Source organism: Leuciscus leuciscus (assembly GCF_965113295.1).
Source record: "Leuciscus leuciscus genome assembly, chromosome: 18".
Classification (NCBI taxonomy): domain Eukaryota; kingdom Metazoa; phylum Chordata; class Actinopteri; order Cypriniformes; family Leuciscidae; genus Leuciscus; species Leuciscus leuciscus.
The window spans coordinates 10,032,661-10,104,749 of NC_138742.1; the positions used below are offsets into that span (position 1 = coordinate 10,032,661).

Genomic DNA, 72,089 nt, shown 5'->3' on the forward strand with positions numbered 1-72,089 from the left:
ATGTACTTATGGGTTTTACTAAAGGCTTCACTGCCTTGTAATTTTTGTGGAAACCGGCCCTGTTTACTTGTTACTGTGATTTCTTTTGATGTGACAGTTTTATGGGGTATGTTTGAGGTGATTTGCTTGGAGGAAGCAATTAGCCATCTTTTCCTTCTTTAGAAGTGGGAAGACGCCACTTGTCAACATTTGAATTAATGACTTTGATGGGCATTTATGGGTTTTGAAATGCTATAGAATGTACAGTATGCCTGCAATATGTTTCCTTTTGAATTGTCGCTGAGCACAGAGCGTTAGGTTGTCAAACAAACTGATTGATACAGAATCAGTGCGCTTTTCCAGGCATAACATTCCTTCATTTTAGCTCCTTTTCTTTTGCTTTGAAGTTTGAGATGAAGTGGAGAACAGCTGGGACGTCTGAAGCCAAAGGAAGAGTGTGGGAGGTGGTGTAATGTGAAAGTTAAGCATTGTGGGTAAGTGTTTGTGTGTGTGTGTGTGTGACAGGTGTCCACTGTGTCTCGCTGGAAAGGGACAGTGGCTATATTTAGCACCTCTGACAAGTTTCCACCACTCCTGTCAGGCAACAGCATACCCATAATTACAGCGTATCTGTGTGTGTGCGTTTGTTTCTGTTTTACTGCGTTTTATTCCGGTATTTAATGTCAGAGGTCCATAAGAGGCATTGTGGGAGTTCTTGTTATGTGTGTAATTCATCCACCGACACATTATTTTGCTCTATTTTTGATCAACATGCAAACCCTGCAATCCAACTGTTCTTTTAATTACTAAAACACAGTTTCTCCTCAATAACCTTTATGTGGCTTATTTCTATTTAGCCACAGAGGCACATGTTCTGCTGTACTTTACTTCCACCTAGTGGACCACTGTAACATCACACAGGAAGCAGAAACATATTTAGGTCATTCTCAGATAGAGAATGTTATGGAATAGCATACTACCATACTATACCTACCATTCCTGTATGCCTACCATGCTCTCAGTATGCACATTTTCTGTATGCATAGAATACATGCACTACTACATAAAGCTATTAAAAATAGTTTTCATTAAATAAAGCTGAAATAAAATAAAATATAAAATATTAGATGAAAAACGTACACTTAAAAAAACGTAAATGAAAACGTGAAATGTTGCATTGGCAACTAACTAAAAACAAGTTACTAAAATTACTAAAACTGGAATAAAGATAAATAGAATTTTTTTTTTATAAATGACAAAAACACAACAAAAGTACAAGAACTTAACTAAAAAATAAATATTTATTAAGCTAATTAAAATATTTATATTAATATATAAACATACACTGGCTCTATACTTTAGTCTTTACTGTACTGTAGTCTGTAGTCATTTCATTTCCAATGTGATGAAAGAACCTAAAGTAATTGTACTTTTTTTCCCTCTCATTATTTGATGTGACAGCCAAAAATAAAGATATTTTTTATAAATATGAACTGGCAAAATACCCATTTAATTTCCCAGAAGTTAATGTCACACACATGGAACATGATTAATTCATGTGACATAATTTAACGTGCTATTCTTTGAAACATTAACTATACTGTACTTACTGTTTTTGAAGCGTATACTGTGCAGTATTCAGTGAGCTAGTATTCCATTCCGAACACATCCTATGATCCTTAATCAATGTTGTATTTGATTCTGGAACCGTCTGGCATCTTCATCTTGTTCCTGTAACAATAAATGACAACATTTGCTGACAACAATTTAAATAAGAATGTCATTGCATAATACTGTTATGAAATATATATAAACAAATACTGAAAATATGCTTATGTAACAGCCCTTTGAGATGATGTGAAACCAACAGAATTACTGCAGGGTAAATTCATTGTAAAGTGACCCAGTCAGTCAAAATCATGCTGTGCTCTAACACTATTTGCATAATTACGGCACCAAATTAGGTCTAAAAGCCTTTTTCAAAACCTGTGCCTGCAAACACTGTCATTTCAAATTTGGTGGCAGTGAAGTGATAGTGATATGTGTATGGAAACCGTTTAACTGGATGTTCTTTGAAGGGAGAGGAGCATGGTTTTCCCTGTCAACACCATCTTCTCAGGGGCAGATTTGGTCAGACAGGAGGGGGGTGTTCTAAACTGCCAGCCGGATGAAATTTAAGACACTCTCCGAGCCACCCCCCATCTGTGACTCCTCCAATCCGACTGCATGTTGTTATTCTCTGTGCCCTTTAAGATTTATGCTGGTCACTTACGACTTTCCTTCGCTTTGCGACATTGTGATAGGTAAGACTATCAGTGTGTTAGATTTGCATGGACAAATCTGTGCTGTATTTACACCGTAGCAGCAGAATTTGGGATTGGGTTTGTGTTATCAGCTTCCCATATCATTATATGGACCATTCATACATCCAGTTATAAGTTGTCTGCCTGGTGTGCAACTTTTCATGACCTTTGGAAGTTAGATGCATGCGTGGACACTTGCAATGTGGGCAAATACAAGGTAGAGAAGTCAAATTATTACATACTCAACTCTAGAAGTAGACAGTACTTTTAATCTCTCATCCCTTAAAAATGAAGTTGCAGTGCAAATTTAATATAAGAATTATCGATCAAAGTTTACACACTAAATAAAATAACTGTATACATAAAATGTTACATGCGAAAGGTATAACAACATCAGCTAGTTTCATTCGATTTGGGTTTTGACTAGAGTGTTGACAACTGGTGTTGTTTCGTTTTTGAATGAATCATTTAAGTGAACAAAGCATTCCGGTTCGAACGAATCATTCATGTTTTCCGTTCACTGAAGCAAGTGACCGATTTCCTCCAAGTGAGAACGAAGCTCGTTCGTGAATAACTGATCTATATAAACGTCATTTATATAGATCAGTGTTAATATACCCTAAAAAATGTGTAGCCTAGTATGTTATAATATTCTATTCAAGTCTGCAAGTCAGCGTCGTTCAAAACAAGGAGAGAAATAAGAGTGCGGAAGAATTATGAATGTAAACATGTACATAAAAAATAGGTAGAATATATTGAAAAACAAAATTAAACTACTAAATGTATTTATACTGTTAGCTGTATATAAATTGGGGGAAAATCTTTATGCGTCATTAAGGATTTGAACGACACGTGTTAAGCGAATCGGTTAAATGAACGATTCGATTCACTCACCCTTTATTTTCGCTTGTCACCACCTACTGGCATAAATTAGCAATGTAATCTACAGAAAATATCACTGAACGAATTAATGAATACATCTGAATAAATATTTTAGTGAATGGGGTTAAAAGATTCGAGTCACTAAATAAAAAAATCCAAACCACTAGCTACTGACGACAGAAGCACACATGCGTAGATAAAAAAAAAAAACCCGCTTTAATTAAAATAGTGAAGTAAGTTAACGTTAGAAGTTTCACCGACTTGAAAGATAGCACCTCAGGCTCAAACTATGTCTGAACATATTAAAACATTAACATTAGTTGATACCTGCCATGGATTGAATACATCCTGGTTCTTTCTCGGTCGAATCGCCAAATACTGTACGACATAACGAATTAATATTAATTTCATCATGCAGACGTTACTTTGAAACCTTCTAGGCGCGTCCCCTCACGTGACTAATAAATATTCATGAGCCAAGCTTTCTCTGTAGTACTATTGGTGTACTCGTTTCCTATCGAGGAAGTTATCATTTCGAGTAGTGATTCAACGCGCTTAAGCATTTACAGTGAATAATATCATTATCGATAGCGAAGCTTCATATAATGTGATGAACATAAACACAAACGAAGGGCTAATTTGAGACGGTAGGCTGTTCTTTACGTGGATTTCTATTGCTGATGTGGAGCACAACCTATCAACCGTGTGTAACCTATCATTGCTTTCATCTGTCATTGTCAATATCATGAGTCGATAGCATTTAGCTTCGATCCATATACGTGTGAGATACATTTGTTTGTTAGAGGAACGGTTGTTGTGAGATTTGAACAATCAGTCAGATTGAGAAGCTTCAGTGATACATCTGTGGGAATGTGCGACTTGATATTGCTATGGCAACGTGTCATCAGTGCTTATGGACCAAAACATGAGCATCATCATCGGTGTGATTAAATATCGAAGTGATACAAACCTTTCAGATCAGACTGTTGATACATTGATTGTGGATCATTATAGTGGTAGCTGCTAACAAGTTCTGTTTAAAAGTAGCCCGAAAAAGCTATCTTCCAAAATACTGATTAACATTATTAACGCTAATGCAGCAATATTTATGCAGCTTTACCGTTTATTATGCTTTATATTCAAACTCACTTACAGATAAATCACTAAAATACACGTTAAGCTACTCAGATTGTACAGTGGGGTTCAAGAATATGCAGCCACATTGAAAATCTGGGATGAGCAATGTAAATGAAATATGTAATTAACGTTAAAGAGAAAATTTTGAACACAAGAAAAAAAAAAAAAGAAAAAAAAATTACACACACACAAATCAAACCTGGTTGGGCAAGTTCTGGTTTTTACTAAGATATAAACATCTATTTAATATTAGTACATATTTATACTATTATATTTTAGCAACATATTTCATGTCACATTCAATTTTATTTAATGATTTTCTTTACATAAATAATGCTACAAATGTATTATTAGAATTACATTATAGAATCAGAATTAACAACAACAATGTTCATCATCAAATATTTAAAAGGATAGTTCACCCAAAAATGAAAATGTTGTTATTTACTTACCCTCAAGTTGTTCCAAACCTGTATGAGTTTCTATGTTCTGCTGAACATAAAGGAAGATATTTTGAAGAATGTTGGTAACTAGACAGTTGACGGTAGCCATTGACTTTTATAGTAGGAAAAAAATACTATGGAAGTCAAAGGGGGCCTGAAACTGTCTGGTTACCGACATTCTTCAAAATATCTTCCTTTGTGTTCAACAGAACAAAGAAACTCATACAGGTTTGGAACAACTTGAGGATGAGAAAATGATTACAGATATTTTCATTTTTGGGTGAAATATCCCCTTAAATTTGTTCAGCTTTTCACTCAAAATTATTTTTCTGATTTTATTATCACGTAATGAATACATTTGTGTTAAATTTGGAAATTTTGACTTATGAATCCCAACTGTCTGTTTTGGCCTAAATTAAATGTTTCATTGTATTTGACTTTGACTGTGTGATGGACTTCCTGTTTCTCAGAGGGAGCGGACCGGAGACTCCACCATGCCAGGAGACGAAGTTCGACAGAGGAAAGGAGGTGGCCGCAAGAAGTCCAAAAAGGGGAAAGGGAAGGGGCAGGGTGCTTTGGATCGGGCTGGCAGTCTAGATGAGCAAAATGACCTGCTGTTGCCGCCTCCCATCATACCACCTAAAAAGCCTATGGAGGAGAGGATCAAAACCGCCCAGGCTAAGATAGAGGATGAGTCGTCCATTTCTATCTGCCTGCAGGTGCTGATCCCATACCTGCTGGCTGGGATGGGGATGGTGATGGCAGGTATGGTGCTGGACAGTGTGCAGGTAAGAGACTTTTGAAGAACTTTCTGCCACTTTACATAACGTTTTATCGCCTGACATGTCTTTGCAACAGTTTGAGGTTGATGCTATAGCAATTAATGTGCCCACTTTAATTATCCAGCATGTCAAGTGCTGATATTTATGGTCCTCACTTACAGGAAGCAGAGTGTGAGGCAAATTAATGTGGTCATTAAAATTCATTCGGAAGGAGAGAGACCGGACAAAACACTCCTATCATGAAGCATTAAAGCAATAGTTCACCCAAAAATGTTGTCAATTTGAAGTCACTTCAAATGGGAAAATTGTCAAGCTCTAAAAAGAACAAAAAGACGTAATGAAAGTCTCTAAAAAATGGAATGAACCAAAACATTTATTGAACGAAATGTGCATTTCATGATACAGATGGATCCTTTCATTAGGCATCCCTCAAAAGAGAAATAAACTCAGATCTCAGAGGAAAAAAGTCCAAATTGTGTGATGTGAACTCAAACTTCCAAGAAAAAAAAGTCAGAATTGCAAGATGTAACCCCAGAATTCAGAGACAAAAAGATGATTATTGCGAGACGTAGGCTAATTCAGAGTTCTGAGAAAAAAGTCAGAATTGTGAGATATGAATTCAGAATTGCGATTTATTAATCTTGATTTCTCACAACTTGCACGACGCGTAGCTTTGCACTGAAGACCAACGGCTAAGGTCAGGATTTTCCTTAAATAAAACACAACATTTTTCTATCGTATACTCCCAGAACACTTGGAATATGACGTGTGTCACATGGGTTCATTCTGTGATATTTTTTGTCTCTTTTAAAAAGCTTGAAGCTGGTCGCTATTCACTGCTATTACATGGAGGAGACATTTTAAAAAAATATTTATGACTTAATTTTCATTTTAGAGTGAACTATCCCTTTAAATCAAAATTGAGAGATTGCGAAAAATAAAGTCAGAATTATTAGATAAAAAGTCCACATGAGAGCGAGTAAATATTGACAAAAAAGATTCTTTTAAAGAACGCCTGCCTAATAATCGTTGTTTCAAGAGATGCTGTGTCCTGATGGTGTTTAATGAATGCGTTCAGAGGTGTGTGTTGGTGATGTGGGTCTGGATTTGCTGCGTCACTGTGCTTGCTCACGACCGAGCTGGGGTTGTTTTTAGCTGAATCATGCCCCTCGTCCCAACGTGTCCTCTACGCGCTAGCAAGCGGTAGAGTGGTGAGTAATCGAACAACGCTGCTTTTACAACCCCATGGGTTCTCAATCTGTCTCTTTGTCTCTCATACACACACTTGTTCTATCTCGCTCTCCTCCTTCGTCTTTCCCCTCTCTCGTCCGGCTGCCAAGCACTCAGCCCTTTCATAGCTGATAAGACAGGTTCAGTTATACGTCAGAGGAGACATTAGCAGAGAGCAGGACAGGGGGACAGATGCAAGACCGAGCATCTGAGTCTGATGAAATGGTTGATAGGAAGTAATAAGGCTCGTGACTAGTGACTGTTTAAAGGCCTTATGCACCGGTGAGGAGGGGGTGAAGAGGAACGAGTGGGAAAAAGCCTCAACATGTGTTTCTGTCACATTCTGGACCTGTTAGACCAGGCCTGGTGACGGAGACGTCGAGCCAGACAGGACTGTTTGTCTTGTGAGTCACGACTCCTGTGGCAGAGAGAAGATGCGCTCTGGAGATCGTAGCGCTCGTGTACATGGACGTTCCAGCGACCTGCGAGTGCAAAAAGTGGCGGCTTGGGAATTATTGTAAGAGTCCTCTAGAGACGACTCTCATCAGGCATATGACGAGTCTTGAAGTTTGGATTTTGATGCTCAGAGAACCAACTCAGGAGAAGGAGACTTTTGAATGTGAAGATTCCTGTTGGATTTGATAGAACTGAAATATACATCAGCCAACTTGTTGGGCCTTTGCTATCGTGGGACAATCTGAAGATACTAAATTGCCTCATTGTTTAATCTCTCTGAGTCAGCATATTATTTTTCTTCTTCCTAACCTAGATCATATTCTTGCCTGTTTGTCTTGAGCTTCTTATTTTTGGTTTTCGAGACATTGTGAAAGGAACGTTCAGCTATCTTGGAGAGTGTTAAAAGCTTCCAGGAACCCTCGTTGAACCTTCCGGTTACGTTGGGGAATGGGGTAACAGAGATGGTGGTCACTCAGTTAGAGCTGGAGCTCTGTTATCAGGGGACGAAGCTCAGAGGTTTCACCTGCAAGCTCACCCGTTCGGCTCATGGCTTTCTGCCGGAGAGCTCGTACATCATCGCTGCGCAGGTCTTCCTGCCGTATCTGCTGGGCGGCCTGGGGATGGTGGCGGCCGGTATCGTCATGGACATTATCCAAGTATGAGCAATTTAATCTAGATTTGCCATATTTCTTGGTTGATATGTTATTGAAATTGCATTTTTACAAACTGTAAGTAATGCTGTTTTCCAAAAGTATTGATAAATGTTGGCGATACCATGGTTCAGTGGTGGGATTAGATGTACAGTAATACCATTATACTTTGATATATCTCACCAGTATAAAAAAGTACCTTTTTTTTGGACATGTACCATGGTAGTGCTATGACTTTGTGCCTTGGAGTACCATGTAAATACCATGGGAGTCCTACAGTAGTTTTATAAAGGCATGATACTACCATATTCATATACCATCTTCATGTTACTTCAAGAATACCATGATATACTAGCCTGGTAATACCAGACTCTGCTACTTCACTTTGCTTCGTATACAGAGTCTGGAATAGCATAATAGAGAAGTGTTTTCTCTCTCGCGGGGGGGGCGCTTGTCTGAAGTTTAAAATCATTGGTTACCCGTAAGCCAATCACATAACGTTTGGTTATGGCGTGTGTTATGCGCATGCTCAGCCGCATCTAACTTCCACTGTAAACGCATGTATGATGCAAAAACTAAACCATAGAGCGAAATACCGGAGTGAACATGGCTGTGAATGACTTTTGGAGATTATGTGAAGTAAATCTACGCATCCACGGTACAATCAGCGTCTACGTCACGGCTCTCAGCCCGCCCTCTGTTCGTTGATTGGCCGGCTGTTTTCAGGCCGGTGGAAAACTGAAAGATAGGCTGCTATCTCAGACTGACTACAGGAGCGAAATGAAATTAGCGGAAGTAGGAAGTCTGACGTAGTCAGGCTAATGATATACATGCCTAAAAATCATATTTCCATTGTAGCATGTCCCTAAAATCATAATACCATGGTACTTTTCTACTTTTTTGGTGTTTTCTTAGTTAGTGGGTAAATGTTGAAGCATATAGATATTGAAGTTTAAAGAAATAAGCCAGATTAATAAATATATTAAGAATAATAAGAGAGGTAAAATCACTGTGATTCATGGCTTTAACTGGTTTTAATGATTTAATAACATGACAGCATAAATAAAACAAAATTGTATCATACTTTATTAATAACTTATCTCAAATACATTGATTAATTTATCAATTTATTAAAAAAACTGGTTCACTTAATATTTGCAAATTTTCTGCTTAATTCATCGCTAAAACCTTATTTCCTTCCTTTCTGAAAGCATTTCAAATACAAATGAGATTTTTTTTTATTGTTAATCAAAACTAAAATATTTTTTTCCCTAAAAATAGTTGAAATAAAATAAAAGATAAATATTAGATGAAATATTTAAACCAAAAAAAAACAAATAAAAATAAAATAAATTACATTTAAGTAGTAATATTACTACAACTAAAACTGAAATAGATTTAAATTAAAACTGAATAGAAATGAATGAAAAAAAATGCACATAACAAAATGACAAAAACATTTTTTTTAATTAAAACTGAAAGTCTAAAAATAAAAGCTAATTCAAAATGTGAATAAATTCTATAATAGTATATAAATAATAAAAAAATAACACTGCTTTTGTATGTTCCATTACTGCACCTTTACATTAGACATGTAGAAAAATGTATGTAGATCTAAAGCTACTGCATTCTAACGCAAACTATCCCCTAGTTAATGTACTTAATGTTATAAATATATATACAGTATGCCGTTATCTCATGGAATATCAGCACACTTCGCAAGCACATGCTAGCTTGCAGTAACAGCTCCTCGTGTCCCTCATGTCCTCCAGCAGTTGGCATGGACTGTGTTGTGTGTCTATTAATTGAATTCTCATGGGGGCAGGTGAGATAGACAGGGTGAGAGAATGAGAGCTTGTTTGTAGAGGACTGAGAGAGAAATAGAAGGAGAAGTGGGCTAGATCCCAAGACGGGCCTGTGACGTGACACCGGTCTCTCGAAACAGCCTGCACTGTGCGTGTGGTAAAAATACCATCCCCTGGCTGACTGGCTGGCTGGCTGGCACCGGCCTCTTATCTGTTCATTTAAACATTACGGCTATTTTTAACTGCATGATGAGTGGGCTTGTGAAGAGAGGAGCGCTCAACTCGTATGCTGACACGTACTAAATATAAACGCACAGCACAAGAAGCCATTCATGTTCAATGAGTCACTTCGACTCTTTTGTCAGCATGCTCATTATGAGATGATATTTATGATTTTGCTGATGACTAGTTTGTGTTTTGACTGTAAGAATCAGAATAAAGAGCTGAAACTGACACCTACTCGGATTAATCTGATAATATCTTTCATTAAGACGTCACTCAGTTTAAAAATATTGACTGATGGTCACATTAGCCGTGATGTGGGAAAGCCAATGCACCATTCTGTGAAAAGTATCTGTTTAGCTTGAAAAGGTCAGTATCTATGGACCTCAGGGCAGGGCTTTAGTGTGACAGTGTGACTTAAATGGATAATTATTATTATTTTACTGTGTACCTTTTTATGTCTGCACCAGTGTTGTTGTGTTTGTTGTCCCTTTGAATTATGTAGCGATTATTGAAAGCGATTTAAATTTTAAATGCAGTTTCAACTGTGTGAATTTTCTAGTGTCAGAAGGTTTTATTTAATTATTTTTGCATATTGAAACATATTTTTGCATTGTGGTGTTATTTCTTTTATTTTTTTATTTTTTGTATTAAGCACATTCAATCCCTCACCCTATTCTCTTGTTAATCCTGTCTGGACACAAGTGATTTATTTATTTTTTTATTCATTTTAAAATCTGCATTAACTACATTAATCTTAATAAATACCACCTTGATGTATTTTATAAATATATTTGACAAATAATTTTGATGAAGAACTTTAAAATTCTAAATTATCAGTATTATTTAGATATGACGCAGACATTGCTTGACAATTTTAATGAGATTACACTTTGTTGTTTTTGTTGTTGTTGTAAAACCTGAATGTGTTTGTGCCGAACACTGCTTTCTAAAATACCAGGAAAATCGCTCTTTTTTTGGTCTACTTTTTTGCCTGCTTACACATTTATCTTTTCATTTCATAAATACTGTTTTAATGGTTCCAGATCAACCTCGATATCATGGAGAACAGTATATTTTCAGTTTCAGACTGTTTGTGTAAATCTGCTCTGTGTGTGTGTGTGTGTTTCAGCATTGGGATGTGTTTAAGGTGATCACAGAGGTGTTCATCCTGGTTCCTGCTCTGGTCGGGCTCAAGGGAAACCTGGAGATGACTCTAGCATCTCGTCTCTCCACTGCTGTATGTCAAAATATTAATAATCTATCTCAAGCTGTAACCTTAGTGTTTAATGACCCTCAATTATTACATCAAAACACTTCAAGCGGTTATTTCCTTCACTGTGGTTTTGTTTCCCATCATCCTCAGGCAAACACTGGACAGATGGACGACCCCAAACAGCAGTGGCTGATGGTGACCTGTAATCTTGCTCTTATTCAGGTGGGTGAATCAGAATACACTGGAATACACTGGAAACTGGCTTTAGTACCAGTCAGAGATAAATTAGACATTACAAACATGAATTAACAGAACAAACTTTCATTAAAGATTAAACAAATAAGAATATGAACAATTACTCCGAGACTTCATTCTGCAGGAGTCCTCGTTCTTGAATACCAATGAGAACTCGTTCATTATAAAATGAATTTTTAATCTCTGTTTAATTATGAATGAAGGCATATGATCTGTGATTGTGTGGATGTCTTCCTCAGGTTCAGGCCACTGTGGTGGGCTTCCTGGCAGCTCTGGCGGCCATAGGGCTTGGGGCTCTGTCCAGAGGGGGTGTAGAGCTGGACCAGGCGGCTGTGCTGTGTGCTAGCAGTGTTACCACCGCATTCATGGCCGCGCTGTCCTTAGGTACACCACTCTTCATTCCTTCAAGATGACATGAAATCAATTTACCTTTCTTTATAAATATCAATGGTCATTTTGTTTATGAAGTATATTTTATGGAAAAAAAACAGATTTTCATAATCTAGAAGTTAAAATGTAAAGAAATTTCTGTGCCTCTAAAACCACTTTAAAAGACTGCATAGGTAGGAAAAAACTTGCATATAATAAATAAAATTACTTCACAATCCACAATACAATGGATAAAATAAAATTGCAATATTTCTATAAACCAAAATGTGTTCAAAAGTTTAAAAAAGTAAGAAGGACGCATTAAATTGATACAAATTTCAGTAAAGACTCTAACATTGTTACGAAAAATTCTATTTCAAATAAATTCTGTTCTTTTGAACTTTTGATCAATATCGACATTTATCGAAGAATCCTGATATATATTTTTTTTTTATCACTATTTCCACAAAAATATGAAGCAGTACCACTGTTTTCAACATTGAGAATAATATGAAATATTTCCTTAGTGGCAAATAAGCATATTCGAATGATTTCTGAAGGATCATGTGACACTAAAGAGTGGAGTAATGATGCTGAAAATTCTGCTTTGACAACACAGGAATAAATTATATTTTACAATACATTTAAATAGAAAACGGTTCATTTAAATTGGAATAATATTTCATGATAGGACTGTTTACTGTATTTTTGATCAAATGCAGCCTTGGTGAGTGTGTGTGTGTGTGTGTGTGTTTGCATTTGGTTCTAGTAAACCTCACTTTATGGTGACGAAATGTCCCCTCAAAAATGTCAATATCTGAAATTCTTGTCATTGTGGCGACATTCTTGGTCCCCATGAGGAAAACAGCTTATAAATCATACCAAGTGATGTTTTTGAACATCTTTCTGCGAGGGTTGTTTTCAGGGGGAAGGTTAAGGTTAGGGGATAGAATATATGGTAAAACTCTACAGTAAGTTTAATTAGTTAACATTAGTTAACTACCTTAGTTGACATAAACCAAGAATGAACAATACTTCTTCATCATTTATTAATCTCAGTTAATATTAATTTCAACATTTACTAATACGTCATTAAAATCAAAAGTTTTATTAGTTAATGCACTGTGAACTAACATGAACAGCTGTATTTTTGTGAACTAACATTAACAAAGATTAATAAATACTGTAACAAATGTTTTGCTCATTGTTAGTTCATTTTAGTTATTACATTAACTAATGTTATCTAATGAACCTTATTGTAAAGTGTTACGGAATATATAGTATAAAAATAATTATGTCTTTGGAAAGTCCCCATAAAACATGGAAACCCAACGTGTGTGTGTACAGTTGGATAATTTTGATGTCTTGAGAATACGGTTTCATGTTGTTATCACCTTTCTGGATGATGCAACATAATCTTTTTGTCTTTTTTCTTTGAATCTTTCATTGAACATTACCACTGAAATACAGTATTTGACTCGGCTGCTTTCTTAAATGTCCAGGTCTGGTGATGATTGGTGTGGTCATTGGCTCCAGGAAGGTGGGCATCAACCCTGATAATGTGGCCACCCCGATAGCAGCCAGTCTGGGAGATCTCATCACTCTTTCTCTATTGGCTGGAGTCAGCACCACATTGTTTCAGTACAGAGGTATGGGCCCATCTAGTAATTCAGTCATCGATACTGTTACGTAACCTAATAACTGCTAGTTTTAGAGCCTAGAATATTTATTTTATTCATTACAGCACATATCGTTACAAAACTGCCTAATATTTAATTCGACTATTGTTCATTATTAACAATCGTTAGATAAAAGCAGTGTGGAAAACTTTTAGGAATTTCATTTTAAATTACATTTGGTTTTATAAATAAATTAACTAAATGAAACAAAAATAAATTAATTTTAAATATCCACAAACTGATCAATATATATCGATTAAATCAAATACAAATATCACATATTTTTATATTTGAGCCTCTACTAAATGAGTGAGCTGTTTAAAGTGTACCAGAAGAGGGCAGTAGAAATGCACAAAAAAATATTACTTGAACATTTTTTTTTTTTTAGCATTGCTAAACCATTTGGTTCCCATGATTAAAGATTAAGAGTGGAAATCTCCTCCCCTTGGGAAAATCATCTCTCTGTTTTGTTTCGAGACATTAGAGATCTACAGAATGTGGTTCTGATGTCGTTTTATTCTTTAGAGCCATTAAAATCGGCATTTACTTAAATCATATAGCGCATTATCTGAAAATATGCAATTATAAGACTAGCATGTATCATCAGGGTAATCTAAAAACGTTTGTGTGTGTCCAGATGTGTGGTATTTGTCCCCCTTGGTGTGTGTCTTCTTCCTGCTGCTCATTCCTCTCTGGGTGCTCATCGCTAGACGGAGTCCTCAGATTAAAGAGGTTCTGAAGTCCGGCTGGCAGCCTGTTATAGTAGCCATGTCCATCAGCAGGTACAGCTGTGCATGCAGAGACACACTCTTCAATCAATGCGTCAGAATAGAGTGGTGCAGGTATGACATCAGAAGCTGGAATACTAATTCACAACTGGTTCCTTCGAGATTTTCCTATGGGGTTTTATGATTAACGTGTAAAATAAAGCCTGTGGTAAATATAACTTGACTATACTTTGACGTTTTTTGTCTTACAAAGTAAATTACACACACTCATAGCGAAAACGTGAATTTTGAAGCAGTTGAAGCAGAAACGTACTTTTTTAATAAGTAACTAGATACGACAGCTTGGGGTGTGAGTGTTTGCAGTGTACATTGTAGAACAAAACATCAAAGTATCGTCAAGTTATGTTTACCACAGGCTTTATTTTACTCATATATTGAAAACCCCCATAGGAAAATCTCGAAGGAACAAGAGCGAATTAGGCTTCCGGGTTCTGATGTCATACCTGAGAGATAACAAATTAAATGTAGGCCTATTCTTATATATTTAATAATGTATTCAATGTAGCAAAAAAATTGTGCCTGTAATAAAAAAATATGCACTATACACTATATACACTATGCACTTATACATTTTGCCTATACACTATGCACTCATCTGTGTAGTGAATTAATTTTATACGGTTATTTTCTCATTCAACATCGGAGTCTGATGCCAATCCCCCTCTGCTACGTAATTAAAGCTGCGACAGTTGAGTGCATGAATTGTCTAACATTCCACACTTCATTTTTTCCATTAATTTAGTGCATCATCCGTGTTTTTAAAGTGCACCTTTTCTTTTTGGAACAATTTTATTTTGCACTATTTATACTTAAAAACATAATAGAATAGTGCATAAGTATGCAAATTGGGACACACCTATGGTTCACCCAGTTATGGAAAAATCTATAAATATCAGCGATTTTTTAAAATTGAAACAGTAATGCAAATAAAAAAATCAATGTACATTTTTCTTATTATGCTCTGCTCTAGACTGTTAGTTAGAAATTGCTCTGTATAGAGTGCAAAATTAATCATAAATGTTTAATAAACTACTTAGTTTGCGAGAACGGATGGGAACCATGTTGATTAGATCTGACATAATTGTGACTTCAAATTTTTGGTATTTCTTAGAATTCGCTGAAAAAACAGATTTGTCTGATTCCCTCAGTCATTTTATTTGACAATAAAATTGTATTACTCTTCTAAAATATTGATTAATATAATTCTACTAGAATACATTGAATAGAACTAATTCAATATGTTCACTTGATTATGATTAAAATGATAATTTTTGACATTACTGAAACTAGCATATTAGTAAGCTAATATGTTCTATTCTTAGCTAATAGATTGTTAGCCGGGAAGCTATCTAGTATAATATTATTCAGTAATATGACACAGTAATATTATATTAAGTTGAATACATTTGAAATTAATAAAATAACTTTAAGGCTATTTAATTGGGCCACTTTAGAATAACTTAATTCCGTAAAGTTATGTGAGCAAATTATCTTTCTTGACCAAAAATTATATATATAAAAATAAAAGAAGTTGAAATGATTCTTGTTTTTTTTCCAATGATTAAACCATGTAAATTCAACATACTTTTCTTAGGATGTGTAACTAATTAAGTAATTATTATTTGTGGGTCAACTAATACATTTAAAATTTATGAAACTCTTCCCAACTTTAGTTTCGGAGGTCTTATTCTTGATAAGACTGTGAGCGATCCCAACTTTGAGGGCATGGCGGTCTTCACACCAGTCATAAACGGTGAGTAAATATCAAACACAAACCACACTTTGAGCAAAGACGCCTTTCACATTCTCAGATCCATTCTCAATGTACAGCAGTAGTAGTATAAAGTAACAATAAACCTGAAAAACAAGCTTAGAAACTTAATTTAAGGCCCATTTCCCTCCTCTACTCCTCATTACAGTGAAATTGATCACATCTCTCTCAGTGTTTGGAACTCAACTCGTGGATTCAGGGAGGCGATCGGCCTCTGCTGCCAAAATAAAACCTTCTCATTCCAAATCGTCGCAATAAATCAGAGCACTGGCTCTTCGCTTGCGACGTTTTATCGTACATGAAAGAAGTCAAGCATTTTGACGGGAGTGTAACTAATAGACTTAAAAACCCCAGCCGAGGCAGAGTTTGTTTGGTTTTACGTAAAATATCACTTGTGGTGATTTGTCAACTTCAGCAATCTGGTTTAGATTTCCCCTAGCTGGTTCTGTTCCTACTCAGCTGCACATGTGCTCCACCAATGTCCCGTCCCTCTCGAATCATGACTCAATACTATGTTGGCGGAAACTACACGCATCCCAATGGGAATAGAGCATGTTATGGTTGTAAAAGCGGTCTAATCCAGTAGAAGCTGTGATTCTAAAGCCGAAATTTTTTTCCAGCTCAGTCCTGAGACAAACTACTCTTAATGAGGAACACAAGGTGGCTGGGATTCAGGAAGACTAATTTGATACCTCATTACCTAGTTTGATATTGACGTCAAGGAATACCCTTGAGCTAAAATGTGGAAAAGCTGTTAATTGTCCACACAATACTCTGAAATATGCTGAAAATGTATCATTTGACAGATATCAGTGTGCATACTTCCATAGACGCATGCTGCGTTTTAACATTTGCATCTGAAATGAGGGGAATATGAGAATTGTAATGGTGTAATGGTTGGAAAGCTCTCACATTCTTTCCTTTTTGAACTTTTCAGGGGTAGGGGGGAATCTGGTGGCCATCCAGGCCAGTCGTATCTCCACCTACCTTCATTTCATGAGCGTACCTGGAGTCCTGCCCTATAAGATGAGACAGCACTGGCCCAACCCCTGTGTCACATTCTTTTCCTCAGGTGAGGTCACTTTGAAACTATTTGTGCTCCTGGGATGAATTCACTCCTTTAGATCTTTGAGATAAAGTCAGTATTTAGTAGAGTTTGCTAAGTCAAGCTTCGTACTTCAGGTTCGGCATTTGAACAAACTTGAACCCTGATATTTACACCTTACACGCATAAATCATCTGCACCATTTGTGTTACAGTTATGAATGATATCTCAAACCCTGCTGTTTGTTGAGGAGGGGTGTTCTATTCATTTTCTGAAGTGGTTGGTTACACTGTGATTTTACAACAAAAATCCCAAACACATTGAGGGAGAGGCCCGAGCCATATTTTGAGACCAGACCAGGGGCCGGTTTCACAAAAAGTTTCTTAAAGCTGGGTGCACACTGTATGATTTATAATAGTCCTTTATGACTGTTGCTTGTCAGACTGTGTGAACATGATTCCAGCTGTAAGCCATGTCACACTGTAGGATCTCAGTTGTCATTAATGTCAGACTGTACGACAGTACGCATGTTAGAAGGCATCATCAATCTGTGACACGTTCAGGGACCACGAGCAGCATTTAGATGCGGGATTAAAATGACGACAGATTTTGGCCTAGGATCAGAGGAATCTTTTAGAATTCACAAAATTTGTCACAGACGGCCAAATTGTGGCAACAATCGTACAGTGTGCAAGTTTAAAGACATTTCTTCAAATACATTTTAAGAAGTGATAACTATGACTGGTGAAAACTATCCCATAATACTACTTTTTGGGAATGCAAAAAATTCTTAACTTTATCCTTAAAGGTGCAGTAAGTGATTTATAAAAATGCTATTGTTATTTTAATTCACCAAAACAAACACGCCCCTACCCAATAGAATCACAACAGGCACCTCCCCCTAATGAGCACCTCCCCTTACTGCTGATTGGCTACAAGTGTGTTGTGGTGCTCGGTCCAATCCACTTTCAACAGTATTTCTCAGAAATCGCTCACTGCACCTTTAAGTTAGAAATAAAGAAGAAAATAGCAGTTACAAAGAGTTTTATTCTTAAGAATGTTTCGTAAATCCGTCCCCAGAATATCACTTGGAGATGAGCTTTTGAGTTGGGACCACCCATAACCCCTTTGAAAAATGTAAAAGTCTAGTTTTGATTAATGTCGATCTCGATCATTTTGAAATAATTGAAATCGCTAATGCCATTTCTCCTCAGGAGTGAACTCAAAGTCAGCGCGGGTGCTGTTCCTCCTGGTGGTTCCAGGTCATCTCTTGTTTCTTTTCGCCATTAATATGCTTCAAGGAGGTCACACTGCCATCACACCAGCATTCACCTGCTGCTACCTGAGTGCTGCTCTGCTTCAGGTGAGCCGTAGTGCTACATAAGTGTTTCATTTCTGCTCTGCCAGTGCTGGCAAAAATAATTACAAATAAAAATGTCTCAAATCACTTTTAAACCACTGAAAAGTTTAGATAAACATTGACTCTAATTGCCATTAGTTTTTTACATAAATATGAAACAAGCACTGAAAATACACCATTCTCACTGATGGGATCACTTTATTTTATATATATATATATATATATATATATATATATATATATTATTTTATTTTATTTTTATTTATTTTTTTCATCTGCAAATAAAATAGTAGTTTCAGGGAAAATGTGGAAATTGGCGTGACTGTATTCATCCTCCTCCTAATCTCCTACTTAATTATATGGATACAAATGCAATCTATTGGCATTATCAAATGGGGTCTGTTTATGAACAGACTGATTCTGGGTTTTACTTGAAAATGTAACAAATTTTTATTTTGACTCCAATTATTAATTTCAGATTGGAAATCTTTTTGAGGTATTATTAAAGGTGCTCTAAGCGATGTTGAGTGATGTCACTTCTTGTTGACGTTTAAAGTATTGTCAAACAAAACGGAGGCTAGCTCGACCTTCCCTCCTCCTCATCCGCGCACTAACCCCCCAAACCCCACCCCCAAATCCTTCTTGTCAGTTATTGGCTGGAACAGTTTGTTATGTTTCGTGGTCCAGGTTGGCCCAGTTTGTTTTTCTTGCCGTTTGTGGAGCCTGGGCTGTCTACAGAGACCGCGTTTTTTTACAGTGTGTTCAGGGGACAGGCAGCTAGCGGATGGTGAGGAGATGTTTCCTGTATGTGACAAAAAATGTTTTGGCCTAAAAAAACGTGTGACATCGCTTTAAAACCTTTAAAGGTGCTCTAAGCGATGTTGGGTGACGTCACTTCTTGTTGACGTTCGAAGAATTGTCAAACAAAACGGAGGCTAGCTCGATATTAATACAGTAATATTGTAAAATATTATTCAATTGAAGTAAATTGCTTTTTCAAATAAATTTATTCCTGTGAATTTTCAGCATCGTTAGCATAAAAAAAAAACAGTCTGTAATCTGTCTCCAGAGTCACATGATCCTTTAGAAATCATTCTAATATGCTGATTTTCTGCTCAAGAAACGATAACATGCTATAAAGTCAGAATTTTGAGATATAAACTAGCAATTCTGAGAAAAAGTCATATATATTTTTTCTGCAGAATTGGACTTTATAACTCGCAATTGCAAGTTCATATCTCACAATTTTGAGAAAAGAAGTCAGAATTGCAAGATATAAACTAGCAGTTGTATGAAAAAAAAGTCAGAATTATGAGATATAAACTTGCAAGTGTGAGAAAAGAAGTCAGAATTGCCAGTTTACATCTCAGAATTCAGATTTAAAAAAAAAAAAATTTTAGTCTCTTTCAATTCTCTTTAAAAAAATATATTTTGTGGCGGAAACAAGCGTCCATAGAAAACAGTTGTGCTGCTTAATATTTTGGTGGAACCGTGGTAAATAATTTCAGGATTCTTTGATGGATAGAAAGTTTAAAAGAACAATATTTATTTGAAAACAAAATCGATTTGTATATGTTGCACAAAAGTATTAATTATTAATAAAAGATTAAAATGTATGTTTGTCAAAAAAAATCTGTCTGTAATAAGTTAGCAGGAATTGCATGTGAAATAACTGAACGTTTAATAATGTTTTTCCTCACAGGTTGGGATCCTCATTTATACGGCGGACCTGATTGTGCGTTTGATGTGGAGGAAAGGTCTGGACCCTGATAACTTCTCCATCCCATACCTGACTGCACTGGGAGACCTGTTGGGCACGGGTTTCCTGGCCCTGTGTTTCCGTCTGGTCATGTTAGTGGAGGAGCACGGCTTATAAAATGTTAGACCCCCTCCTTCTCCAGTTACAGCTCTCTGTTCACGGGACCTTTGCCACCCAGGCTGGCTGCAGTGGCTTTGGAGATTCAAACTTTTCTGTGCGAAGCTAAAGACAGAATTTGAGCCACGTTGTTTCTGTGCTTACAGGATAGGTTGACTGGAAATATGAAGTACACTTTTGATCATTGGCAGGTATGGACTACTACCTAATGGTCTGTAACATGGTTATATTCTAGGTGTGTTGTCCTGTTGCTTCAATGATGCTACTCTCATACACACTAGTCACCTGATTACTGTATATTAAGGTCTAACTTTAGGTGCGTGTCACAAACCTTTATGTGCCACGTATACATTGAATTTGAAGTTTACAAAATATCAGACCCTGAATGACTTCAGGAGGTTTCTTTTGTCTGACGAATATTGGTTCAGGATTGATTTTAAAGAAAATAGTAAAGTATTACAACTTTTGAAAGTCATTCCTTTGCTGTTTTAGTAACTATATACAAATCATAATTGCTGCTAGATATTTATACTGGATACAACAACTCATATAGCCTACAGAGGGCCCAATGTACCTCTCAGTTTGTAATTTTTTTGCAACTAAAATATTTTTTCTCTCAAAATACCACACTTTGGGAAAAAGGCAAAATAACTATCTTATTTAATGAATGTAATTGGTTGTTCACTTATAAATTGATGACAATGAAGACAACAATGATATTGTTGATGTGGCAGTTTTATTCAGAACACGTTTGTAAAATCTTCACTCTGAATTATAATAACCTTATTAATCACATGATTCTTCCACAGTTTGAGTGTTGTGAGGCCTCATTTATAAAATGTTGCATAGAAACAGTCCTACATTTGATCTTACGATCATTTCTCAAATGTGCCTACATGTGATTCAGAGAATGAGCATACACACAAAAAACGTGTGTACGCCTCTCTTCCAGAAGATAAATGTATAAATCGCAAATGATCGTGAAATTGTGCAGAGCTGAAAGGTGTCAGATCTCTGCCTTGTTAGCGGCGCATAATGAATCGCGAGCGAATACCTGCAGTTCTCCGACTCACTGCCAAGGAAAAGTGTGTACGTCTGCTCAAAGCACTTTTCCACGTCAAAGACAGTTTTTATAAATATGAACGTTGGCGTGGATTTTAGCATATGCAAAATTTAAGATCAAATCTGTGCATACGCACGTTTTATAAAGAGGCTCCTGGTCCTTAAAACAGTAAAAAAAAAAAATCCATATTTGTCCAGAAAAACTTCCACTGTCGTACCAGAGGCAATATAATTAAAATGGTAAGAAGAAATGATGAAATGATCACCGTTGGTTGACGTATTCCCTGTTGTCGACTGAAAAACAAAAATACAATTAAAAACAAGTTTATTTACCCTTCAAAGCAAGACTCCATACTGGGATTCACAGTTATGCAGCACATGTATGCCCACAAGCTTTCAAAACAGGTGCAAACTGTTAGTTGCATCACAAATGGCACATACTGTTGCCACACTCTCAACAGCTCCGCTCATTCAATGAAAGGCTTTCCTAGACTCACATTTTCAACCTTCAATACATTCAAAGTTTTACATCAGAATAATGAAATTTTGACAGAACAAATGCATTGGGACTCCTGTAACTTTCATATCAAGGCATGATGCTCCTCTTCAAATGACAAGATAGATCATCTGTTGAAATGTGTTATAATACTAGACATTTACAGTTCTGCTCATAAGTTTATATACCCCTTGCAGAAGATGCAAAAACTAATAATATTAACAAAATAATTAGGGATGCACCGATATGAAAAATTTGGCTGATACCGATAACCGATAATTCTTTATCTTTGAAAGCCGGTAACGATATATTGGCCGATAAATTTACTGTAAATCCAAATTTTATATATAATTTTTGAGCCTGATTACAAAAACAAAATATTAAATATTAATCTCAATATTAAAAGCCATGTCCCAAGCACATAATTATAATGATGTTCTCATTATAATTTTATGAACCCTATATGACAGATTTGCGTTGCGCATGTTGCACTGAATTTTCCTTTTTGAAGTGATTCCAATCATATTTCAAGCAAATAAAAAACATCATGGGGAACAGTTAGCATCAGAATTGTCTCAGCTGAAGGATAATTTATCGACTTTAATATATTGGCGTGATATAATAGGTGAAGGTGAAAACATTCACTGATGCAAGATGGCAAAACGATGCATTAAGAGCCGAGATTCTGTTAAAAGATTTTTTTATACTTCCCTTTAAAAGCTGTTTCCCAGAAGAAAAAAATAAGTACAATATACCCCGATCATCCAATTCAAAACGTTTACACCCACATGCTCTCAATGCATATTCTGCAAGGGGAATGCAAATTTATGAGCATAACTGTTGATGAGACTTTTTGTCTTTAGGAAATTCTGGATAATTCCAGTTCAACAATAAAATAGTGACTAACTAGCTAGATCGAAAATATTTCCCAACAAAGCATTTCCAAGAGCAATTTTGTTGGGCAATGTGGCACACAATGTGTGCACCAGGACATGTCTGCCTGTCGGCCAAATTTGACTCATTCTCATTCTCTCTAAATATTTCATAATCAATTCAACCATAAAAAATTAGTCATTAGCCTTTTCCGCAGACAAAAAGAAAGAGAGAAAAAAAATATTAAGGTAATTTCCACCAAGTGCTAATGAACCACAATAACATTTCATGAAGTCATGAAAACTAGCAGGACTTTAAACTGTATTGTAGTGCACAGACACAAAAGGTTGATTTTTTCACACTTTAGGAGTTTGAAGGGATAGATAATCTTCTGCTGACGCAAACACATACTGGTACCTTACTAAAACCTTTATTGCACTTCAACCCTTATTACGAATTCATAAGACGAGTGTTTCCTCCCAGGATCATGCTGATGTTTGACCTGCAATGCACAGTGGGTAGTCAGCACCTCACCCTGCATCCATAGCTCAACAAGAGGCGCACTGATGAGGGTCTACCTTTCCCCAACCACAGCTATGCACTGTTTACTCAGCCCGTTGCATGCTAAATAAAGAGGTGACTCTGTGAGAACACCGTTTCATTCCAGATTAGCTAAACCGGCCAAGGTAGACATCCTTGTCCAGTTTGCCACTGCAAGAGAAGTCTAAATACATCCCTCACCCTCTGACTCTCTCCGATATATGACCAGCTGTCTGATTGGAAATGTTGATGGTTTGTTACATTTAGACTTGGAAACTACCTTTGTGATCGGGGAGTGAGGTTATGGTCTGGAATCATATCCAGGGAATGTTAGAAAGGAGGCTTTGAGATCAGCCGCAAGGAATCTCTTCGAGATTAACGTCAAAGCCTTGCTGGTTCCAGTTCAAGAACAAAATCCACAATAAATATGCTATGTAAACAATACTATAAATATCAATTTGGGTGGTGAAAATTAAAGGAGATGAAACATTCATAGCTTTCATTCGTTGATGAAGAATCCCGCTTCACTTATCAACATTCAGAAGGACAAAGGCACATACTTGGAGCTCGGTGAAAAGGTTCCAAAGCCAAAGGAGTTACAGACAATATTTTGTGAACTTTTGGGATGGGAGGCAACACCCCTGCCAGCAGTAATCTGTTCACAGTGCTGAATTTCGCTTCAAGTGAGCGAGGGCAGCGCCATATTCAGGACGCATCCTCTACAGGTTCCCCCAGGCAGTTCACTTGAATCCAGACACAAGAGCAAAATTCAAACGTCTGTGCCCACAAGACATGTGCGCAAGATTTAGGATCGGTTGAAACACGCTCAAACCCTCATCTCAACTTCAAGTACGCCGGCACAGAGTAGTTAAAAAGCAAGAAGTCCATTCTGTAAAGATTGAAGAGTTTCTTCTGGTAAAACGGACTGATGTTGTCAAAGAACTTGGCAGCCATGTCGCCCGTGGTCCTGGTGCTCTTGGAGGTGGCTGGGAATTTCACCTCTCCTTCGGCGTCGGCTAACTTCAGGATGTAGCGGGAATCTTGCGCAAGAGTCTCGTACTTGCCCACCACGTCGTAACGGATCAGGCAAGGGTGGCAGAGTGAGTGAACCCTTTCCCAGTGCTCATTAAACGGTTCCTCTCTCTGAGTCTGAGGGTCTACTAAATAATACACAAACTCCTCGAACGAGACGTCGTTGCCTTTTTCCAGTGCTTCAGCCTGGGGGTCGGCACGATGTCTCCTGATGATTTTGGTCCCGTAACGTTTATGAAAGGCTGTGTTGTAGCTACGGGTGAACTTGTTGCGATAGGCCGAGACGAGTCTCTCGAAGGGTTCGCGCACAAAGACGAACTTCAGATATGTGCGCAGACGCTTGTTGATCTCGGCTGTGGAGTACTCCGAGAGTGAACGCAGGTTGCCCGCTACGTGAGCTACGTTGGCGGGAATAGCCAGCGGTTCACGGTAGCGCCCTTCGCCTGTTAGCACCATCATTACACGCTTCCAGTTGGTGCATGCCACTTTGGGGACATAGCAATACAGTAGCTTGTGTTTATCGTCCACTATGAGGTGGCGGAGGTCCTCTGGGCCGAGTACGCGTCTTTTGTGGGTGTGGGTTTGACAGGTTTCCTCCAGGAGTTCCCTTCGACCCTGCAGAGTGGCCTGCACTGCAGACTTCTCCAGCTGGAGGACAGGAAAGAGTGGTATTAGAGGAAATAGAATAAAAAAAAAAAAAAAAAGTCACCATTTGTTTTATGAAAGTCAAATGGGTTCAGAACAGATTTTCATATTTGGGTTAACTATTACTTTAAACCGAAAATCTTTTCTTCTGAAACCGAATGCAAGATTTCTTAACAGTGCTATTATGGAAACCACAAATTGCACTACATGTAAACGCATGCATTTGTGTGACTTTTTATGAAAAGACAGATGCTGTGTTTAGGGGAAGTTCTTGTGAAATCATGTGGCACATAGCAGTAATGGGTGGGTAACGGTTTTGCCTGGGGGATGATCCACAGATGGGTTTGATAAAGGCAAGAATATAATAGGATTTGATGAGCTGGTAGTGATTCAACTAGATGGACCTTATCTAGACATTCCACTCAGACCTTTAAAAGCATGGTTCATCCAAAAATGAAAAATTTGTCATCATTTACTCACACATCATGTCATTCCAAGCCCGTGTGACTATTTTGTCCAGAAAACACAAGAGCAGATGTTTAGCAGATCTGGGCTGTTTGTTTTTCATACAATAAAGTTACACAATGAAAAGTGTCTGTATGCATGGCTTCAAAAAACGTACGGTGCATTCACACCGTCTGCGTTAACGCTTCTCATTTACTTTGAATGGGTGATGTCATGCGTTGCCGAATTGAATGTTGGGTTGCGTTGCGTCACTGGCGTTGCTCGTGGAAGAAGTTGAAAAACGTTCAACTTTTCAAGCGCCAACGCGGGCATCAGCCAATCAGATTACCTATGCAAATACCCTAGCGCAGACGCTAGCCAATTGCGTTCATGCAACACTTGGAAAAGTAATGTGATTGGCTGTTGTCACTATGTCGAGTCAGCACCAAACAGACACGACCTCTGTCAAGCGCTGACGCAGACGCCCCGTGTCAATGCAGCGTTATAAGAATATATACGCACAAGTCGTATGAACTACTCCTAATATACTATGTTTGCCATTTTGGAATTTGTCAGACCCAGTTCCCTTACACTTTCATTCTTCAAAAATGTAATGGAAGTAAAAAAGATTTTAGATTTGGAAAAACGCAAACTAAAACATATTTGATCTCAGAATCTACACTGACATAGTTTTAATGCATGTAATTTTGTTTTTGTCAGTTGGTTTGCATGTGTCTTTATAAGATGATGGTGTTAGGGGTAAATTGGGGCTCCTCCAGGAATGTAAGGTTGTTATTTTAGTAATTCGACTTCCACTGCTGTTAAATTCTGTCCCTTCAACAACAGTGGGTCCGAGAAATGCACCCCGTCCTCTGTCAGTCAGCGCTATCCACCCAAATCATATCATTTAAATTCGCTTTCAAAAGTATTATCAAGTTTACTTTGTCTTATTTAATAACTGTATAACTTATTTAATAATAATTTAATAATTTAATAAATAAATATTGAATTATTATTAGTCAACAACATTTCTATGATTTTCAGCTGAAAAAAATACATACCTGGTCATTTTCTTGTAGTGTCTGCAAAGGACTTCTTCCTGATTTAACTGGGAAACTGTTCTGACCCGAAATCTGTTCAGAAGCTACAAGCACACAACAAAAGCAAAAGATGAGAAATGGCAACATAAAGTTAATGGCTCCATAAGCAAAACACAATGGATACATTAACTGATATTGAAGCAACTTCAATAGACCAGAATATCATAGAGACCTATAAACCAGATAACATGCTAAAAAAGCCACTCGACTTTGCGCAGAGCAATGCCTTGGCACCCACCCACGACATCCCTGCATTCTGATGCAGAGTTTTACATGTTCGAGCATCATTTACATTTCCCCCAGAGAGTTTCTTTGGGGTTAAGAGACTCGTGACCCTGTGTTGCGAGAGCAGAGATCAAAGTGCTTTGTCTGAACGATCACGTTATTGAGCTATAAAAGATTAGAGCTGTTAATTCTGGGCATATGGGGAGCAGCGGGGATCGTGCTGGTACACAATTACTGCCTTCTCTGACTCCTGCACCTAGCTGATCAGCCATAAATTTCCTCCTTCACATTTGCATTCTCTATAGGAACAGTCTGTTCTCTTCAGTCCAAGCCACTTCCCCCCTTACGCCCCTTCCCACCCATCACACACACACACACGCACACTCCTTCAGTCTGTGTTGGGCCCCTTACCACTAACGTAAGTGATTGGTTTTGCACATGTGCCAACTAAGTCAAAGGGATACTTTAAATGCTCCAGCAAGTCTGGACACTGCGTAAGCAACCATGGTAAAAAGAGAAAAGGCACTTTCCATGAATAGGTTCAAAAAAAAAAAACGTACTTTTCTTTTGTTTTTTTAGTTTTTTTTAGAAATGGTCAGTGAAAGATGTTTAACCTTCAATAAATGCTTATCGTAAATCTCAGGGGGACAAAAATTCTGTACAAAAATGTATACATGATCATTTTCTTAACCTATTTTGTAATTTTCTATCAATAAACAGAAAAACATCAAATTAAATGTATAGTATTGTGGGACACTGATAAATAATACATTAAGCAAACTAAAAGTTAAAAAATGTTTTACCTCTAATGATTAAAAAGAATTAGTGGGACACCAAAGTGGCAAAAAGACCATAAAAAAGGACCATATGAGGATCAAATGGAAAATGGAAGGGAAAAAAACCCCTGATATAACATGGAAAAGTCAGAAAGAAGGAAATGGGGAGGGGGTTGAGTACATATACAGACCAAAAACTGTGCTATGAAAGCAGGCACTGATGGCTTTCCCAGCTTTTATATATCCTCATTATTCAATGAAAATGATTATAAGTCTGCAAATCCAACACAATACATATGTAATATCTACAGTGAAATCTAGCAGTCTCAATGTGCAGCTTTTCATTTTTGTTATTTATTTATTAAGAGTGACCATGCAACATTTGCAAGTGAAATGCTTAGTTTGTAATGTAGGTCCATTATTAACAAGATAAGTTTTCATAATCAAACGAGAAGGGTATTTCTGCAATCTCACAGGCTACAGTTTCAGGACCACATTTCTAGAACCGCTTTTTTTTTTATGTATTAGCAGTATACTATTTTATAGCACTTACTATTCAATAATGTATTTATTTTATAATTTTTTAATTGATATAGCCTATTGTCCTAAACAACCCCTAACCCAAACATACCCATTAAACACGCTCTTTGAAATATTTAACCTAATTTGTTTCAATATATGAGTAACTATATTCTGGTTTTCTTGGAAAGAAAGACTATTTTCTGTGTATGTGGGAGACTTCAATTCATTAGTACATACTAATGTGTGACTGACACACTTAAAGGGATAGTTCACCCAAAAATGTTGTCATCATTTATTCACCCACATGTTGTTCAAAACCTGTATGAGTTTCTTTCTTCTGTTGAACACAAAAGAAGATATTTTAAAGAATGTTGGTAACCAAACAGTTGACGGCACTCATTGACTTCTAGTATTATTTTATTTTTTTATACTATGGATGGCTACCGTCAACTGTCTGGTTACCAACATTCTTTAAAATCTCTTATTTTGTGTTCAACAGAAGAAAGAAACTCATAAAGGGTTTTGGAACAACTTGAGTAAATGACAAACTTTTCGTTTTTTTGGGTGAACTATCCCTTTAACAATGTGCAGTAGCCTATAAATGATAGCTCTACAAACTTGCGTGTTTATTAATACGTTAATAAATTAAAATAATTTGAAAACAAATACCAGTTTACAACAACATCCAGCAGCACAATGAACTGTTTTTGCACAGCCTTATAATAACTGGAGACTGCTGAAACCAAAAGCCACAAATATTCAAGTTTAAAATAGTCGCCCCTGCTCTTACGTTCAAAATAAGCTGGAAAGATAATTATAAATGACTCATTTCCGTATGTATAGTGTTTGCATCTGTTTGTTTGAAGTTTGAATCATATCTCCGTTGTTGAAGTAGAATTGGTTAGTGGCGCTGTCACCCCAAACAAATAAATAAAACTAGGGTCCTAAAAATGCGCTCCTGAAACTACAGCCTCTGGTATTGCTGGAATATAGTATTGAATCAAACAGCTGGAGCGCTAAACAAATAGTTGAATCATAGCCTGAACAGCTAGGTCACTTATAAGCCCTGTATAATTAGGCTGCAAAATTTAGGCATGTGAATATTAATTAATTCAGTCATGAAGATGTTGCTTGGTGACCTTCCAGGAGCATCTAGTCATATACCTTAATTAATATTCCTGATTGCTTAATTCGCCCGATGATTAGCACCCACCCAACAACGTCTGCCTTCCAGCAAATAGACCCGAGTGTGAGCGAATATCACAAAAATGTTAGCGTAAAGCCTTGCATGTGAGCATCACAGCTCAATGTGTCATGTGCACATAACCACATGTGCATATTTTATATAAAATATTTAAAATACTCCTATCTGTTGCAAACACCATAAGAGCTCATATTTACGCCCTAACAACAGATAATTGTTAAATAGTGGTGTACAAACAAACAAAGGCATTAAAGAAAGGAACTATATAATGTTACTCAACGCCACAATTTGATGTCTGTGCCAAGTACAATCATATCAGAGCTGCCATCGCAAAATGATATGTCTTTACAAGATATTTGTAATCATGAACATCAGCTGATAATCATTTTTAAAAGGAAGTGTGTGCAAGAGGCCGTTAGAGGCAGTCTGATTCACAACCACAGAAAGACGTGAACTTCCTCTTGTGACTTTTTTTTTACAGGAACAAGAGTAATCTAGTGAAGAAAAAGACAGATGAAATTAAATTATGACAAGACAATACAGACACCCGAATGAGTTCCTCAAAACAAGCTACTTAAAAAAAAAAGAAGTATTAAATGACTCCCAAAGGTGGGCAATGAGGTCTCTTTTTTAAAAGTTGTTAGTATGCACTATGAGCGAGGTTCCTCACGTCAAACTGAGGCCAGGCGGCAACAACAAAGGTTGTTTGCTGGAATGCTACACAGTCTTGTGGCCATTTATGTTGGCCTGTGAGGGTTTACAGAGGACAACACTCAAATCAGCAGGCTTTTATCAAAAGTTCGCAAGGTAATGGGCAGGAAGCCCTCATGCGGCGCAGCAACTGTGCTCGCTTACTAATCGAATTCTGCTCAGCCTCGTGTGGAGAGAGTTTTTTGTTCTCTGAGGTGACTTTTGAGTTTTTGTTTTACTCCCGAAATCAAATGATTTATCTACTCAATTGTCTTCACAGCTGGTGCTCTCGCCCCATAGTCTAAATATAATTAGGCTGTGGTATTGGAAACACATTCAAATGACTTTGAGGATCATGTTTCTCTGGTTGAAACTACACTGGAAACTGAAGAGCTTATGCTTCCTGGATGTTGTGCTGTAAGGAAGCATCATATGTGTCATGAAACCCATCAGAAGTGAAACAAGTCTGATGTTGAAATGAGGGCGTTTCATAAGCTGTTCATAAGCATTTGGTCTTTTCCCCAGAAAACGCTACTTCAAAAAACCGCAATTTCCAGTAATATAATAAGATGTAACCACAAAAAAGCAGATCAAACTGACGTTTTCTCCACCGTTTTACTATAGTTTGTCAGTGTCCTCTTTTGTACCTGGTAGGGCTCAAACTTGGTGTTTTGTTTATCATATAGCATATTACACTAACAATCAAAAAGTTTGTGGTCATTACATTTTTAAAAATATTTTTTGAAAGAAGGTTTTTTTTTATTTTATAATGAAATAACTGCTTTTAAAATATTTGCGTACGTCAGTCGCCCGTGCGTGTCTCGTCATATCTGTAAATAGAGAAATGTTGCTCCTGCTTTTCAAACGTGTCTGGTGTGTGAGTATCAGAGGTTAGTTATCACAACGAGCAAAAAAGGTTGACATGGAGCAGCTAAACCTCGAACCTCTGGGGAATCACCCTTTTTTTAAAAAATGCAGACAAGGAGAGTCTGCTGGCAAAAAGAGAGTGCGACAGAGCTCGTAATAAAACAAGAATCAACACTGACTTGGCTTTAAGGAGATAGCAAAAACTAAGGGATTTGAAATGTTGTAAAAGCAATGCAGATATGGTGTTTTTATTACTCAACAGGCGAGCAAGGAATTTTATTGAACAGATACATTTGCATATGTTGCTCTCTAACAGAGTTTATTGTAAAGCATTATGAAAGGTCATATTTATCCGCAGTCAGGCAGAGCCTTGTTGATTTAAAGGGATAGTTCACTTTGAAATAAAATGTTGGTATGTTTTAGCTTACCTCAAGGGCATCCAAGATGTAGGTGTCTTTTTTTCCGCAGTAGTTTCAATTTTGATATTTTTAGGTCAAACCGTTCTTGTCTGTCAGTCATATAATGCAGGTCGATGGTCACTTGTCTCAAACACAAGCACAGAGTCCAAATTAAAACAATTCCCCGTCGTCCAAATTAAACAATTACCCATCGTATACACATTGATGGCCTAAGACACGAAACGAGCGGTTTTTGTGAGAAAACGAACAGTTTTTATATCGTTTTTACCTCTTGAACTCAGCCACGTCCAAGTGATCTGAGAGCGCGGGCGGGTATAGATATATACAATAGATGTCGCCTTGGCTACGGTTTCGCAGTAGCCAAGGCGACATCTATGCTGAGACAAGTGACCATAGACCTGCATTATATGACTGACAGACAAGAACGGTTTGACCTAAAAATATCAAAATTGAAACTACTGCGGAAAAAAAGACACCTACATCTTGGATGCCCTTGAGGTAAGCTAAAACATACCAAAATTTAATTTCAAAGTGAACTATCCCTTTAAGGTATTAATGTCTTTTAAAAAAAAACTTCTACTGTAAAATCCTGTAGGGCATAACATTTCTTTTAATGTCTATAGTTTTTAAAACCATAGTTTTATTTAATTGAATCGCCATTTAGAGCTATCTTTGTTTGGGCATGCACAGATATGAAAAAATTTTCAATTAAAGTGGACATTCTGAATAAGCACCTCATAATTCTAGGTGCTGCAAAATAAAGGCAGCTATGAAAAGTTAAACGAAGGGTAGGCAATTTCAGAGAGGCCAGAAATAACAAGCTAGCCTTGAAAGCATGAGATCTGCCAATGCCACACCTCCTCCAAAACACGTGAACGCAAACAGCAGATTCTGCAAAGCGTCGAGACTCATGTCTCAAAGCACATAATATTACAACAATGAGCGTAAACAACTTACAGAGCTCTTACTTGTACCACCTGACCGCTGCAGATTCATTTAGCCGTTGATATTGTTGACATAGAAATGCATAACTCCATCCATAACTGGTTGCCATCTCATAATTACAGTTACAACATGGCGTGAACGCAGCATAAACACATTGTCTTGGTTCAGGAAGAACTGTAAAAGGCTGCTGTTTGTTTGTGGTGCTCAGTGACTCAGCCGACAACTCTGCATAGCTTCATGAAACGTGCTGATGATGACGTGTGATGTCTGCATAAGCAGGTGCACGGAGGTATGGAAATACATATGTTGAGAGGCAGGTAGGACATCCTATCATTGCATTCGGACCAAATGCAAAGATTGGATGAAAATGTTTTGGTCCTGAGACTTCCACATAAGATATATGTACATGTTTTTAATATTTAGACCCCTTCTATTATTGATTGCTATCAGGATGTGAAGAGTTTCAACCAGTATAACAAAAAGTGTTTATATATAAAAATAAATTGCCTACCCTACCATAAGCTATGAAGGAAACACTTTTTTAAACAAGAAAGAACATGACTGAGAATTACTGATTTGATTAAATTACTGTGCTAAATTACTAAAATGCTTTTGCTGAAATTCTAATGAATACCTACAGCGACCTGTTTCTGTAAAAAAGTAGCTTCACTTACCATAAAGGGTTCTTGGGGCAGAAGTGAATAGTTGTCTGACTAGAGCAATCATTTTCCTTTCTGCCCCAAGCACACTAAAGGAAGTAGAACTCCAGTGCGGGCCTTAATATGTCATATAGCAAAATCTATTACTGAATGAAGAATGTGCTTAGTCAGAGCTTTGGGTAGAGTTACGTCCACTCATAGTGGCCCAGCATGTCGTACTGTACAGTATTCCATTCATAGCAATGGTTTTACTCTCATAAGGTGAATTTGAGAAGAGAGAAAGAGATGCATATGATATGAAAAGGTGAAGAAAGACCGTACTTCTCTGAGCCTCTTTGTGAGGGTGTCACTCTATCCCTGACTAACATAGAGCCGTGACTGTTCATCCCAAATCCCAAAATTCCATTTAAGGCAGGAAATTTCCCTTTATTTATTAAAAGAACGCAGCCTTTTTCTCTTTCCCAGTCCTGAAGAGTGAAAAAATTACCAAAACAAAAGAGAAGATATAACAAACTTGCAACCCTCAAGCTGTTCTACATCAAGGAATTGCCTTATATCCAAACGAGTGCCATGGTCTGGCAATCAAACAATCTGTTTAAGTCAACTAGCATGATTTGTTTATTCCATCCAAATCTCTGACTGCTTAAAATCTGTTTTGGCTGTCTGAAAGGAAGAGCGAAGGATTGGGAGAGCTGGCGGATACTGACCAATGCCCCGGCAGCACGTTAAATCAAAAGCATCTTGTGCGCAGTTCCTCATAAAATATAAAACAGGTCCATTGGGAAACTTGGCCCTGTAGAGCAGTACGGCTCCCAGAGTTATGTCATTATATGGGTAACCAGCATTGGCTGATGATGCTATACCAAACACATGTGCCTGCAGGATCCAGTCAGAAAGTGCTGAAAGTTTATTTATCTGTGCAAGAGGGCATCTGCAAATTGAATCATGCTTTGCACATAGGATCAAGGATCTAATTACAAAGGGTTTGTTCACTCCAAAACAACATTTCTGTCATCATTTACTGACCAAAGTGTTATATCAAACTGTGTTATATTCTTTCTTACTTTCACTGCATGGACAAACAGTCTGAGACATCCTTAAAAATGTATTATGTGTGTGTGTGTGTGTGTGTGTGTGTGTGTTCTTGTAGAAGAAGCAAAACTCTACAGTTTTAGAAACAACATGAAGGGGAGTAAAAAATGTCCTACTTTTCAGTTGAACTACCCCTTCAAATCTGTTGTTAGATACAGGTTTTCAGTCCTTGGATTATAGTCCCCGGGGTGATTTATTCCAAAATCGATAAGGCTGACGCCAACCTGGGCGAGCATAATCACTCCAATTCACTACAACTAGAGTGTAAAATGAGTAAAAGACGCGTAAACAATTTAGGAAACAATTTAGGCTGCATTACTGGAGAAAATACAAATCCAAAATCCAATTTGACCTTCAATCACTTCATAATGTGACTCAATTTTCAAGGATCAAAGACGGTTTCGCTTCTAGGCCTCTGGAGACTTCATAAACTTTTCTAACAGGCCAATGTAAGAGCATTGGAGGTTTGCTTGATGGTAAAGAATGAGCTTATGTTTTCTGGCATGCGGTATAAATGCTTTGGAACAAATTTTCCGTGAACAAATTAATCCTGTAGCCCTGTATAATTTGTCGACTAGTCGGTTGTCAGATAACTAGTTGACTGTCGTGACCCATTTCATTGCTGCAATAAAAAAGGAAAAAAAAAACAATTGTGACAAATCAACAATGCCTAAAACTAATTTACCTTTTTAAAATGCTTTTTTACCACAGCAAAAGGGAGCTGAGTAAAACGCTCGACTGAGATTAAGCAGACTGTCTATGTCAAACTAAACAAGCAAAAAGAAGTGTGACGTGTGGTGAAGTCAGCAGCATGAGCAGCAGTAACTGATGGTGGTCAGATAAGCGATGAAACTGCTGCACATTCAGCAGATGCAGTATTAACCTTTATCAGAAGAGAACAAGCCTTTAAAGGGACTATATAAGGACAGAGACAGCTTCTTAGTTTCAAACTGCCCACAGTGGAGCTGAGGGCAAAGAAATGACCCTCACTTTATTGAAAAAGTTCAAAGGTCTTTTGACAAAAGCGCACCCAAGGTCCAGTTGAGTATCTGATCTGTGCACTGACTCACAAGCACTTACTGCACAGAAAGGCAAGGAGCTCCATATGTTTCTCATGGACAAACCGCTAAACTTGTATTAGTTGCACCTCACAGATTGCCTTTTGGCTGCATGGACAAGTTTTCTTGATGTTGGCTTCAGGTAAAAAGAAGCAGATCAGCTGAAGAATGAGGGGAAATTCAATATTCGATAATGAAACAACTTTCCTATTGCGAACTTGATCACAGAATAAATGCGCCAACACACAAGGACTGTTACCAAGCGGTTTCGTGAAGAAACATACATAAACAGAAAATCCATTTTAAGGTAATTACTGATTGCTGCTGCGAGTTTTAGGCCAAGACACCGACAGAGCACTACTTTTAAGATCACTTGTATCAGCTCTTTTTACTGGAACCACTAGGAGGACAGTATAGCCAAACTTCCTGTGAAGTGTGTGTGACCCTGTGAACACTGAAGAGGTGTGGCGCAGCGAATATCTATCCATGAGCCAAACAAGAAAAGCTTTAAGCAAATAATGCACAGAATTAACATTCATTTGTGTTATACACTCATTGGGTCTCATTCACTAATCAAATATTTCAAAATCATGAATAGTAAGATGTTAAAACAAATATATAGTAATATAGTAACTTATACTTTAAAAAGATTGCACAATATTAATTATACAGTTATAAATATAGTAATAAGTTTTAGGTTTAATCACATGTCTAAGCCTATCTAAAAGTTTCCTCAGAAAAGCCTGGATTCATCTACATCTGAATGAGAATAAGAACAATTCTATGTGCATAAACATGTTAATCCGGTGGGAATTTGTTTCTGTGAGCACCTAATTTGTACGCACTTATTAGTGAATGAAAGCCATTGAGATAAGCGTCTTCAATAATGCAGGTGTGAACATCTACAAACACCTGTTAAGTAGAGACAAATGAAGGATCACATGATGTTCTTTTGCCATAGTCAAACTATTTGCCTCTGGCAGGAGAATTCTTAAGGGTCAAATCCTGAACTATTCTTGAGAAGCTATTTAACTGCATACTAACAAGCCTAAACAAGAACGGTTCAATGGAGCCAAATCTAGTCAGGGGAAGTGGATTATTCATTTAATAAAAAAAAAAAAAGGGCAACGCCAAATTGACGCCAGCCTTGCAATCTTGGCTGTATAATAACATTTTCACCAAACAATCTGAACTTGGCTCTAGTCTATGTCTCCCAGGCAAAGGGAGAGGTTTAGTTTTCAAAATAAATAGAAAAAAGATTAGCTATTATCACTACCAGGTTATGTTCAAAGACTCTCATCAATAATTCACAGGAGACTAACCATAACGTAGATATATTTTGTAGTGACATACTTCACCACTTCATGCTGTTTCTGATTTTGTCCAGATGGACTTCATACTCATAAATTACTGTCGCAGCACAGGTTTACCTCCATACCCTCTCATGATTCAAGTAATGAGTGGGTGAAAAATCAGATATGGTCATATGAGGCCAATCCCAAAACTCTTGGACAAAGTCAAAGCCACTGACCTTTAATTCCCCCTTCTTCTCTAATCTCATGCTATCCTTCTTCAAGGTGATCCGTTTCTCTCGGAGGCATCAGGGGAAAGGTTTAAAAGGTTTTGGAATGCCCCAGAGTCTCCCAGTGGGGGCCTTCCAAACATTCCACGGGTAGTTTTTCTCTCCGTCTGCTTTGTTTCCAGTGGGTCTGAACAGTCTTTTTTGTTCGCTGTTCTAAACAGGCTGAAGCCTACACATGTGCACTCTGAGGACAGTCTGATGTCCTTTTTTGAATGCCAGAGGAACTGCCATTATGTGGCATGCATGTATAGACATGTATTATCTAAACTTTATCTAGCTAAGCTTGTCAAATGGAAGTGATGACAATGCACTAAATCGTTATTTCAATCAGACAGTCATTGCTTAAGATCTCCCTGGTTCCCTTTAAGTCTTTTAAAAGTGGTTTGAAGAGTAGTTTTCAACCGGTGGACTGTGAAGAAATATTGGGAGAGCAGGGATACTGTGCTAAATTCAACTAACTACATAACTGTAAGCAGCTGGGACACTAAAACAAAGAGGCTTAAATTCCCCATGAAATCAAAATTGACGTTTTTTCGGCTTTTAGTATGAATCTGTTCGCCTCACTATTATCTATAAGTAAGTGTGCTCCAAAACAATGACAAAATTCGCATTTAGAAGACATAAGCGTTCAAAACTTACAGTCCCTCACTTACGCCAATATGAATCAATGATTGTGATGACATCACGCTTTTCATCAGATTTTCTGTCCAATCAAATGCCCCCTATATTATAAATAGACGCTAACTTTGACGGCTGTCATTTTTTTTTCACACAATTACTATTTTCTACATGGTGAATGGCACATAGTGCACTATTTAGGTGATAGGGAATGATTCAGACAGTGTAAATATGCTTTCATTGGGGCGAATAAAGTCTGGTCTGGTCACTCAGTCAGTCTGCTCCGGTCCAGAGACACGATGGCACAGAGTGGACCAGAAAACTGATCGGACTCATTGAATTCTGCACAGAATGCTATATTTTAAAGCGATATGGAGGAGATTATGAGGAGAAACGGTTAGGAAACTGCAGCTTTACCGAGCTCAATGGCTCTGGCTGAGCTGTGATATAAATGAAACGCTATTAGCTATTTAAAAAAAGGGGAGGAGCTGCTTGATATGTCCCGCCCTGCCTTCCTGTTTCAGTGGAAATGACGTTAACACACTGAATAATGCTGCGCGTTTCAAGGCACTTCAGTAAACCTTTAACTTTGTTTTTTCATGGATTGGCCCTTTTGGGGTTCAAACTAGCAATCATTCAACAACCAACTTAGATCTTTAACCAACACACCCCTTATGTAGTTAGTTATGTAAACACTTAATAACCCTGATCAGACCAAGTAAAATAACAACCTTCCTTGACGGCCCTGACCCCAGATATTTAGGATGTCCAGACCTGGGAGGAGCTATGGGTCAAAATGCACTTGAAACATTATTGCCCACAGTTATTGTTAAAAAAAACTGTGCATGTCATCACTGAACGAATTAATTTAGGATGTGGTCATGACCTGTTGCAAGAAGTCTGATTTGTAACCTTCATTTGGCTGGTGAAACAAGTTCAAACAAGCATCTAACTTCCTTTTTATTGCGGGACTGATTGACAGAATTAGCTGTACACCAATAAAAAATGTTATACTATATTGTAGCAGTTGAATATTATGGTCTTTACTCAATCTCAAACTAAATTTAAGTAGACATCAATTTGTATGATCTCATTCATACATTTCTGTAGGATCTGCTTACGCCACAATGACAGACACATAGTTAAACTGCTAATGAAATTGGATGTTGCATAGCTTATTATTATATTATAAGCATCATATACTGAATATATGATTATTTAAGATTTTCTCTAAATGCTTTATTGTAATTAATGTGTCCAGTTCATTTGTTGACTGCATCCAAGAACCTAAATTAGCTACTGTAGCCTATAGGCCTATAACATTTATAGTGAACAATTGAAAAGCGTTTCAGCATGTTTAAATCAAATTCAAAACCAAATCTGGTGTTGATAAAACTGACATACGATTTAATGAGTCAAACCATTGACACCTGATCATACGAATCGTAAATGTCAGAATGAGATGGGTTCTTGGCTCAAAGATTGGGAGAAACGCTCGCCTCGGACCGATTCAGTCTGATTTGCGAACAAATTGTTCAGACCGGTATTGTGAACCGGCTCATTTAAAAGATCCGACTCAAATGAACAAATCCATTATGAATTAACTTCGCTACTTCAGTAATAGGCTACTCACCTGATCTTGAGATGTTCTGGAAGTATAATATGAGAATGAAAAACGACCCGACGCATGTCGCCAGAAACACCCGACCCACTTTGGGCTTTATCATTCTGAGACTCCTCTTAAGGACGATGCCCGACTCTCGCCCGGCGACAGAGGTCCGCGAAGGGCTGAAGAACAATTCTAAAAGCGTCTGTCCAGCGGGTTCCTCATTTTAGATTGAAACAACATATTTGCAGTCCAAATACAACTCCGTGAAAACTAATTCTGATACACGTTTCATCCGAAGCAGCCCGCTTGTCTACCGGAGAACAAACCGCTTTATAGTTGGGTGTTACACGAACCATTGATTCACCTACAAAACTTTACAGGTCCAACTCTGTTTCATAGAGCCGTCGCTTCCCACGCTGTCCCGTCAACTACGCATACATTCCATTGAACATCTACATGTCTTCTGTACGTCACATGTTGCTGTTGTCAGTTGAATTCAACAACTTCCCCTAAACATGGAGGGCATTGTATCAAACTTTCGGGCATGACGTCACGCCCACCAGCATCTAGCTGAGTGCCCAGGGGCCCCTGGATATGACGCAACGACTGGAACCCCTCTGAAGTGTGTACGTAAAACTCGATGTTTGTAACTCTGAACGAAACCAAAAAAAAAGCAAACTAAGTCTTTTCAGAATTAAAAAGTCAATGTAAATGCACTTTATATTTCACTTTTATGATTTTAAAGAGGAAATGTCTAATCTTTCTACTTTTTTTCATTTAAAAATCTCAGAACTTTCGATGTGATAATCAGGCACTTTTATAAATGTGTCTAGTTCTAAAATACCATACATTATGTGTCAAAAGTGATTTTTGAACAAATAATGTATGTTTAGTGACATCTGGTGGATAATACAGGAACATTCTGACTGATTCTCTTATCTCTAATAACTTTTAAGACTAGTCTGAGCAGTTTATGCAACTATAGGGTCTTCAAACTTCAAGAACTCCTTCATTGATGAACAGACAGAAGCTGTTACACACTGCATAACATTGAGTGTTGCATTTCAAACCTGTTGATGCATTTACATCAGCTATGTTTATTTGCAATGCCATTTAATAATCATTATTGATATAAGCCATATCTATCTATAAATCTATCTATAAATTACAGAAACGTCTGTCTGTCTGTGTGTGTGTATGTCTGTTAACCACATATCTCTCGAACCGTTAGTCCGATGGATTTCAAACTTGACAGGTGTCTCGCTACGGTCACGAGTAAGTGCAGCGCCAAGTTTGACGTTGTTTGGATGAGAAATGCTAAAGATATTGTTAAATATATCATTTTTTAAAGGTCAGACTGATCTCATGAAATGGAGTATGTATGACACGCCAATTCGTATTTCCATTTTTGGCGTGTTATCAACACGCATAATTGATTTTCAGCGTGTTTATCAACGCCGGTGACTTAACGTTACATTACTGTATATAAATATGACCTACCCCAACCGCGTCCCTAAACCTACCCGTCACTGGGGTTAATACCATTTATGAGTGTTCCCCTACCATCCTAGGAAAAAAAATATTGCTCCCCAGATGTAGATATACATTTTGCTCAGTTTCGCTCGGACATTTAACGGCGTACACATACACGCGGAAGATGACGGTTCGTTTCGGCGTGGACATACACGCGGATAGCTCAAAATGCGTATAAATAACACGCCACTTGACTTGAAAGTGGCGTGTATGTTTACGCAAAGTCATTATGTCATGTTGCAGAGGTTGTGGTTTAAAAATAAACATTCTGACATTAGAGGGTTGTATCGGTCAAAGAAGCCCCAAGAAGGTTGTGGTTTAAAAATAAACATAGTTTGGTTCCTTCTGAATATTATAGTTTGGTTCCAGAATGTGATAAATCCATTTTGATTAATTTGAGTAAAAATGTGTTTTCTTTACCAAGAAAGTGGCAAGATGAAAAACACTATTTTCTGGTTCCAGAATGTGATAAATCCATTTTGATTAATTTGAGTAAAAATGTGTTTTCTTTACCAAGAAAGTGGCCAGATGAAAAACACTATTTTCTGTTTAAAACTTTCACATAGTATCTTTAGGTTATAATATCATATAAAATTCAAATCCAGATTTGGATTTTCAAAGATCTATTATAAAAACGGATTATTTTCCCCAAAAAATGCAATAAATTCATGACACTTTTTTTTCAAAATGCTATCATATTGAAACTGTTGAAATCAGCCATCACTAAGAAATATCTCCTGAACTTTTTTGACGGCGATCAGCTCACAAAAACTGATTTTGCACGGGCACTTTGCACTGCTCCCTGAATCGACGCGTTTATTCATTTGTGGATGTTAACTGAATCTGTAAGTCAGCTATGCTGTTTACTTCTGAATATTATATTTCATTCTGGTGCGCTTAAAGTTATCGCTACTGTGTAACGATAGCTTATGCTATTCACCAACTGAACATATCCTATTCAATGTGTTCACAGTCTCTTTCACGGGCATCATTTGTAGTAGCCTATTCACAAGCTTCCTCAAGCATAGCGTTTTCTCGGAGTTCACTGTGTGCTTTCTACCATGCACAAATATGTGTGTAATTGTAACAATGAGCACTCAAACACACCAAACCAACAATTACTAAAAACACACTCAAAAACTGATTTTGCACGGGCATTTTGCACTAGCACTTAGAAGGTTGTGGTATTCATAAACACTCAGTCAGCTACACTGTTTACTTCTGAATATTATAGTTTATTCACAGCCATCATTTGTAGTAACCTAGCCTGCTCCCTGAATTCAATGCGTTCACAGTCTCTTTCACGGGCACCAAACCAACAATTACTAAAAACACACACAAAAACTGATTTTGCACGGGCATTTTGCACTAGTACTTGTAAATTAAAGTTTTCTTAAGGTTGTGGTGAATTGGCCAAGCACAGCCTAAGCACGGCTTCCATTACTGAAAACCGTACAGTCAGCATAATCCTGTTTCTATGATAAGGTATCACTGTTGTCCAGCTTCACCTTCTGTTCAGCACAAAGAAAAGCAGGCCTGCATATAATATCCTGTTTATTTACAGTGAATGCAGAAATGCCGGTTTTACAGGTTGCTAACAATATCCTGTATTCAACCAAGATTTAAATATTAACAATGTAAAAACCGATTTTACACAATTTCCCCATGTGAAGAGCTTTAATAATAAGCCCTATTGGAAAAAGTCATGTTGATCCCAATCAGAGTTAAAGTCCAATAACGACTGGTCTGATGTCTGGTTCATGTTGATTCAGAGTCAAAATGACCCAGGAAATGCTGTTCAACTATTTATATACATGCAAAATATTCTATATGTTTTATTTACAGTAAGACTTATATTCTCATATTATAAAGTCATTTATCTTACAAACCAAATTTAAGGACAATAATGTATACGGGCCAAAACGGATTTCACTCAAAAAAAGAAAAAAAACTGCTCAAAACTGCTGGATATAGAGATGGACAATGAGTTAAAGAGACTTTTTGAGGATGTAATGTAATTTGAGTGGATGGTGGAGATACAAATTTCCATATTATTCTTTATAAATATTATATTTATAGTAGCAAGTATAAAAGAATTACAATGAATTACAATGCCTCATTCATTCATTCATTCAATGAGTTTCAGTGACAGATTGAAAAATGGTTTTGGCATTTGCTGAACACACACACACACACACACACACACACGCACACGCACACGCACATGCACACACACAGTTTAGAGTAAAATATGTGTTTCATTCAAATTTTTTGCATTTTTCATAACAATAAATATAAAATAAAAACTTATTTCAAGTGAACTTTTTTCAACTTTGTTTTCAGCAATAATCTGCCAAGTGTCTTTAAAAAGAGACTGTGCTCCAAAGCATTCAAGATTTATAACAATTTAAGTTGGAAATTTTATTTTCAGGTCTATACTCAAAAAGTGAATTACTGGATTATAACTACTGTATAATTTTGTAACATAAAATCTGCTATAAATACAATATATTAAATAAAATACATTATCACACTAAAATATAGTACAATAATTTCATTGAAATGATATATTAAAAAAATAAATCTGTCATTTTTGACCGACACATGAAGAATACCAGAGTGTTAAACAGGTCAGCTATTCAGATGGACATTGACTTATGCATCAGTGTGTGTGCTACATGAAACATGTGCATCTAATGTTGTTTGCTTGGCCACAGAGGCGTACTGAATGCACATGAACACATTTAGATAGTTCACAGTCAAGATGATACATTAATGTTGGTTAGATACAGGGGGGAAAACAGTCATCCCATAGGTGGGTTTAATGGTATAAATCATGTTTGTCCTCCCTTTATCACCCCAAGCAGATCCTTAGACATCAATCAGTGACTGAAAGCGAGAAACAACCAGGTGTGTGTGTGTGTGTGTGTTAAAGTTCACATGATTCAGTAACTGCTTTTTAAACACTTCATAAGGGTGTTTGAAGTGAAATATGTTTGATATGTAGCCTGGTGGTATCTTTCCTGTCAGAAAGGTCAGTACTGTGGGATTGAGTGATCCACTGCTGTAGCCTCTGTTGCTCTGAATTTATGCGCCAAATATGGTCATGATGATGTTTTTGTGGGCAGGCTTTTTCTCACTTAGATTTACAATTAGTCAGTTATGTATATTTATGCATTTGGCATAAACTTGGTCAAGGTATTTATCTGACAAAATTATTTGTCAAAAAGGCAAAATACAGCTCAAGTTTTACTTCCTATGCGGGAAAAAAAATGCAAAGAAAAACAAAATTAATCATTTTTCGTTTCCTGTTTATGCATGTGTTCATAATTTCGTTGTATGACAGCCTGGCCCAAAATTTGTTATGGTAATGAGTTTATGAATATTAATGAGAACTGGATTTCCCATACTCCTCTTTTAACGCCAGTATAGGTCAAAAATGGAGGAAGTTTTTTTATTTATTGTTTATTTATTTATTCGTTTGTTTGTTTTTGTTTTGACAGTTTCCACAAATCCCTTCACTCGATTGGGATGTTCTCTTTTATTCTGGATGGCAAGGGCAGTGACTGTAACATCAAGTGTATTTTGCAGTATTAAACAAGTATTTATACCGATTTCATCAGGCTCCGAAAATTCTTCAAAATGAACACAAAGAATGGCCTTCTCAGCTGCCATAGTTGCAACTCTTGCGTCATCAGAACAGGGTGTTTAACGCACCACCGTTTCCGTTTAAAATACGCAGCCCACAGCCCAGGTCAGAGGATTTGTGTTCTCGTTTTTGTCTTCTAAACGAAATTTTTAAGAGTATCGTACCCCCTAAGGCTTTTAACATCCGCGTGGACCTGCTAGAAATACATGCTGTTTTAATGTTATTTTAAGGTGGGGTAGAATTAAATGAATCCTAAACTAAGCATTTTGTTCGCGTACTGCCATCTGTTACACCAAAATCTCCGACTCAGACACCACCGTTTCCGGCACGGACACCAAAGTCTCCGACACAGACACCACCGTTTCCGGCACACACACCACCGTTTCCGGCACAGACACCACCGTGTCCGGCACGGACACCAACGTCTCCGGAACGGACACCACCATCTCCGGAAAGGACACCAACGTCTCCGGAATGGACACCAATGACTCCGGCACGGACACCAACGAGACGTTAACTCTCCGGCACGGACACCAACGTCTCCAGCACAGACACCAATGTCTCCGGGACGGACACCAACGTCACCACCGTCTCCGGCACGGACAACAAAGTCTCCAACACAGACACCAACGTCTCCGGCAGGGACGGACACCAACGAGACGTTAACTCTCCGGCATCTACACCAACGTCTCCAGCACAGACACCAACGTCTCCGGGACGGACACCAACGTCACCACCGTCTCCGGCACGTACACCAAAGTCTCAGAGACAGACACCAACGTCTCCGGCAGGGACACCACCGTCTCCGGCACAGACACCAACGTCTCCGGCATGGACATCACCGTCTCCAGCACGGACACCATCGTCTCTGGCAAGGACACCACCGACACCGGCACGGACACCACCGTCTCCGGAATGGACCCCAAAGTCTCCAACACAGACACCAATGACTCCGGCACGGACACCAACGTCTCCGGAACGGACATCACTGTCTCCGGCATGGACACCATCGTCTCTGGCAAGGACACCACCGGCACAGACACTGGCACGGACACCACCGTCTCCGGCACGGACACCACCATCTCCGGCACGGACACCAAAGTCTCCAACACAGACACCATAGTCTCCGGAGCGGACCCCAAAGTCTCCAACACAGACACCACCGTCTCCGGCACGGACACCACCATCTCCGGAACGGACCCCAAAGTCTCCAACACAGACACCACCATCTCCGGAACGGACCCCAAAGTCTCCAACACAGACACCAACGTCTCCGGAACGGACACCAACGTCTCTGGCACGGACACCATCGTCTGAATTTGTGTCGCAGTCCACCCCTGACAGTTGCTGTTCTAGCCAGAGCAAGTGGATGTTGCAGTGGAGTTAAAAGTGAAAGGTGAAGTAGGCTTATGTCAAGTTTACATAATTGTGGTTGTGATTTATTTCTGTTATAGTTGTCTTCAGCCAATTTTATGTTTGAATTTGTATTGTGAAAAACAAGGTTGTGTTCCATATTGTGGTGTTCAGCAATTTTAACATAGTATCGTCATCATATCAGTGTAGATGTAGATGGACCAAAATATCAAGTAAATAAGTATTGTGATACTTGGTGCCACAGTGACACTTGTCCCAAAGAGTATTGCTTTACCACAATACTCAATATGTTGTCCCACGGTGAGTCATTTTTCCGCACATCCCCACCTGCCAAATCCCACTTTAACCACTGTATATATATATAGTATTTATGATATTGTACATGGATGGGTCACCATGTTGAACTGAATTTTGCTGAATTAATCAAAGACTAATAGTCATTTTGGCAGTTAAAACAAACAAAAATGACTTTGTGCAGTTTTAAAGCTAAAAACATCAATGAAACAAATAATCAATTGAAATGTTTACATTTTTAGGATGTTTAAAAAAGTTACATCTTTGAAGATATCACAGAGCAAATAATCAATCCAAACACCCTTTTCCATTTAGAAATATAGCTCTTTAATGTTCTGTTTTCTCTGGCCTTTGTCGTGCTTGTTTTGGCAGTCGTCTCGCGGTCTCTGTGAGTCAGCATGAACGATTCTCCACTGAGATCAGCCAGAGCTGCTCTCAAAAAGACCTTGATCTAAACCCTTATTATTCAGGAAGTGCATCGCTTCATAAGGGCAATGAAACCGGAGCCATTTCATGACCTCCAGACCTCTGCTGACCTCTGTCCGAAAGTTATGAAAGTCTGTCGTATCTCTTTTTTGGTCCGTTTATTAAAAGCAGTTCACTTTTCTGATCTGATCAAAAGATAACAGAGCCATTTCTAACATAATATTCCAACGCTATCTCATGACCAATTATGTGAATTCGTAATATTCTCATCTGATAAAGTCATTTATCTTACAAACTCAAGGACAATAATGTATCATAATAATTACCAATATTAACCAATATTAATTTCACTCTAAAAATACATGCTTTGAACTGACGGATATGGAGATGGACAGGTCAGACAGTAAGTTAAAGAGCTGTTTGGGGATGTACACTCTTAGAAAAAAGCTAAATGATGCTCTATAGAACTTAAGGTTTTTGACTCAAGAACTTGAACTTGAGCTCAAGTTTTGAACTTAAGAACTTAAGGTTTTTGACTCAGTTTTAAAGAACACTTTATGCCAAAAAGGCATAAGGATAAATATTTGCATGATACTTTCATCTTTAACAGGTTATTGAATTTCTTTCTAGTAATGAAGTCTTTTTATGAGCTGCTTAATTCATAACATTTACCTTAAAAATGAATTAAAACTAAATTAATTAATTAATTAATTAATTAAAACTATATCCCTAAAATGATTCCATGATGGGACCCCCTAAAATATTTGATATATGAAGCGTCTTTTCTTCTAAGAGTGCTCTGTAATCTCAGAGGAAGATGGCGTAAAATATCACATATTTCCATGCTATTCTTCAACTAAAAATTTTAATGGAATTTACACAAAATATGTGTAATCTGTGAAGCAAAAGCAGTTCCTTCCCTCAGAATTTTCTCATCCTATAAAGGTAAAATACATGTTATAAAACGGATAGTAGTTGACTTTCTCTTATGTTCATACTCTACTAATTTTCAGTCAAGTGAATCCTTTATTCCTACCTCATGTTTTTTTTGTGTTTTTTTTTTGAGGATTTTAATATTTAATATAAGTTGAGAAAGATTGTGTGTTTAAGCTGTACACTACCGTTCAAAGGTTTGGGGTCTTAAAGATTTCTCATGTGTTTGAAAGAAAGTTGTCGTTTATTTGGAAAAAAATAGCACTATTGTGAAATATAACTCAATTTAAAATAACTGATTTCTATTTCAATATATTTTAAAATATAATTTATTCCTGTGATGTCAAAGCTGAATTTTCAGCATCATTACTCCAGTCTTCAGTGTCACATGATCACTCAGAAATCATTCTAATATGCCGATTTGCTGCTCAAGAAACATTTATTATGATGGTCAATGTTGAAAACGTACTCGGTTACTAACGTAACCTCGGTTCTCTCTAGAAGAGGGAACGAGTACTGCGTAAGATATCTTACGCTAGGGGAAAATCCTTTTTCCGCGAGATATTGAAGCCAAAAATTATCCTTAATTTTGTAATAATGCAAAACGCGTTGCGGCAGCATGCAGACATAGGCGAGGCAGCTCGCGCGCCTATTGGCTGCTCTGCGGCAACTGCAGCAGCCTATCGAGCGAGGCCTGGCGTGACGCCAGACCCAATGAGGGTGCTTCGCGCCCGCTGCGTCACGTCCCGCCGAAACGGGCGTGGTCTAGGCCTATAAATACCGCTCGCAGGCAGCTATTATCTGGTTTTTCATCATCGAAGCAATCAGAGCGTGCGCATGCACGGCAAGATACGCAGTACTCGTTCCCTCTTCTAGAGAGAACCGAGGTTACGTTAGTAACCGAGTACGTTCTCTTACGAGAGGTCTCTCGTACTGCGTAAGATATCTTACGCTAGGGGACCCAATGCAAAACGCCGTGCATGCTGAGATCTGACACCAAAGACCCAAGGGCGAAAGCCCGGGGTTCATATAGTGCACAATCACCCAGGGAACTCACAGGGAGTCCGGGAAGAGGGAGGGGCGAAGCCGCACTCTTCCACATATGGCAGCGTCGCTTAGACGCGAATTTCATCATACAGACAGGGCGGGGTACGGCCTGAACTGATGGGGAAATGTGGGTCTTACACAGTTTGCCCAGGCACATCTTGTGCTACTGCTTTTCACTGTCGATCATCCAGCTGTGCTCAGTAGACGCAGCATTCTGAGCTGATAGCATCAGGTCAGATAATACTGGTTAACTAGACCGACAGCAGCCTGGCCTGCAGGGCGGGAACCTCTAGGTTGTAAAACCTTATAAATGTAGACGGGGAGGCCCAGCCCGCCGCCGTACAAATATCTTGCAAGGCAATCCCACTCGACCAGGCCCACGAAGAGGCCATGCCTCTCGTGGAGTGCGCTCTGAAACCCAACGGGCACTGCATGCCCTTGGAGGCGTATGCCGGCGCTATAGCATCAACTATCCATCTGGATAGGCTCTGTTTTGATGCGGCTAGTCCCTTAGAACGCCTGCTAAACGAAACAAAGAGCTGCTCTGTCTGCCTGAAAACAGACGAGCGAGACACATAAGCTCGCAATGCCCTGACTGGGCAAAGGAGGCCCGCGTCCCTTTCCTCATCAGGGACCGGTAGGGCTGACAGGGAGATAACCTGCGCCCTAAACGGTGTGTTGAGGGATTTCGGAACATAACCGTGCTTAGGTTTGAGTATAACTCTTGAGTCATTAGGCCCAAACTCCATGCACGTCGCGCTCACAGAGAGCGCGTGTAAGTCCCCTATGTGCTTCACTGAAGCGAGAAGTCTGTAAAGGCTCGAATGGTCCACCTTTCATGGCTTCCAGTACCGTAGAAAGGTCCCATACGGGGACTGAGGGAGGTCTGGGAGGATTCAGTCTCTTAGCCCCTCTAAGGAAGCGGATGACTAAATTGTTCCTTCCTATTGACTGACCAAGCGTTGTTCTTGAGAACGCTGCTATAGCCGCCACATAAACTTTGAGCGTGGAGGGGGCCCTGCCCTTATCCAATAGCTCTTGCAGGAAGGAAAGCACCTCCGTTACTCCACAGTCTGTGGGTGACACGCCACGGGCTGTGCACCAGCCCGAAAACACTGACCATTTCGAGGAGTAGAGCCGTCTCGTAGACGGAGCTCTAGCCTGCGTGATCGTGTTTAATACTCCCTTAGGGAGTTCAACATGTACCCGTTGATGGCCCAGACATGAAGGGACCACAATTCCGGGTGAGGATGCCAGACCGAGCCGTGGGCCTGAGAGAGGAGGTCTCTCCTCACTGGCACTGGCCACGGGGCAGCGCTCGCTAACTGCATCACAACTGGGGACCAAGGTTGGTTTTCCCAGAAACGGTGCTACAAGCAGTACTGAGCATCCTTCTTCCCTGATCCGCTCTATCACCTGAGGCAGGAGAGAGACGGGGGGAAAAGCATAGAGCGGGCGGCGGGGCCATACATGAGCCAGCGCGTCCCCGCTCTTGGAGAAAAATTCCGGACAGTGAGCGTTTTCTTGAGACGCGAACAGGTCTACTTCCGCTCTGCCGAATTTCTTCCACAGCAGTTGGACTGTCTGTGGGTGTAGAGACCATTCGCCTGCCGGAACATTGTTCCTGGACAGTCTGTCTGGTCCTATATTTAGGAGCCCTGGCACGTGCGCTGCTCTGAGCGAGCACAGGTTGCGCTGAGCCCATACCAGGAGGCATTCTGCTAGCCTGTACAGGCTCCTGGACCTGAGGCCGCCCTGGCGATTTATGTAGGACACCACAAACATGTTGTCCGAGCGGACCAGGACGTGGCGTCCTTTTATTTGGGGACAAAACGCGTCAGCGCGTTGTCTACTGCCAGCGTTTCGAGGCAGTTTATGTGCAGGAGCTTCTCCCGTTCTGACCACTGGCCGAAGAATGGTCTGCCCTCGAGCAGCGCTCCCCATCCCGAGGTGGATGCGTCCATGGACACCACTCTCACCCTTGAGGAAGTCCCCAGGCTTACACCTGATTGGTACCAGTCGTCCACTCTCCAAGGTTTCAGATCTGTGACGCACTTCTGATTGACCTTGAGGCGAAGCAGACCAGATGCCCACGCTTGGCGTGGGACTCGCGCTTTCAGCCAAAAACTGCAGCGGGCGCATGCGGAGCAGGCCCAGCTGGAGCACTGATGATGCTGAGGCCATGAGAACCAGCATCTTCTGAAATTTCTTGAGCGGGACAGACGCGCTGCAGCGGAACGAGCTCGCTGTGCGCTGAATGTCTACCGCGCGCTGTGGTGATAGTCGCGCTATCATGGACAGCAAGTCCAACTCTGTGCCCAGGAAAGATATCGTCTGACTGGGGGACAGAGAGCTCTTCGCCCAATTGACTCTGAGACCCAAATTCTTGAGGTGATCGAGTAAAATGGTCGTGTGCTCTATGAGCACTGAGCGAGACTGCGTTAGAATCAGCCAATCGTCCAAATAGTTCAGTACTTGCACGCCCCTCATTCTGAGGGGTGCGAGCGCCGCATCCATGCACTTCGTAAATGTACGGGGTGCCGGGGATAAACCGAACGGCAGGACTGTGTACTGATATGCCTGGCCCTCAAAGGCGAATCTCAAAAATCGCCTGTGACGTGACGCTATCTGTATTTGAAAATACGCGTCTTTCAGATCTATTGACACGAACCAGTCTCCTCGGCGAATCTGCGCGAGGATTTTTCTGGTCGTGAGCATCCTGAACTGTCGCTTCACAAGCACTCTGTTCAGTTGCCTTAGCTCTAGTATGGGTCTGAGACCCCGTCTTTTTTCCGTACCAGGAAGTATCTGCTGTATAGCCCTCCTTCACTCTGAACTTGAGAGAGAGGCTCTATGGCCCCTTTGCTCAATAGTTTCGCCACTTCGGCTCGAAGTAAATGTGCTACTTCTGTTTTACCATGGTCTCGACGCACGCCGTATAGAGGCGAGGGCGTCGGCGAAACTGCAGCGAATAGCCTCTTTTTATAATGTTTAGCACCCACTTCGAAACCCCAGGCAGCTTTGCCCATGCATCTATATGAATAGCTAGGGGTTGAATACGAAGCGTGCTCCGTTCGCTCAGCGATGGAGAGGCTTCGGTGTGCTGTAACACAAGCGTCGCGCTCGTGACATTTGAGGCAGGGGCGCGCTGATAACAGCGGGCAGATTACCCGCGCTCGACTCCTCTGCGGCGGTCAACCGAGAGGGGGAGGGCTGGGCGAGTCCCGTAGGAACTGTCATGCCTGTGCGTGGATGTGGGCGCGGGATAGCGGGCACATTTACCACACCGAAAGCATTGATCGCTTGAGTGAAGCGAATGCACGTTGGTTTCGTTTTTACAGAAAACGTGAGACATGCATAACGTAGTGTTTGTGGGCACTACAAACTTCTACGTGGTAAAAAGTGGGCACATTTACCACGTTTGATGCGCAATCGATCTGAGTCGATTTATGTGCGCGAGCCCTGTGTGACGGGCTGTGCTTGTGTGTAGAGATGGGCACTGGGCATTCTTTCTACACATAAAACACCATCGGCCGTGGCCGGGACACCAGAAAATTCACACTTATGGGATTTATCTGGGTAGCCGTAAAAGCGGTGTTTGTGTGCAGGCAAGCGTGCTGCGTCGCCGACTTGTTTACTGCAGAATACACTGGAACAGTCACATTTACTGGAACTGAACGAGCGAGAAGTTGCCATAGAAACAGAGAGCGTCAACATGCTGGCGTTTATTGCAGGCCTGCGTGCATTACAACAGGCTCGTTCACTGCAATATTGACATTTCCAGTCGCCTGAATTTCAGCAGGGAATGAGAAATGTATAGGAAATGGAGGTCGGTCCGTCCGCAGCGGGACCAGAAAACTCTCTTTTCTCCTTACGCCAGTGACGCACGGAACACCATAGAAACGGTGTTTGGGTGCAGGCGAGCGGGTTGTACAACGCGCTCGTTGGCTGCAAAATACACATCTGCAGTCGCCTTTTCAGGGAACTGACAGAGCGAGCATTGACGGCATAATTTTATCTGCCGGTAGACCCGGGATCGAACGCGGGTCTCTCGCGCGTAAAAACCTGAGAGTCTGCCACTGGGCCACAGGGGGAGACACATTGTAACTCAGTTAGCGCGAGTATTATCAGAGAGCGTCAACGTGCTGGCGTTTGTTTGCAGGCATGCGTGTATTACAACAGGCTTGCTCACTGCAATACTGACATTTCCAGTCGCCCGAACTTCAGAGGGGAATGAGAAATGTACGAGAAAATGGAGTTCGGTCCGTCCGCGGCGGGACCAGAAACACTCTCTTTTCTCCTTACGCCAGTGACGCACGGAAACCATAGAAACGGTGTTTGGGTGCAGGCGAGCGGGTTGTACAACGCGCTCGTTGGCTGCAAAATGCACATCTGCAGTCGCCTTTCAGGGAACTGACAGAGCGAAGCATTGGCGGCATAATTTAACTGCCGCTAGACCGGGATTCGAACACCGGTCTCTCGTGCGGAAAACCTAAGATTCCGCCACTGAGCCACAGGGGGGAACACAAAGGCTTTCGGATGCACGAGCATATAATAGCGTCTCGGAGAAGGATGCCAGGTGAGTCCTCAGAGTCACCATAGGCAGTAACTAGCTCGCAGTGAGGGCAGTCGCCGTCAGCGAGCGCGAGAGCTGCGTGATCCTCAGGAAAAGGGGCGTCTTCAAAAAGACGCCCAGCTCTTTTAGTGCAATGAGAGTGTGTGTCGCGGCTGCGAGCACACACACATACATAAACACAGAAGCAGAGAAAGGATATAACGCCGGATAGCGCAGCAGGAAGGCAAGGAAGGCGGCGCGGCCAGCGACTTCAGTGACTCGTCCCGCTGAAGGTGCTCTCTCTCAGACGGCGCGGCTTCTTCTCCAACTCCAGCGATGCGTGTGCTTCGCTTGAAGGATGAAAAATCAGATAATAGCTGCCTGCGAGCGGTATTTATAGGCCTAGACCACGCCCGTTTCGGCAGGACGTGACGCAGCGGGCGCGAAGCACCCTCATTGGGTCTGGCGTCACGCCAGGCCTCGCTCGATAGGCTGCTGCAGTTGCCGCAGAGCAGCCAATAGGCGCGCGAGCTGCCTCGCCTATGTCTGCATGCTGCCGCAACGCGTTTTGCATTATTACAAAATTAAGGATAATTTTTGGCTTCAATATCTCGCGGAAAAAGGATTTTCCCCTAGCGTAAGATATCTTACGCAGTACGAGAGACCTCTCGTAAGAGAACTGACCATTAACATTTGAATGGTATATGTTTCTTATTTGATACGCTACATATAAGCAAACTTCATTTGATTTTACATGTGCATTTTTTTTCAAGCCCTGGTCCACTTTGCGAGAGGACACCCAAGAGCTCTGACACAATTCCAACACTGAAGTGAACTTTAATTAAGTTCTGTTAATCACAGTGGCACTGGACTGTGAAAACAAACCTCAGTGTTCTGCCTCTCAGCCTCACTGGTCCTGCTTTAAACATTGTTCTTGATTGAGAAGCTAAAACATTTCTTCCACTCTTTAAAATTCCTCATACTCTATATGCATCCCATTACTCAGATGCATTAGGAAACCGTCTCCTCCTATGAGAGAAGGTGACAGACTGGTCAGGCGTGAAGAGATGCGAGGTGTCAGATAGTTCAGAGGAAGAGAAGACACCAGGCTGAGCAGAGACTGATAGGTGAGAGATGATATATGAGAGATTTTCTGATCATCAGAACTGGACTGCGGTTCTTAAAAGCAATCAATAATGATATAAGGTTTTCAAAAGGTATTATATCCTCTCCTAGTCTTTTTTTTATATATATTTTTTTATGTGCGGCTCAGGGATTTGTACACACACATTGAAATGTCCAAAATAGTCAGACTTTTTATAAGGTTCATGTTCACCGGTTGATAGTATCTATAATCTTGTACATCTGGAATAAATGTCACAACTAGGATCAATCATTTGTGTGATTCTTTTGAATTCATGTTGACTCTATAAATGTTCTACAGTTTAGCACCGGATAAACTTCAACATTCTACGGTCATAAGGTCTAACCTGTTATTGAGCTGTAAATATGAGGGCTCGGCCAGGAGAGGAGAGGGAAAGAAAATAAGTGCAGGCCACGTTGTCAGTGGAGTTCTGCACTACACCATCTCAGCCAGCAGGGGGCACTACAAACATGCTCTAGTCTAGTCTACAGTTTGACTAGGGGTATTAGAGGAGGAACTAAATTATTGTGATATTTGAGAGAATTCAAGACATTTACTACTGTTAAAAAAAAACAAAAAACAAACAAACATTGAGATCACTATTTAGATTGCACATCCGAAGTGTATAAAATAGACATACCTCACTGAAGAGCTCTTCAGAAATATAAACTCCGTTTACAGCAAAGAAATTACTCGGTTGTGCGTGTTTTTACACACAGCCCTCGGCCGGACACTGGTGTTCTGATGGAACAATCAATGGAACCATTAAAAACATTGAAAACGAATGACATTCTTCCGTAGATGCGGGCTGATAACTTAGTTTCCTGAAAACATACAGCACAACCACTCCTGAACAAATCCTTCTTTTTTAAAATAAAAGTCTTATTTCTGCTATTGTAGGCTCGTTTTGTAAATGTAAGCAATTAATTTGGACAAGGCAAGCACAAAATCGGCTCGAAGTCGTGCATCTTCAGAGGCAAGAGCCGCACGCAAAGTTACAAAAAAATGCCGTGCACACCGCCACCGAAATTGGGAAATTTTAGATAATGTACATCCAGACGGTTGTTATCTCAGAATAAACCCCCGGTGATGTGTTAAATACGTGTGAAATACGCACATTTTATATGTTGTTAACGTGTTAAAATGAAAGTGTTTTTGAACCTTTTGGCCTTCCACGCGGCGAGTATAAAGGCCTCATTATACTTCTGCGTCGGACCTACGCCGGAGCCTATATGCCGTAGGCAACGTGTTGGTTTTAATTTATACTTCTGCGTTGTTGTCCGTGTTGACACCTAGGGAGCATGTGAAACCCCGAGGGAGGGGTTCTGGCAGACCAATCACAGCGCTTGCGTCCGCGTAGAATTGACGCGTTGTTACATTTTTGGAGAGGGTACGCCGAAGGGTACGCGCGCTACACACAGCCTACGACGTAGCTACGGCTGCAGTTCGACGCAGAAGTATAAATAGGCCTTTAAAGCAAGCTTGAGCTGGTTCTTTTTAGTGGATAAAAAACATATAGCGCAACCAGTAGGCCTATAGTCTGACTCCTGGATGAATCACTCTTCTGAGGTGTTTCTGTGTAGTAGTGGATCAAAAACACACAGCGCGACTATAGTGTAGTCTGAAGGCCAATTTATACTTCTGCGTCGAGTGTACGCCGTAGTGTACGTCGTAGGCTACGCACGTAGGCGACGCCGTCGTGAGCATTTATACTTCTGCGAATGTCTGTGTTGCTCTGCAGTTACACCGCCGAAACGCTAGTTGGCGCGGGTGGGTTTTAATGTTCCACTGTGTTTACATTCCTCGCGGCTCTTTTGAGTTTAGGTTTCTACGAGCAATGGCGACTGAAGGAGTCATAGATGGCTGTATTTCCGCACTTCTTCAAGCAATCTCTCGGTCACTTGGTCTATTTCCATGGCTCTTCACTGATCTTCGGAATTTAAAAATGGCGGGCGGGCGGTGCAGAGTGCAGAAGATCATTCCGGAAATGCGTAGGAGGAAACGCGATGCTATCCAGCCGACCAATCACAGATCTTGCGGTCCGCGTCGCCGCGACGCGTAGTTACATTTTTGAGGAGGTGGGTGTCAGGGTACGGCGAAGGGTACGACGTATGGTACACGTCAATGCGTATGCTACACCGTACCTTCTACGCGCACCCGACGCAGAAGTATAAATTGGCCTTGACTCCCGATTTAATCACTCTTTTGAGACGGTTCTTTTTTGAGTGACGTAACACAACTCAATGAACGCATCCAACAGTTCAACTCCCGAACGAATTAATGACACAGTTCTTTTTAGCGAATCAGAATACAGAGCGACCAATGAAGTCTGACTCCCTCTCTTTTGATTTTGTTCTTTTTAGTGGATCAAAAACAAACAGCACGGCCAGAGTAGTCTGATTCCTGAATGAGTAACTCTTTTGAGTCGGTTCTTTTCAAAAACACATATAGCGCAATAAACGCATCCAATAGTCCAGCTCCTGAACGAATGATTCTTATGACAGTTATTTTAAGTAGATCAAAAACATTACAGGATAGTCAATATAGGCCAATATAGGCTAGTCAGACTCCCGAACAAATAGCTCTTTTGAGACGATTCTTTTTAGACTCCCGCATGAATAACTCTTTTGAGCCGACTTCTTTTTTACTCAAACTAAAATGGAACACACACACACACACACACACACACACACACACATACACACACACACACACACACATACACACACACACACACACACGGATCAAAGTGCCAAATAAAGCAAAGAAAATAATAATTCCATGAAGAATTTATTTATTATATTTCACATCAAAACGAGTTCATAAAAACATACCACTCCTTGATGTGAATTTCAACCAGATGTTACTTTTTAATCAAGATGTTAAATTTTTTAGATATCATATTCCATATCCCTGTATCGCCTACAGTGGGCAACACATCAAAGGCGTCTTGATCTTCTCCTCTGTCCTCTGCTGCCATAGGGAAACCGAAGAGATGTAAGAACTCTGATAGGACCAAAAACAGCAGGTCATCCCAAAGACACATGAAACATCCTCAAACCAGACCATGCAGTGAGGTCTGTTCAATCACAGCTGGGTTAACAGACTGTCTCATTAGGTGGAGTCAAGTCTGAGACTATAGAGAGAACGCTTCCTAACTTGATTTGTTCCAAAACATTATTTTATGGTCAGCATAACAATTTGAGTGAAAAGTTTTGATTTGTTATGTCTTTTGCTTTACTGTGCTTCAGTGAAAGCAAGAACATCTGACCGTCTGTACAAAGTTTTTATGATCAATGTCACTAATGGACCTAGTCTATAGTCTAAGCAGAGAAGAGGTATAAAGCAAAGATTAGGGATCTACTGTAGGCCTAATAATGCTGACATAAGTTTTTAAATAATAATAATAATAATAATTTAACACCAATAGTAAACTGAACTTCAAAATGGGAAGTGTTAATGTACTACATTTTCTATCCTTATCTGAAAACTTACCTAATCCTACAGCGATATAAAAATAGCAAATGTTTGTCAGGAATGTCCTTTTAAAGTCTCTCAAACAGAAGATGAAAGTGTGACTCTTTCAGAGGTGCTTCTAGCTGTTCTTCTGTTCTCTGCTGGGCGTCTCTCACATACGGCACAGCCTCTCTTCTGAAACTCAGCCCGACAGAAGAAAACCTGCATGGATTATTGTATCAATTCTGCAATTCTGTATAGAAGTGTTAAAGTATTTAGACCGATAGAAAAAAGTAAAGCACCTTGGCAAGTAATAATACAGATCAAAGTCAACTTTATTTATTTGAGATATTTCTCCCCAAAAAATAAAAAGCTGTGATAATTTACTCACCGCCATGTTGTCCCAAACACATGTGATTTTCTTTCCTTTGTGGAACATTTGATGGATACATATGATTTTGTTGTTTCCAGCAACAACAACTACTCTTTTAGCCAAGAGCGTACATCTTACAAATACATTTTAGTCCTTTTCTGTGCTAATCTATTCTAATGTTTACGGTGTCATTTTGGCCAGGGTTTGCCTGAAAGTGAAAAGTGAAATGTGAAAGTTGTGGTAACCCATACTCAGAATTTGTCCTCTGCATTTAAAACAGTGGGCAGCCATTTTTTGCTGTGGCGCCCAGGGAGCGATTGGGGGTTAGGTGCCTTGCTCAAGAACACCTCAGTCATTTCCTACCAGTATTGAGAATCAAACCAAACCGGCAACCTTCAGGTTACCAGTCTGACTCTCTAACCATTAGGCAATGACTGCCCCGCAAAAAGAGAGGATATAAATACATTTTCAGAGACGTGCTTGTCCATGCAAAACTCCCCACCATAATGTTGAGGGTGTTGCTCTGTGGTTATGCAGGTTCTTTCTTTATCAAGTTGATGTTACTATTGGTGTTATGATGTAGCTGCTTACTGACCTAAGCTAAACCTAAGAGCCCAACCCCAAGTCTCTATGATAATCTAGTCTCTATAGATTACGTAAGTTTTTCAGTGTAAGTCTATGGGATTTTTCACAGAGAGATTACTGTAGTCACACTAATCAGCAGGACTGTTACACACTGCTGGCCACTAGTCACACCTGAAGAGTCTTGTGAGTGAATTCGGGTATCAGACGCAGATAGTTACGGCCAGAGAGCCAGAGATAAAGACTGAGAGACTGTAAGGTGAAGGATCGGGTCGATCACAGGCTTGTGACGTAAAAAGCACGACCAGACTGACAATCTTTAACTTCCCATCAAGAAGACCATTATAGTCTTGATCTTGTATGAACTCAATAGGGAACATCATAACATGAAGAGTTAATCTGGACATCATGATCATAATGTAATGAGTAATATTTGCTTTGACCATCAGCACCCACCACATCAGCAAAGAATTTAGAGAAACAGACTTTATGAATCACAAAACTAAACTCCAGCCTATAGACCAAGTTTAGAGTTCAAAATAATTATTTGATAATCAATATTGCATGTAGAGAGTGACATTTTTACTTATTATTTTTGGTTGTATTACTTCCCTTTGATTCCATCATCTAATTATGTGATAGATAAAAAACAAACATATTTGAGATCCCATTGGCCAGATCAGTTCCACAAGATAGTCTGATGTTGAGTTACTGAGAAAAGTCCACTGGCATACTTACCTGTACAGCTTTAATTACAGTTACAAAACAGCATATTTCTAAAGACTTCTTCAGCCAATACATGCAACACACATCCGTTTAACATAGATGTTGTAACTAAATGGTCCATTAGAGGGCAGTAGTGCATCATGCATCAAGACTGAAGAGTCTTAATCATATGCCAAAGCTTCAACTCGTTGATTATTTCCTTCAGGGAGAGGTTAACTGTTCTGACAAACTGTATTAAAACCATATGGATGCAAAGACCAAACACTCTTGTTTTTCACATTGCAGCAGTAGCCTAAAATGTACACAGAACTAAAGCACAACACTTCAAAATGTAAGTTTAAAAGTGCCAGAGTCTAATAAACGTGCCTTTCGCAAAGCTGATCAATATTCTGATGTTGTAAGCAAGCCTGAGAAGCGCAGAAAGGACCAAATTGCCCCATGCTGAGCGAAAATGTTGAGTGTTTCGTGTCATTCAAACTTGAGCGTCGCTCCTCTTATCGTGATTGGTTTGTCAGATCATCATTTGATTGAGGATAAACACACACTTGCATACTTTGGAAATCATTGAGGTTTTTAATTCCAAAATCACCTCTCATCTTATAAGGAGAGATGCCCAGAGTGCCCTTACTCACCATCTTTTCATTTGCAAATTACCACACTTTTCAGTCAAACACGGTTCTTTGCAGCTGTATCTGAATTGGTCAGACGTCTACAGAGAACTGCAAAATGGTGGATGTCAAACCGAAGAGAAGACTTCAACATGAAAAATTGCAGGGCGGTGTATAATTGAACACATGCATGGCACATCAGAGCAGGTCAAAGATTTTCTAAATCGCTCCTACGCCAAGGTGGTTACGGAGGATTACAGTCAGCGGCTGATAGGCCTACAGAAAGTGAAGGGACCTTGTGTGGTTCTCGAGAGCTTTGCTGTTTGAGCGACGTTGCATTACATTATTTATTTACATCCTTATTCTATAATAAAACAAACCCTGACTGAATGTGTTAAGGCCATTTGAAATTCCTCTTTTCCCCCTTCTGTGAATTATCATAAGAAGATTAAGAAAGTTCCATGATGACAGAGCAGAAGTCTATCAAACGCCTTTGATCTGCAGCTCCAGTCCCAGGTACTGCACAAAGCTTTTGACAGGGATTTGCTTTGGGCTGACTCTTTTTCAAATGATAATTACTGTTTTGTTGCTGCGCTCGCACTGAGAACACACCGACTTTAACAAGCCAAAGAAGCTTGAAAATCCACCCAAATAACCAAAGTGCATCTATGGATAAAACTGATTATTTGTGCCCTTCGTTCAGGCCTGTGATTGAAGGTTTTATTGGAGGGAACAGGACACTCAGATAACATCAACAGTATTTTCTTTTGGATCTGTGTTTTTTGATTGTCTTCAAATGCTAATCAAGTCTTTTCTTATATTATATTTCTTATACTCTTATATTATTCCAAATCTGTACATTTTCTCATCATGGAATACATTTCCACTCTATTTCATACAACGATAACATTTTTGAAAGAATCATTTAAGTGAATGAATCATTCTTGTTCCCTTCAGTGCTTATATTTCTGTGCTCAATTAAGTCCTTCTCTTTTTTTTCCTACATTGCATGAATAAACGAGATAACGACGAGGCATCTAATTCGTGAACAAACTGTGACATCTTGTCTGAGAACGGTTTGCTATGAGAAGGGTCTCTTGTTCATTCAGTTTGTTATCTCGTTCAAATTATTTATTACATTATAAGAATTACAAATATGTAAAATGATTGATGACTGTACACAAAACGAAGGATAATAAGACTCGATTTTGAAAAAATCAGTAGAGTGAATGATACAATGATTCGCTCATAACACACAACAAAACACTCGGTTGTCGCCACCTACTGACATAACCATGTAACCTGCAGAAAGAGTCACGGGACACATCAATGAATGAGTTTCACTGGGAACAAACTTCAATAGTGACCACATCTATGAAGCTCCAAAAAAAGCATCATACAAGCGGATCATATGCTGTTGTTGTCACCAAAAGCTATACTATGTATTTTGTGTTCCTCCCGGAAAAGAATAGCGTAGGAACTAACAGCATAAATAATGAAAGAATTGTTGATGTATACTTTAAGGCACAGAAAGAAATGAAAATCAATTAAGAATGTTTTTTATTTAAATTAGTATTTGCTTTGCTCAAATGTTTCTCCAGCATTGAAGGTCGTCGACAACACTAAAATCAAGCAAGAGCAGCCTGAGTTTTGAAATCTGTTCAATCAAAACACAAATCTACCCTTCACCTGTATATATGAGGAAAAGAGATGAGACATGAAAAATGTGCATGTCTGTATTATTTTTGTTACATGCCACAGATGACTAAGCAGAGAAATGGCAGCATTTTCAAATTAAAATTTAAGCACTAAAATTGCTTAATTGTGCGGTTATTTCACCGGCTTTATTAACATAAGCAATTCCTGGGACATAGCACTACTATAGCAGAAAATTGGCATTCTGGCCAGAGGGAATTAAAAAGCTCAGCTTGTAAACGGTAGACTGAGATTTCTAAGCTAGCGGAACTGACATTTTCAGTTTCTCACCAATTATGATCCCAGCCCTGTTCCTCCCTCGCCTCTTGAACACACTTTTAAACATTACAGATTACCATGCACATAGGGAGTGAATGCTTTAGCATGTGATACTGATACAAGTCTACTATGGACTGGCCTAAACACCCAGAATATGATTATTATTAATATCTGTGTAATACCATGCGTCACTGATTCCAGTGTATCCTGAAGAGGACACCTTGGACAATAATATATAGGGCCCTATTATACACCCGGTGCAATGCAGCGCCAATTTTTTTGCTAGTTTCAGCCTGACGCAGTTATCATTAAATAGCAAATGCATTTGCACCCCCATTTGTGCGCCCATGGGCGTGCTGGTCTGGAAACACACCTCGTGTTCAGGCGCATTGTTGGCGCGTTGCTATTTTGAGGCAACTGAAATAGACTGCGCCACTGACCAACTGAAACCTGGTCTAAAGTCAATTTTTTTTTGTTATTTAAAGGGCGCATTAGTAATATGCTCCTATAAGTGGGTGCACATCGCGTGTACACTTATTACACACACAGGGACGCGCAGCAGTACACAAACATGCCAAATATTAAAAATAACAATGTAAAAGGATTACAATGTAAAAAATGATTATTGTGAACATAAAGATATGGTGGAATCCGGCTTGTCCTGTAGATAGTCTGCTTGCGTGCTTTAATCTCTGTTACGAGCTGATCCATTTCCTCGCTAGAGAAGCCTTTCCGCTTGCAAGTTCCGCCATGTATATAGCAATCCGCCATGGCGTCAATGCAACTGGCTTTTAAAGGGAATGGGAGATGAGATTGGTTTACTGCACGTTACGCCCAAAACACACCGATTACTCATTAAGAGAATAAGGGACAACCCCTTTAGACCATGCACCGATATTTCCCGCCGTTAAACTAGCAAAAGTAGATTCTGACACACCCTAACTGCGCTTGTGCTTTGTGCTTTAGACCATGCGCTTAAATCCTTAAAATAGGGCCCATAATCTGATAATAATTTAATACAATAAATATACAATAAAACAAATAGATAATACATTAAAATATTTTAGAATATTAAGTATACATTAAAGTCTCATGAATGTCTTCATTCACCCCTGTAAAATAGGATTTACAAAAATCCTGCTATAAAACTATTTTTAAATTTAAATCAGAAAAAAGAAAATACAATAAATGATTGCATAAAGAGAATGGGGATTGGGAAAGTTTTGTCTTATTTAAAATGTCTTTGTTTTGATTTTTGGGGTGAAATATGGCTGGGATTCATATGTAAGGGGGGCTTTACTTATTAAGGCTTGAAATTACTTTAAATCAGCTCATGCCACATATTCTAGCATGAAAATGCATGCAATGAAGCATTGAAGCCTTTACACTTTTGATTCCAGCAACCAAAATATGCAAAACTAAAAAGAAAAAAGAAAAAAAAATCCTTTGCTTGTACTGTTGTAACATTCTCCCCATTTTTCTTGCTCATCTCCCCTCAGTCAAGCTCATCCATCCACAGCGAACGAGTAAATAAAACGTTTTTGAACGAGATCCATACACCATGTAATCTTGCTAAATAACTGCAAGACTCCCGCTGATTTTTGTGGGGAATGAAAATGATTTGCGTGCTCTCAGACTAAATGCATCACGCAGATGCGGAAATGAAGATGGGACGGGCGCGTCTGGAGCCTGTTGAAATATCTGAATCGATTTTAAAACGCAGTGAGTTTGAAGACAGAAGCCATTCGCACCTGAAGAGCAAAAGAGGGGTGGCAGATATATATTTAAAGAGTGAAAATGACTTGTTTTTAATGCTTTAGGGAGGGTATATGGAAAAATTACAGTGTGGATCACATTGTCAAGTGAAACTGACTGATTCTGGCTATTATAAAAAAACTAAAAATAATGATAAAACGGACCCTATTTGCAGTATAGCACAGCTTTATGTACCTTATAGCTTAAACAAAGCACTGTCGGTTGAAAAACAGATCAAGTATGATTGCTCTCTTACCTTACAGTGGCTAAAAGGGACCTGTTTCATACAGGGACTGTGAATGAGAGTCATTATTTGCTATCTAGAGAAATACGAAAGTTCAAAGGAGTGTAGAGTTGAAAAGAAAAATGGATGGCTCAGTTTAGTACAGAAAAGGTACATCGTGCCTACACAGCACAGCAAACCAACCAGCTGTATAGGATGTTAATGAGGGCAAAGATCCATGACACACTAAATCAAACAATGAATTTAGGAGGATTATTAAAAACTATACACACCGCAGATTTAGTGATTGACAAATTGCAGTGGCCTGTTGGGGCAGAGTATGATCCCATGCTCAATTGGAAACATGACTAGAAAAGTTTTATTGCAGGTGGTTGATCCTTTTCCTTTTTAGCACCCAAACTCTGGAATAGTCTTCCCAGCCTTCAAATCTCGAATCCTCTAAATCTAGACTACGAATAAACTAATTTTTAATTGATGATATTCACAACAAAACTGAATCAACACTGAACTGACATCAGCTGTACAATAGCCGAAATGCATAATTTTCCTCTTATCACAAAGCTGCTTTAAAACAATGTGTATTATATAAAGTGCTATATAAATAAAGGTGACTTTACTTGAATTGCAAGGTTATGACCCACAACTGCTTTAATTTGATGAATTTTCCCCCCTTTCATGAATAATGCTAGTCTGTCTACATATTCAAGCCCTCACCCTCACCTTTCATCTGTGCATTGTGTGCTTACCCTCATTTAAGCTGAACAACCATGATAAAAGTAAGAATAGGTAAGAGGTCAGATGCCTGGTTGGTATTGGCCACTTTTTCATGAATGATGTACAAAATAAGGCCTGAACATGTTTCTTTTTTTCTTTTTTAAGTCTGTGAAAGTGTAAATGGTTAACTTCTGGAGGTCAAATTAAGTAATACTGTATATGAGCAAATACAATTTTCTCATAGGTTTGCAATTTTTGCAATTTTTGCAATTCTACCACCAAAATTTGGAACATGTCTTAAAGGGATAGTTCACCCAAAAATGAAAATTAGCCCATGATTCACTCGCCCTGAAGCCATTCTTCTTTCAGAAGCAAGAAAATATCCATATGAAGAGTTCAGATGCAAAAGCCTCTAAGTGCCATCTGAAATTTTCTTCTAGAATGATCATTTTTATCAAGCTTGTATATTTAAGTTCAGTAATTTCACTTAAATGACAATTCATAGGTAATTTCCATTGCCATTTAAGTGAAATTACTGAACTTAAATATACGAGGTTCATAAAAATGATCATTCTAGAATAAAATTTCAGATTGGCACTTAGAGGCTTTTGCATCTGACCTCTTCATATATATAACTTTATTGACTAAAATAACTAGCTTCCGGCAGACAGCCGTACGCATCGATTTACACCAAAAGAGTAACCCTTGAACTTGACGCACAACGTAATTACGGCAATTGATGCCTCTCGTGGTTCGCGTTCGTCATTTCGTTGTGCGTCAAGTGGATATTTTTCTTACACGAACACATCTTCAGAAGATAATTAACCCCCGCAGAGCCGTGTCGAGGACTTTAATCATGAATAGATGCGCTTTGATGGACTTCCAAAGACAAACAGCCATTCACTCCCATTATCAAACTTGGACGAGCCAGGACATTTTTTTTTTATATAACTCTGATTGTATTCGTCTGAAAGAAGAATGTCATATACACCTAGGCTGGCTTCAGGGTGAGTAAATCATTGGCTAATTAAAATTTTTGGGTGAACTATCCCTTTAATGCAGCTTTATTATGTTAGTAGTAGTGGTTAGGGTTTGGTTTTATAACCTGTTAGATTAGTTCAAATAACTTTGTCATATTTTTTTTTATAACATTACATTTTTACATAAATCAGTATTTTATATATAAAAAGAATACTTTTGTTTGAAGTTTGAATTTATTTCTCGAAATAAATAGGCTTAAAGCTACTCATCATGTTGCTGCTGGATTTTCATGGTTGAAAAAGCACAAATCACAAAGAAAATATTTATATAGCAACCAAGGCTAAGATGATAAATGCTGTATCAAATGAAACCTTTCTGCTCATTGTATCACTCTGCACTCATTTGAGCTGACAAGCAATGCAAAAACTGAAAAGGTTAGTTTAACCAAAATGAAAATTCTGAAAAAGTCATCATTTATTCATAACTAACTTTCTTCTGTGTAACAAAAAAGGTGATACAATGGAGAAGATAATGTAACAACAATGTAAGTCAATGGAGTCTAAAACAACATAGATCCTTCTCAGATTCATTGAATGGGAAAAAATATGGGAGACATTTTTCAAAATTCTTTGTTCTTCCGCAGAAGAAAGTCATACAGGTTCAGTCTGACATGAAGGTGAGAAAATGATGACAGAATTTTCATTGTTAGGTAAACTACCCCTTTAACTTTGTGTTTTAAGCTTGTGTTCACACTTGGCAGGTTTCTTTGAATAAGTATGAACGCTGTACCTTGGTGCGCAGCAAACAAGCGGACCGAGACCCACCTTTTCAGACAGTCTCGGCAAGCTTCAAAATGAACTCTTCTGCGGTTTAAGTGAAACATGAACGCACCATGGACCTTTAATCGAACCAAAAATAGGATGTGATGTCACAAGATGCAAGCCTAGAAACAGAATGTAAAGGCATATCTGGTTCTTCTCATCACAGGAGCAATGTTGCCCAATACAGTTCAGTACAGACGTCAGAACTGCCGACTTCTTGGAGCAAGTTTCTGTGAATTCTCAGCTGGTAATAATACCACACATATTAGTGCATTTAGCTCAGCACACAGCACAGTTTTGGATGCTTGGATACCAGGAGTAACAGATCATTTTATTTTGTGGTCCTGACCAAAAGAACCAAGAAAACCTAATTGCAAGTGTGAACGCACCCTAAGACAGAAAGACCAAGCATTTATGCATCAGTCAGTAGGAACAGCACTGTTATTCAATCAAACAGTATGGTCTGGTGTTTCAGTGAGCAGTCATTAATCTCACCTTCTACCCACAGCATCTGATCAGGTGATACGGGGCAGGAGCTGTCCAGGGTGCTGAATACAATCCTGTGAATGAGACGACAAGATACTAGACTGAGGTTTCAAAGACTTTTGCATTTGATAATGATGGGAGATTCCTACTTACGAGTTTGGAAATAATAATTATAGCATTGTGCGTTCAACTGAATTTAGGCTCAATTAAAGAAATGTGATCTCACTTCCTGAGAAAAACAGGATGGTGTTTAGCACTACAATGAAGTTGTGTGTATTAGTCGTGTAACAGAGTGTAAAACCATTTCTTTTTTATTACCGAAGTAAGAGTCTGCATCCAAAATAGCATACTTCCCTACTATACAGTAGGCGAAAAACAGTATATGACAAAGGAAGTGAAATGAGAAGGCCAGATGACCCACTACTTCTGGCCAGATTCTGAAGTGTTCATACGATGGACACGTTACTCTCCCATGAGGCCACAGTGAAGCGACTCAACTGACTCTGTGGGTCACATGATAATGACAGCATGGCGAATGAAGGACGTCCAGATTACATTCATACTACACACATTCATACTAAATATAACATACTTTTTTTAGCAGTCTTGAAGTAATTACTTATTCAAAATCTACTCAAGAGAGTATGTGATTTCGGATGCAGAAAGAGTGTATTTTTCATATTCTTCTGCAATCCAGAATTTGCATAACCTTCAGCCTGTAGTTTATTCATTTAAAAAAAAAAAATAGTGAAAGGGCCTTTACCACAGCCAAAATAGAGCTTTTTTTGTCATTAAAGAACAAACAAGAAAGCTCAGCCCAGGTGAGAAAAAGTAACACAAAAGTAATGTAATGCCTTACTTTCCATAATAAATAATTAAGTTATGCAATTAGTTACTTTTTACGGGAGTAACGCAATACTGTAATGCAATACTTTTAAAAGTAACTTTCCCCAACACTGATCATGACCAACACAAAGTAGCTTTCGCAATGGCTCAAAGAAAATCCTGTTTGTGCTTCTCGTTTCTAAAACTTTTTATTTCACAGTGCAACTGTCAGCAAAAACAGAAAGACCTATTATTTCCCTGACAGGCTTTTTCTTCTTGACCCTTAAAGTCTTATTTAGCCTGCTGGCACCCACATTGGTCGCTGTTGGAACGTCTCAGGATGTAATCCCACCTCTTAATGCTTTAGTGCTTTTTTTGGCTATAAAGTCTGTAATTACGCTTCCTCCTGGATTTCCATACACAAACAGCCTGCCTATGATGGATTTGCATTCATTCATCTCAGCTTCAGTAGTCAGAATGATTGTTTTATGGTCATGTAAGGATCCCGACCCCCGTTTTCCCCAGATTAATCACTCTATTCTTTAATGAGTATGCAAACACACACAGGAATACTTGATCAGGTTGCAATTAGAACAACCGACCATGCAATGCTTCTCCGATTAAATCCCCGTTCACTTCTCCAATGTACGAGTGAAACAGGATATCAGACCTAATTAGACCTGATTTTACTCATAAAGAATTGATCAGATTATGACATTTGAGTATTAAAATAAAAGTATCCTCAGTATTTTGTCTTGTTTTCAAGCTTTCTGAAATAAAGATGCATTTACTTTACTTAAATCAATCTATCTATCTATCTATCTATCTATCTATCTATCTATCTATCTATCTATCTATCTATCTATCTATCTATCTATCTATCTATCTATCTATCTATCTATCTATCTATCTATCTATCTATCTATCTATCTATCTATCTATCTATCTATCTATCTATAATGCAATTGCAGTGCATTATAAAGGGACACAAACTAAAAATGATTATTCAGGTGCCCAAAATAGAAAACGCATCATGATCGATGCATAAGCTCAAAATGTTGTTACATTTTTTATCGTTCAACAAAAACGCATCAATTTTTAATGAGGGCGGCCGACACACCTCAATAATGGAGGAATTTGTTTGGCTATTTTCATAATCAGACAGTGGTAAATATACAATTAATTATGCATGAATCTGATGCATAAATTACAGGAAGGAAGTACAATTTGGGAGAGGAAAATGTTAGTCACGGAAGCTATCAAAGGACAGTGTCAGAAAATCTTCGAAGTGTGCATAAGATGAGAAAATAAATGTTTATTCTCGGGTCAGTGGGAATGTTAATTAGAATGTGTTTTTTCCTTCGCTTTGAATATGCGTGCGTGTTCGGATACAGGGAGGGGGGGCCGAGTGAAATTGCTATCGTGTTTTGTCGTCTCCGAAGCATTGTAAATGACAGCTTGTCAGCTGAGAGGACGTTTTCAATGACAAGTGGCCCGCGCCAGGATACAGCAGCCTTTGGAGAACACAACCTTTGGAGAAAACCCTAAAATGCATTATTATTTGTCAAAGCGATACATGAGAGGACCAATGATGTTGTGCTTAATGAAACTCTGTATATTACAAAATACATTGTTTATCTTCCACAAAAACCTCTCATCATAATCATAGATTACACATAGTTTCTATAAAACTAAACCATGTGTTTCAAAGCAAAATAAATTGTTACACTTTATTTTGATGGTTCCCTTTAGACATTCAGTTGAATATAAGTAACGTTGAACTTTTAGTTTTAAAGGCCATTACTGGGCACAGCATGCAGTGGATCAATCAGGACCTGAACTATCTGGTTTAGAACTTGCTTTTATCCATTTACCAGTTATATAGATGAGGCCAAGTAAAGAAAAACAGATGAAAAGAAAATAACAATGCCTAAAGCCTAAAGCAATCTCTCTCAAACGAAAGCTTTTATTTTACTAGATGGGCTAAACGTGGAATTGGGCCCTTTAATGAAGAGTCCTTGTTAAGATTCGCAACGGATAACCTGTAAACACCTCTATTCTAGACACAAACTGGCTGATAAGTGCACTTATTGCTGTTGTGGAACTGGAGTATTTCATGAGGCAGAGGAAGCAAGAGAGCGAAGGAGAGAGGCTTAATAACCAGATCTTACCGGGGCTGCAGATCTTAAATATTACTGACTGCAGAAGACTGCTGTGTGTTTGCAGAGCTCACTGGACTGAGACAGCCTTCAGCAGACAGTGGGCGCTCCAAACACCACCAAAATGATTCACTAGATAGGAAACCATGTCTCTGGGAGCGAATGAATGCATTTCCATAGGGACTCTCTCTTGCCTGAACCTTCATTTGCTGAATCTATATATTGCTTCTAGGTTCTATATGGATTCTATAGGCCTTAAAGGAATAGGAATAGGGCTAAAATGGACCCTCGTGTTGGTCCAAACCCACATGAGGTTTTTATTTTAAAAAGAAAAGAAAGTCTATGCATCTCTTCTCCAGTTCATCAAGCTCCATAAGGATTAAAAACACACTAAAAGTAATTTATATTAGGGTTCTTCAAGATTTATGATCTCAAGGATACACACACACACAGCCACAAAAAAAGTCACTGTTTGGATTTAAATCGGTGATTGCTTTAGAGTCAATGATTGGATCATTATTGCTGTGATTATTATGTTTCTAGCATGTTATATGTTTTGCAACAGTTCTTCTAACCCGAATTGATGGAGTGTGTATCTTTACATTTCTTAAACAACCATGTTGGAAGACACATCATGGCCATATTCCATCAATTAGGGTTAGAAGAACTGTTGCCAAACATTTAACATGCTAGAAACATAATAATCACTACAATAATGATCCAATCATTGACTCTTAAGCATTTGCCTATTCAAATCCAAATGTGTGTGCGTATATATATATATATATATATATATATATATATATGCTAAATATAAGCAAAAAAATCAAATTTTGTTATAAAAACATGTTTAATAATTGAATTGCCATTTATGTTGCACATTGTACAAAGCCTAAATACATTTTTACATATTAGGTAACGCTTTATAATAACTGCGCGCTATGAATCATTAGTTAAGCATTAGTAAATAGTTAATTCATCATTTATAATACATTTATAGACATTAATAAGCAGTTTGTAAACAGTTATAAATGCTTTATTCTTGATTTATAAGCATATATACAATGTGTTTAATAATTGTATTTTCATACTTTAATAATGATCAGTTTATCATTTCTAAATTATGTATTACATTATTTACAAACCAGTTATTTAGTTGTCAGTGGTTCATAAGATAATTTAGAAAGTGTAAGCAAATACATAGGCTAGGCATACATAGTCTCATTTTATATGAGCTCACAAAAATAGTTAACTTACAACTAAATGTTTTATAACTACCTGAATTAATCATACCGTAGGAATACATGTTAATAAAGCATTTATTAACACTGCTATTACTATATGTCTAAACAATAAGATGTAGGCTATAAATGTACTTTAAAATAGTGTATTAATCATTTACTTACACTTTCTAAATGAGCTTATGAACCACTGACAACTCCTAAATAACTGGTTTGTAAATACTGTAATACTTCATTTAGAAATGATAAATTGATCATTAATATAGTATGAAAATACAACTATTAAACACATTATAGATATGCTTATAAATCAAGGATATAAATCAAGATTTATAAATTGCTTATTAATGTCTAATAATGCTTTATAAATGACAAATTAACTATTTACCAATGCTTAACTAACTAGTTTGAGTTTTTATAAAGTGTTACCAAATAGGGTAAAACATTTGTTATAATAATAAAATAGAAGAATACATATGACAAAACTATATATATATATATAAAGTACACAGTATAATTATAATGAAAAATAAAAATGTAATTACAACCACTATTACAATTTCACAATTACAACTACTACTACTACTACTACTACCACTACTACTAACAATAATAATTAAAATGATAAAATTATAAAAAATGTTGCACATAATACAAAGCCTAAAGTAATTATTAATTTTTTATCTGGAATTTGTTTTATTTAAAAACGCATAAAAAAAAAATGCTGGTCCACATTATTTGTGTGAGAAATAGACCAAATTCAAAATTTATTCACAATGAAAATCTTCCCCTCTGTTGCCACTCTCACATCTCATTCTCCTTGAACTTTTGAGTTGTAAAACACATTTTCCCCATTTGAATGTTTGAATGGCATGTTTCAGGGCAAACCAGAGCATTCCATCAGTAGAGATAAAGGATGCTGCATCTGCACGCTGGGTGTTTTAAATACAGATATTACACACATCCACACGCGTTCACACACACATACAGTACACAACATTAAAGGTTCTAGGGCGAGATGTGGATTTAGAACCCGCCATCTGTTCTTTTGTGTTCTCTTTGTGAATGCATTAAAACCAGCATTAAAGGCTTATTAGGCTTCATTATCTTCAAGTGCCACCCATTGTGAAAACAGATGCGAATGTTTAAATAATGAGGAAACATTTTCAAAAATTTGAATTTCCTGTGTATACAAAAGAGTTTGATGAAGACCGCGGCTGGTAGCTCTCAGTTCCTCTGTACCTATCCAAACATCCTACGCGAAGCCGTAAAGAGAAAAACAAAAGGAAATGATCTACGAAGATCCAGTCGCAGCCAAGGTGAAAAATGTTAATCAAGATGAAGGAGATGAAAGCTCGTTTAAAAGATTAGGCTGGTGTTTTCATGTAAATGCTAAACATGTAGTTTTGAGACAAAAAATTAACAATCTATCTATGTATCTATGTATGTAGCTATGTATGTATCTATCTATGTATCTATGTCT

General features: G+C 38.7%; 2 protein-coding genes across 3 annotated transcripts; one reads left to right on the plus strand and one right to left on the minus strand.

Annotated features, from left to right (window-relative positions):
• The first annotated feature begins 3,692 nt into the window (after nt 1-3,692).
• LOC309481334 (solute carrier family 41 member 1) lies at nt 3,693-20,812 on the plus strand. 2 transcript variants are annotated; one of them, XM_082146223.1, is made up of 11 exons: nt 3,693-3,811; nt 5,215-5,532; nt 11,022-11,129; nt 11,256-11,327; nt 11,600-11,744; nt 13,232-13,378; nt 14,046-14,190; nt 15,870-15,949; nt 16,905-17,039; nt 18,227-18,375; nt 20,075-20,812. In XM_082146223.1, the coding sequence occupies exons 2-11, from the start codon at nt 5,239-5,241 to the stop codon at nt 20,246-20,248; spliced, it is 1,449 nt and encodes a 482-aa protein (XP_082002349.1). In that variant the 5' UTR covers nt 3,693-3,811; nt 5,215-5,238; the 3' UTR covers nt 20,249-20,812. The 2 variants fall into 2 exon arrangements, with proteins under 2 accessions (XP_082002349.1, XP_082002350.1); XM_082146224.1 differs by lacking the exons at nt 3,693-3,811; nt 5,215-5,532 and adding an exon at nt 7,041-7,868.
• Nucleotides 20,813-20,965: 153 nt separating this feature from the next.
• On the minus strand, nt 20,966-39,256 carry LOC309481351 (carbohydrate sulfotransferase 11). The gene is made up of 3 exons (XM_082146252.1): nt 38,731-39,256; nt 26,402-26,484; nt 20,966-24,899 (listed from the first exon to the last, which is right to left on the minus strand). The coding sequence occupies exons 1-3, from the start codon at nt 38,822-38,824 to the stop codon at nt 24,054-24,056; spliced, it is 1,023 nt and encodes a 340-aa protein (XP_082002378.1). The 5' UTR covers nt 38,825-39,256; the 3' UTR covers nt 20,966-24,053.
• Between the last annotated feature and the right edge of the window lie 32,833 nt (nt 39,257-72,089).

Coding starts and splice junctions, on each gene's coding strand:
- LOC309481334 (XM_082146223.1), top strand. CDS start 5,239: ATGCCAGGAGACGAAGTTCGACAGAGGAAAGGAGGTGGCCGCAAGAAG. Junction 11,130..11,255: donor CATCTCGTCTCTCCACTGCT/GTATGTCAAAAT, acceptor CATCATCCTCAG/GCAAACACTGGACAGATGGA. Junction 11,328..11,599: donor GTAATCTTGCTCTTATTCAG/GTGGGTGAATCA, acceptor TGTCTTCCTCAG/GTTCAGGCCACTGTGGTGGG.
- LOC309481351 (XM_082146252.1), bottom strand. CDS start 38,824: ATGATAAAGCCCAAAGTGGGTCGGGTGTTTCTGGCGACATGCGTCGGG. Junction 26,485..38,730: donor CCAGAACATCTCAAGATCAG/GTGAGTAGCCTA, acceptor GTGTGCTTGTAG/CTTCTGAACAGATTTCGGGT. Junction 24,900..26,401: donor CACTACAAGAAAATGACCAG/GTATGTATTTTT, acceptor CCTGTCCTCCAG/CTGGAGAAGTCTGCAGTGCA.